At 47.8% G+C, this 60948-nt stretch overlaps 10 protein-coding genes, 2 long non-coding RNA genes, 2 other non-coding genes and 2 pseudogenes across 25 annotated transcripts in view; 10 read left to right on the top strand and 6 right to left on the bottom strand.

Annotated features, from left to right (window-relative positions):
* Positions 1 to 312: 312 nt before the first annotated feature.
* Positions 313 to 4524, top strand: LOC100826497 (AT-hook motif nuclear-localized protein 7). Its single transcript, XM_003578287.4, has 6 exons — positions 313 to 532; positions 937 to 1441; positions 1939 to 1991; positions 2893 to 3024; positions 3221 to 3382; positions 3919 to 4524. Exons 2-6 carry the CDS (start codon positions 943 to 945, stop codon positions 4222 to 4224), a joined length of 1152 nt encoding a protein of 383 aa, XP_003578335.1. The 5' UTR covers positions 313 to 532; positions 937 to 942; the 3' UTR covers positions 4225 to 4524.
* Positions 4525 to 4809: 285 nt separating this feature from the next.
* On the top strand, positions 4810 to 7274 carry LOC100826185. Its single transcript, XM_003578286.4, has 2 exons — positions 4810 to 5202; positions 6743 to 7274. Exons 1-2 carry the CDS (start codon positions 5023 to 5025, stop codon positions 6914 to 6916), a joined length of 354 nt encoding a protein of 117 aa, XP_003578334.1. The 5' UTR covers positions 4810 to 5022; the 3' UTR covers positions 6917 to 7274.
* A 571-nt stretch (positions 7275 to 7845) lies between these two features.
* LOC100825871 lies at positions 7846 to 8453 on the top strand. The gene has a single exon (XM_003578285.4). The coding sequence runs from the start codon at positions 7924 to 7926 to the stop codon at positions 8239 to 8241; it is 318 nt and encodes a 105-aa protein (XP_003578333.1). The 5' UTR covers positions 7846 to 7923; the 3' UTR covers positions 8242 to 8453.
* Positions 8454 to 9771: 1318 nt separating this feature from the next.
* On the top strand, positions 9772 to 11374 carry LOC100825556. The gene has a single exon (XM_003578284.3). It carries the CDS (start codon positions 10012 to 10014, stop codon positions 11098 to 11100), a length of 1089 nt encoding a protein of 362 aa, XP_003578332.1. The 5' UTR covers positions 9772 to 10011; the 3' UTR covers positions 11101 to 11374.
* Positions 11375 to 11548: 174 nt separating this feature from the next.
* LOC112272517 lies at positions 11549 to 12714 on the bottom strand. The gene is made up of 2 exons (XR_002966473.1): positions 12056 to 12714; positions 11549 to 11838 (listed from the first exon to the last, which is right to left on the bottom strand). It is a non-coding gene; the product is annotated as an uncharacterized LOC112272517 (long non-coding RNA).
* A 140-nt stretch (positions 12715 to 12854) lies between these two features.
* On the top strand, positions 12855 to 15878 carry LOC100825251 (annotated as a pseudogene).
* Positions 15879 to 16418: 540 nt separating this feature from the next.
* Positions 16419 to 16491, bottom strand: TRNAF-GAA. Its single transcript has one exon. It is a non-coding gene; the product is annotated as a tRNA-Phe (tRNA).
* Positions 16492 to 16714: 223 nt separating this feature from the next.
* Positions 16715 to 20609, bottom strand: LOC100824948 (protein EMSY-LIKE 3). 4 transcript variants are annotated; one of them, XM_003578282.4, is made up of 11 exons: positions 20333 to 20608; positions 19721 to 19920; positions 19510 to 19619; positions 19196 to 19415; positions 18984 to 19106; positions 18839 to 18907; positions 17937 to 17976; positions 17734 to 17858; positions 17591 to 17653; positions 17395 to 17458; positions 16715 to 17130 (listed from the first exon to the last, which is right to left on the bottom strand). In XM_003578282.4, exons 1-11 carry the CDS (start codon positions 20367 to 20369, stop codon positions 17060 to 17062), a joined length of 1122 nt encoding a protein of 373 aa, XP_003578330.1. In that variant the 5' UTR covers positions 20370 to 20608; the 3' UTR covers positions 16715 to 17059. The 4 variants fall into 4 exon arrangements, with proteins under 4 accessions (XP_003578330.1, XP_010238299.1, XP_010238298.1 ...); XM_010239997.3 differs by having other exon boundaries at positions 16715 to 17127; positions 17734 to 17976; positions 20333 to 20609; XM_010239996.3 differs by having other exon boundaries at positions 17734 to 17976; positions 20333 to 20607.
* A 2638-nt stretch (positions 20610 to 23247) lies between these two features.
* Positions 23248 to 26889, top strand: LOC104584700. 5 transcript variants are annotated; one of them, XR_002960288.1, is made up of 6 exons: positions 23248 to 23784; positions 23890 to 24028; positions 24341 to 24422; positions 24589 to 24659; positions 24961 to 25683; positions 25904 to 26889. It is a non-coding gene; the product is annotated as an uncharacterized LOC104584700 (long non-coding RNA). The 5 variants fall into 5 exon arrangements; XR_732633.3 differs by having other exon boundaries at positions 25900 to 26889; XR_732631.3 differs by having other exon boundaries at positions 23249 to 23784; positions 24961 to 25069; positions 25900 to 26889.
* Positions 26890 to 28072: 1183 nt separating this feature from the next.
* On the top strand, positions 28073 to 29517 carry LOC112268880 (polygalacturonase inhibitor 1-like). The gene has a single exon (XM_024455119.1). It carries the CDS (start codon positions 28217 to 28219, stop codon positions 29243 to 29245), a length of 1029 nt encoding a protein of 342 aa, XP_024310887.1. The 5' UTR covers positions 28073 to 28216; the 3' UTR covers positions 29246 to 29517.
* Positions 29518 to 30807: 1290 nt separating this feature from the next.
* Positions 30808 to 32953, top strand: LOC112268787 (annotated as a pseudogene).
* Positions 32954 to 36221: 3268 nt separating this feature from the next.
* On the top strand, positions 36222 to 37875 carry LOC104584698. Of its 2 annotated transcripts, none has more exons than XM_010239995.3 (2): positions 36222 to 36550; positions 37072 to 37875. In XM_010239995.3, the coding sequence occupies exon 2, from the start codon at positions 37143 to 37145 to the stop codon at positions 37536 to 37538; it is 396 nt and encodes a 131-aa protein (XP_010238297.1). In that variant the 5' UTR covers positions 36222 to 36550; positions 37072 to 37142; the 3' UTR covers positions 37539 to 37875. The 2 variants fall into 2 exon arrangements, with proteins under 2 accessions (XP_010238297.1, XP_024318526.1); XM_024462758.1 differs by lacking the exon at positions 36222 to 36550 and adding an exon at positions 36557 to 36964.
* A 12501-nt stretch (positions 37876 to 50376) lies between these two features.
* On the top strand, positions 50377 to 54106 carry LOC100824643 (squamosa promoter-binding-like protein 17). 2 transcript variants are annotated; one of them, XM_014902112.2, is made up of 3 exons: positions 50377 to 51155; positions 52876 to 53012; positions 53113 to 54106. In XM_014902112.2, exons 1-3 carry the CDS (start codon positions 50785 to 50787, stop codon positions 53823 to 53825), a joined length of 1221 nt encoding a protein of 406 aa, XP_014757598.1. In that variant the 5' UTR covers positions 50377 to 50784; the 3' UTR covers positions 53826 to 54106. The 2 variants fall into 2 exon arrangements, with proteins under 2 accessions (XP_014757598.1, XP_003578329.1); XM_003578281.4 differs by having other exon boundaries at positions 53110 to 54106.
* On the bottom strand, positions 53389 to 53535 carry MIR156A (microRNA MIR156a). Its single transcript, NR_126827.1, has one exon. It is a non-coding gene; the product is annotated as a microRNA MIR156a (primary transcript).
* A 3044-nt stretch (positions 54107 to 57150) lies between the features above and the next one.
* LOC106866794 lies at positions 57151 to 58543 on the bottom strand. 3 transcript variants are annotated; one of them, XR_002960177.1, is made up of 3 exons: positions 58290 to 58543; positions 57578 to 57725; positions 57151 to 57499 (listed from the first exon to the last, which is right to left on the bottom strand). XR_002960177.1 is itself a non-coding variant. In XM_024454838.1 (3 exons), the coding sequence occupies exons 1-3, from the start codon at positions 57890 to 57892 to the stop codon at positions 57251 to 57253; spliced, it is 447 nt and encodes a 148-aa protein (XP_024310606.1). In that variant the 5' UTR covers positions 57893 to 58283; the 3' UTR covers positions 57151 to 57250. The 3 variants fall into 3 exon arrangements, 1 of the variants encoding a protein (XP_024310606.1); XM_024454838.1 differs by lacking the exon at positions 58290 to 58543 and adding an exon at positions 57785 to 58283 and having other exon boundaries at positions 57578 to 57667; XR_001407670.2 differs by having other exon boundaries at positions 57154 to 57499; positions 57578 to 57667.
* Positions 58544 to 59790: 1247 nt separating this feature from the next.
* LOC100832274 (endoglucanase 4) overlaps positions 59791 to 60948 on the bottom strand; it is a 2206-nt gene continuing 1048 nt past the window's right edge. The window contains exons 3-6 of the mRNA XM_014902404.2: positions 60811 to 60948; positions 60582 to 60693; positions 60312 to 60475; positions 59791 to 60241 (exon numbers count right to left, since the gene is read on the bottom strand). The exon at positions 60811 to 60948 is cut by the window's right edge and continues 24 nt beyond it. Of these exons, the coding sequence (XP_014757890.2) occupies positions 59900 to 60241; positions 60312 to 60475; positions 60582 to 60693; positions 60811 to 60948 (756 nt within the window). The 3' untranslated portion in view covers positions 59791 to 59899. The remainder of the gene's footprint in view (positions 60242 to 60311; positions 60476 to 60581; positions 60694 to 60810) is intronic.

Here is a 60948-nt window from a genome sequence, read left to right as displayed (position 1 = left end):
TATGGATCGGATGGAATAGATATGGTGGAAACTTTTCAAAAACACATAAATCTGGTCAAAATAGTTTAAAGCCATATGAATCTAGTCAAACAAATGCATGGTGCCTAATTTATGGTTTTGCTAGCCAGTTGTCATGTGGTAGTCGGAAGCGGAGGCTTTTGGTTAGGTCCATGTGCACAGTGAAAAACAAACACAGCAAAAGAAAAATTGCAGGTCCGGATAAAGCCAAAGGCAGGGGAGGTCACAAAGTAAATATAATAAGCACTCGGGGTCAAAATGCAATCCTGACGTGCTTCACTTACCTGCCCATATTTAATCCCCAAATTTAAATCCTTTTTCTTTTCTCAAAAGATTACGTGCTTGGAGGGGAGTTAAGAAAAGCAAAAGAATAAAGAGGAAATTGGAAGAGAGCGCGTGAGAGGGGGAAATTACGTACGAGATCAGCGGAATCCCCAAAATTTCTCCCTTCTCCCTGTTTGGAGTTGTTGTAGTGGCCTGCGAGGACTCTTGAGCTCCCTCTTTCCGCATACGAGTGTGAAGCTTCGCTTCCTGCCTTCTTTTCCCCTGTTTATTTTCTTGTCTTTTGTCTGTATTCTCAAAGTATTATCCTGATTTGTTGTAATTTCTTGGCGATTTTGCGGCCTCCTTGCTCCCGCGGGGATTTGGCCAATCCAGACCAACGCGTAGAATTTTTAATTAGTCCACATTATTTTTCCATTTTAGCTTGGTTTACCGTTTCTTCCAGCTCATTTTCTTTTATTTTTTCCTCATTTTCCCGTCATTTACGGCTTTCCACCCATTCCAACATACCACCAGCCTGCGCTGTAAACTCCCCTTTGTTCGTCGTCCAAGAATTCGAGCTTCGAGCAGTGCGGGGTTTATGGTTTTTGCGGTTCCTAAGCTTGTTTGTTCTGAGTAGCTCTGCTTTCTTCCTAGTAAGGAATGATGGAGGTCAGGGCGTCGTCGGAGCAACAAGGAGTGATGGCCGGACGGGAGCCGTTCGGCCTGCCCAAGACGCCGCCGCCGTCCTCCAACCCCATGCAGCAGAACATGCACCTGGCTTACACCGCAGAAGGCAGACCCTACTACGCTCAGACGGCGCAGAACCAGAGCGGGGGCGGCGACGGGGCAGCTGGCCCCGACGCGGATGCCGCAGAAGGCAATGGCTCCCCAGAGCACCAGGGGAACATGGAGGAGATGGCCAGGAAGAAGAGCGGCCAACCAAGCAACGAAGACAGCGATGGCTCCATGTCGGCTGCATTGGTGCCTGTGCCCAATCCGGCGGAGGTGACGCCCGGCGCTTCTGGAACTTTGTCGCCGGCTGCCAGGAACACGGCGGGCACTGTGCCGTCGGCGGCGCCGGTCGGCATGAAGAAGAGAGGACGGCCCAAGGGCTCCACCAACAAGGTCAAGAAGCAAAAGTCTGTTCCAGATACCACAGGTAAATCTCCCTAATTTACCCCATTTTTATTCAAGTTTCGTCTTATTTTTGTCAAGCTCAAGAACAGGGAATTTGGAGGAATTATTCGCCTCCTTTTCTTAATTTAATTATCTGTTCAGAAATTGGAAAAATTACTGCCTAGGCTCTGGAGTTGCTGATTGTCTAGATCTGGGATGTTGTACTGTATGCACACTGCAGGTTGATTTGTCGAGAAATTACTGTTATGCCCTTCTTGCTTTTTTAAACTGGAACCCCCTTCTTTAGTGCAAATGTCATATAAGCTTGTTTAATTAAATTATTGCGGTGATGTTCGATGTAATGCATAGTCACGAGTCTTTACTGTCTGATTGTTACATTGTTCAGCTGATGTTAACATATAACTGATTTTTTTATGTCTGTTTAGTCAAAGTTATTCATGTGTCATTGACTCATTGTGCTTCTTTTGAGATCTGTACATGTGCTTGATCATCATCTTGATTGTAATACATTTTCGGCAGGATTTGTAGGAGCTCACTTTACACCTCATGCTATTTGTGTTAATGCTGGAGAGGTAAAGGTTCCTCAATCCTTGACTTTCTTTCTTTTTATGTATTTTTCATCGAAGACTTCTGAATTACTTCATCCACCTGCTAGCTTTTGATCAGGCAATCTGTCATTTGGTTAAATGATTTAGCTTCAAGTAAGGTTTAACATTTTTAGTATTATTGCCATCTTTCTAATTTGGCGATTCACTTGGAATATACCAGCATATTACTTTTGCATCAACCTATTCACTGTAGCAATGTCTTCTATAATTTTCTTCGCATGTTATTTGGAGCACATACCATAAGTTGTTCATTTTGTATTGTACTCAGTCTGTTCCATATTATAAGACGTTCTGGTAGGTTGTTTTAGCTTGCCAAAACATATTAGAATTTGGAACTGAGGCAGTAGTTATTAATTGTGTACTGAACTTGTGAAATATAATCTCGTGCTACTATTATATGCTTATGATTGATTGACATTAGCTCAATGCAATTTCTCTTTATTCTTTTCTTTCTCATAACCTGGCATATACTCATCCTCCGCAAAAAAAAAACACCTGGTGTATACTCGTATAGTGATATGCATAATATGATTCTTTGACTGGGTGGTGCCTGTAGGCATCTTATTCACCGGGCTTTTATCTTCTGCTTTGTAATATAGCATTCTGACCATCTGTTGGCATATTTATCAAAAGAAAAAAAAAATGTTTCGGGATGCTTATCTTATTAGTTTTCTTTTGACCGGATCTTATTAGTTTCCCTGCTATCTTAATCATTGTTAGTTTTTTGCGTATCACAATTTCTTTTGGGAGCTATTCTATAGAGACACATAGCTTTATAATTTTTGCAAGAGTAGGTTGCAGACTTGAGATATCATTTAAGAAGATAGATTTCTCATGGGGCGATGACTTGTGTGCTGCTTTTCAGGATGTAGCTGCAAAGATTATGTCATTCTCTCAGCATGGATCTCGTGGAGTTTGTGTTCTTTCAGCAAATGGTGCCATATCAAATGTGACTATTCGCCAAGCTGATACTTCAGGTGGAACGGTCACATACGAGGTATGTACAGTACTTTCGACTGTGAGAACTTATCAAGATAGCATGTGGTGAATTTCTTAATATGGTAAAATATCGTGATGTTAAGAGGTCTGATCTTACTGAAGCATCGGATGTGCTGAAAGATATTGACAGTAGATAGTATGCATAGCATAGCGAAGGTTAGTAAGTGATGGTATTTTCTGGTTTTCTGCCACAGGGCCGATTTGAGATACTGTCACTGTCTGGATCATTCCTTGAGTCAGAGAATGGAGGCCATCGTAGTCGAACTGGTGGGCTCAGTGTTTCACTGGCAAGTTCTAATGGCCGCGTCTTGGGTGGCGGCGTTGCTGGACTTCTGACTGCTGCTACACCAATACAGGTCTATTCTGTTCCTCACACCAGCCTGTATGCTTATTCATCATTTATTAGTCATAGTTTCACCTAGAACTTTATTATGTAAGTTCGTTCATTATAACTGCTAATCTTTTTTTTTCACATACTAGCAAACAGTGCACTCTTTTTTTGGTACAACTTTGTTTCATTGTCTTCGAGTTTCTCCAGTTCTTTACTGAATCACACGGAGAATGATACATAGATTTTTTTAAACAAAATATAGAGAATAACAGCACAATATTCATGTACTGGATTTTGGTTTCATGCTGTTTTTCAAAAGAACATGCCTATCTGACTGATACTATTTGGACACTCTGTTCAAACTTGAATTTGAATGTAGCTTCATGGTTCTGTTTCTCACTAGTACAACTGCATAAGGGACACCAATCTGCCAGACTGTTATTTACAATTCCCTTCCTCCCAAGACTTTTCATGCCATTGACAGCCACCTATGTTACTCAATTACCAAAGGCATTGCACACTGGAGAAATGACTAACCACCATCCTTAATTATTTCCTCAGATTATAGTGGGAAGCTTCGACACCGCCACCGAGAAGAAGGCGCCGAAGAAGCAGCGAGCTCCGTCTGACCCGTCCTCATCGTCCGCACCACCGCAGATGGCGCCTGTCATCGCTTCTGCTGCTATGGCAGTACCCGCCGTTACTACTCCTGTCGCCGAACCCATCGCTCCTGTTCCTCTGTCCGTTGCCATGGCAGCCGGGCCGAGCGGCGAGTCCTCTAGTGCCGCTGGAAACCAGCTGAACCATGGCGCCACCGCCAATGACAACACCCAGAATCAGGGCCTTTCCAGCATGTCCTGGAAGTGAGCTCCATCCGTGCGCCGTCATCAGCGGCCAGTTTAGCTTTGACTTGACTGCCGTAGAACTCTCTGCAAGAAGGAAAGAAGAAGAACCTGACTAGATGTTATTATCTAGGTGTTAATCTGTCGTCCTAGACTATTTCGTTTCGTGGATCATTAGACTGTCGTCGTGGATTATTATTTTGTGGTCGTCGTTTTATTGTCTGTCGTCCGGACGCCGTGAACCAGGATGCTGGATTATTCATTCCTGTGTCGTCGTTTGAACCCTGTGGTTATCATAAATTTCCTGCACATTTGACATTTGGTATTCCTGTGATGCTGATGCTGCTTGCTTCTTCTTCTTTTTTCCTTCTTTGTTTTGCAATTTTTCCTGTGCTGCTGGCCTGCTGCTAATCCTTTTTGCCTGCAGCTGCATATCGCTCAAGTACTGTGTGTCAAGGCACAGCATGGTTTCTATACTGTACGTCTGCGAAGGGCGCTGACGGTATCTTGGAAATACGTCTTCCCAGCCAGAAGACGGTAGAAGCTTGCGGAGGCGTGGATCGTATCCCCGAGTCTGACTCGCTGAGTCACTGTCCATGGACCCTGCTCCCGTCTTCTCTTCCACACAGCCCAGGCGCTAGCGCCCAAACGGCGCACGAGACTTTGCGGGTTTCGGCGCCCACCAATCTCGCCAGGCGACGACGCCGGAACCCTAGCCAGCCGCTACCCATGCGGATCGCCATGGGGCGGCGCCAATAGAGAGAGGAGGAGCGCTTTGTTGTTAGGTTGCAACCTGTGTAGGTTTAGGAGGGGAGGGGGCGAGATGTCTGTGCGGATCAAGGCGGTGGTGGACAGGTTCGTGAAGGAGCTGCAGGAGGCGCTGGACGCGGACATCCAGGACCGCGTCATGAAGGAGCGGGAGATGCAGAGCTACATCGAGGAGCGGGAGCGCGAGGTCGCCGAGAGGGAGGCCGCCTGGAAGGCCGAGCTCTCCCGGCGGGAGGTAACGACCCCATTTCTTACTCCCTCCTTCCTTCCCCCATCGGTCTAATACGGCGTGCATATAGCTCCCGGGTGAATCATTTGGCTGTGTTGAGGTCTTCAGAAATCGGTTGCTGAATGATGGTGCATTTGCACTTTATCAATAATATCGTGTAGTCGCTCGATCTCCGGAAGGAGTTCAGGGAGATAAATTTGATAGACGGTGTTTGTTCTATACTTCTATTGGTTGTTGAACTGTTGGTTAATCACTGATCACTGCGCTTTGGGGTGAAATTCTCATATACCTTTTTTTACTGATATCTTGTTCCATGGTGATCTGTGAGGCCCGAGGTTGAGGGGCATTGGCTGCTGTGGTATTCGGTAAATGACCTCTTGATGTGAAGTGGTCAGGTTCTTGCGCAGGCATTAAAATTTTGCAGTATGATTTGTCCAATATACTGTAGTGATGGGAGTGCCTGCACATGTGATGGTTTTCAATTTGAAGTAATGAAAGGGGGGATATCCTGGTTTGAATTTTTTCACAGCTCTCAATTCCTAAACTGATACTTCCCTCCGTTCCATAATTCTTGTTGAAATATTACATGCATCTAGACGCTCTTTAGGAATAGATACATCCATTTTTGGGCAAATTTGAGACAAGAATTATGGAATGGAGGGAGTAGATCCTTAGCGACTTGGTGTTGATGTCAAATTGTGAGCCTGTGCATAAGATTGCCCCAATATAAGAGTAAGACTGTTAATTTATTACCTGCTGTTGTGACTTGTGAGAGGACAGAATACTTCTTAAATAATTTGGTTGCTTGTTTTATGGTCTGGTCACAACTCATTGAATACTAAAGGATGCCATTGAGATCACTTGGGATGCCGTTGAGATATTTGTGGAATGCAACTGTATCTCGTGTTGTGATATCAGAAAGATATGCTGGTCTCTTGGCATATGCTGAGCACTATTCGGTTCATTGGGTAATTTCCTGGTAAATTTTTTAAAAAGGGCATGTTTTGAGAAGGGAACTCGCTGTGGGCTTCTATGGGTAGGCGCACATGATTTCGAAACATCGCATTTGTGCATCTTATTTTTTTTCCTAAAAACAAAATCATTGATCTCCAACATGATATATATAGTATGTGAACCTGCAACAAACTGCAAAAATGTCCACGAAGAATACAGATTTATTAATAATTATCTGTTTGACTATAACAAGGTATTTGATACAGAACATGAAGTGCTTGATCAATTGAATGCTTTCCGGTTCATCATCTAAGAGTGATTTTAGTCTTTATCTATGTGTTGTTAGCCCGGTGCAATGACTATATTTTGTCATACTAGGTCTTTTCAGATTTTAACGTGTTAGTATGTTTTAATTTAGCTAGAGCAAATTTAAACAAAAATTTCTTGATCTTATCAAAGATTTTCCAACAGAAATAAAACGTAGTATGTCAGAAATAAAGCTATATTACATTCCTTCCCAAATGAATTGATAACACGAGCAGTTTGCTAATGGCCTGTGAGCATGACCATTTCCAATTGCATCTTTTCACAGGCTGAGATTGCACGGCAAGAGGCGAGGCTGAAGATGGAGAAGGAGAACCTAGAGAAGGAAAAGAGCGTCCTCATGGGAACCGCTTCCAACCAAGACAACCAAGACGGGGCCCTTGAGATTACAGTCAGCGGAGAGAAGTATAGGTGCCTCCGTTTCTCCAAGGCAAAGAAATGAGGGGTGAACTAGGCGTGGATGAGATAACTGCGTACTGGATTAGCAAGCCTTATTTTGATTCAAATTGGATTCTTTTGTACAGGATGTTCTGAAAGTGTGTGTAAACAGAACAGCGGCAATCCCTATTAGTGCATTAGTCATTAGTGGCTAATTTTGAATTAAGGCTTTCCCTATTTGCATTATGGGAAATCTAGAAGAGCTGCAATGGGTCTTAGCTGATGGTAGCTGGTCTGTCGGCTGTCGTCGCCTGGTACAACGTACCAGCTATGCTAATAAGTCGTTAACCGCTAGACCAGCTCTGTGCTGGCTCTATGAATGTTCCAGTATCATTTCGCCAAAAATTACTATTTTTAGCACAGCACTACTAGTATACTCCTATATACCAGGTTTGTGTCGCTGTTCCAGCTAATTGGAACAACTTGGAAAATTTCCTGCCAACTGATGTCATAAACAACGCGCCCCGCCGCCCCGTTTCTTAACAACTTCGGAAAGGATTATAATCTCCGGACCCTTTTTTTCTCGTAAACAAATGTTAGTGCAGCCAGTGGCGCCTTGGGTGGTGCCCGGTTAAGCCCAGCAAATGCAATCGAACAGCCTGTGTGCACTTTATGCCGCTTTATACACACGTCTGGAGGAGAGAATTTTTCTTCTTGAGAAAAAGTACACACACGTCTGGGGATGATATGATGGTTTTGCCAATGTGCCACCTTGGAGAACAACCGTTTGTTTAGTTTTAGCCTTGGGGTGGCATTAACAGTTGGCCCATTTGGCAGCTAGAGAAGAGTAGAATAAACAGAGGATAAGTCCTTGTCCCCGGACCGACCGGGGCCCCGCAGCCCAGCTTGGCCGAAAGAGCACCAAACGCGCGTCGTCCGTCGCCTTCATGATGCTCTTCGCCACGTTTATAAAGCCACCCGCGATCCCGGGAGCTAGTCCAACTCCATCGCTCCGAGAGGAGAGAAAACATAGCGTCGGTTTAGTCCTTTTCGATCCGTCGGTGATCAAATATGGGTGTCACGTCGTACGAGAGGCTGTCCCTGTCCGGCTCCGGGACCGGGAGCCGCTGGCGTCGCGGAGGAGCGTGGGCGGCGCTGAGGCGCGGGCTGCTGGCGCGGCTGTGCGCGGCGCGGCGGTGGGGGGCGTCGGCGAGGAGGAGGAGGAGGAGGGGGAGGGTGGCGGCCGGGTGCGGGTACGACTCGGAGGGATACGCGCGCAACTTCGACGACGGGGTGTGGAAGGCGGAGGAGGGCGTGCGGTGGGGCGCCGCCGGGCCGTCGTCGCTCGCGGCGCGCAGGCTCGCGCGCGCCGTGTCCGCCGTGCAGTGATTCTGTTCTTTGAGCATGATAAATCGTGGAATAGGGAACTCAAGTATAGTGATTTTGGTTAATTTGTACAGGATATGGTTTTGCTGTGGTATAGTGGTAGGACAGTTTTGTTTGTAGCTGTGAGTTGTACTAATTCTTTCTCAGATGGAAAGTGTTTCATTTGGATCAAGGCAAGTTTCGGAGAGACGATCGTTAGCGAGTGTTTGGGCCTATAAGCTGACGATCTATGTCTTCTTTTTTCTTTTCGATCTGATCCCAGGAATTGATTGAGAGCTAATCAGTTTTGAAGAGGAAAGGTTACAAATGGTTGCATGACATGCGGGGGTATATCTGGTTTGGATATACAATGCCATTTTTTTTTTATCATTGACCAAAATTTTGGTATTTGCTTGAATGTTTGTCGACTATTTGTTGTCATTCACCAAAAAATTTGGTATGAAAAAATTAGCTCAAACCAAACGTACCACCCGTGGTGACAAGATTCTGAGACGGCTCTTAAAATAGAAAAAGGGCTTGTTTGGATTGCGTTCATGCTATGTCTAGCCTATGGCAGCCAAACATGTGCATGCAAAGCGTTTGGTTGACGTCCTGACCAGGTAGCATATGCAGGCCATCGAAATTGGTCGCCTGGGCTCAGCTGTTTCTAGCGATAGTATTTTGCTTGACTAGGTAGCAGATTTTGTCAGGCATCTTGTCCATGCATCCACCGATTTATCAATGCTTAAAACAATGTTGTTTAGACCTATATCACACTTGTAAACCACGACATCTTTTACTTGTAATTTTCATATCTTTTCAAATCAGCCTTAGTTGTAACATAGTTTTAACTTTTCAAACAATGTGTCATGGAGCAAAGCAACAATTGATGTTCTTTCGATCTCATGAATATCCAACAAAAAAATTCTTTTATTGTTGAACAATCCAATGTTGGTGCACAAGAGAAGATAATAGCCATAGGACAATTAACAAATTGTCGACGTCGAGTCATGCAACAGTCGAGTTGAAGAAATTCACAAGTTTTTTTGTTCTATATCTTCAGTGTGTTTAAGGGTTTAGGATTTCACATGTTAGATTGGACAGCACGAGACTTTTTAAAATCTCGAAGGTTGATTGACATTGTGTGATTTTATCGTGAGAGAATGAGCAACAATTTCACCATATTTATCAAGTGGCAAGCCGGCAAACCAAACTAGTGACCAAACTCGATATGCATGTCATGTTTGGGTGTATATCTTTAAAAACATGAGTGTTCGATAAAGCTTTCCTTTTTTTCTCTAATTTTCCTCAATGGGCAAAATATATTTATTTTGCGGAGATTGGAGACAACCTAATTACAATTCCAAACCCAAAAACCAAAAACCAGCTAATTACATGAGCACGCTGGTTTTATCTGTCTCAAACCCAAAAACCAGCCGGCGTAAAAAAAGCACTGTTGGGGTCAAAGACGTGATCTCCGGTAAAAACGTGGGGAGTAAAATGGCGAGCTAAAAATGAGAAATTAATGGTCCATCCAATTCCAACCCAATCCCGTTCCGCTTCCGCCCCCATCCACTTCATTTCAATTCATTCCCCCTCCTCCCACAATTGAATTCCGCCGTGGCCGCCGCCGTCTCCCTCTCCGGCACCCGAAATGGCGTAATCCCCGCCCCCAAATTCCCCTCGCCCCCGCAGTTCAAATACCTCGCCGCCACCACGTTCCTTCATTCTGGAATCGCGGAGATCCCCAAATCCAGCCGCCCCGAACCCTAACCCTAGTCTCCCACCCCCACCATGAAGGCGTCGATCAAATTCCGCGACGACGACCGGCCGCTGCTGCGCGCCAAGGTGCCCATCGGCGTGCTCGGCCTTCCCTTCCTCTCCGGCGTCTCGGCCGGCAGCGACGCCAAGGACCTCCGCTTCGACCTCTCCACCGCCTTCCCCTCCGGCCCGGCGCTCCGTCTCTCGTACCACCCCAACGACCCGCTCCAGCCCTTCGCCCTCTCCGTCCGCACGGGACTCGGCGCGCTCGGCTCGCCCATCCGCGCCCCCTTCGCGCTGTCCGCCGAGTTCAACCTCCTCTCCTCCAACCCGCCCGCGTTCTCGCTCCTATTCAAGCCCCGGCTCGGTGACTTCTCCCTCGCTAACTCCGTCCGTTCTCCGCCCCTCTCCGACGCCCCCGCACTGCCGCCGCCCCACAAGCTGGCAGACCTCTCCAACGGCGACGACCGTGATCATGAAGACCACAAGGCATTCTCCCTCAACGGGAATGGGAACGGTAACGGGTTCGCATCCGACGTTGTGGCAGCTGGGAGGAGCGCCGGTGGAGTGGGCACACTGCTGTCCGGGATGCGCCTTACGACCAGGAGCGTGCTGCCACTGTGGAACAAGGCCAGCCTGCGGTTCCAGTGGGGGCTGCGTGTGCCACCCGAGCTCAAGGCAGCACTAGCTGACGATGGATACGGGCGGAAGGCTGGGAACCTTGCTGTCAGCAAGCTGCCGCTGCTTGTCATGAACAAGATCACAATTGAGCACACGCCACTGGCGCATCTGAGCGCCGAAGGGGACAAGAAGGGGAAGAAAGCATCTGCAGCAGAGGGAGAGGAATTCTCATTGGTGAAGAGGCAGCTGGAGACCCTGAATGGTGAGAGCATCATGCTTCGACATGCTGTGGAGGGCCTGCGTGCTGAGGTCAGTGCCAGCCGAGCAATTTCAATCCCCTGTAAAGGTGAGGCTCAAAGGATGCCGACGGTATCGCCACCTTCGCAACATCCATTTCCTGTGAAGCAGGAACTCCATGGGAATGGTAAGGAACTGGCTGATGGCGGACCCAGTGACGCAACTGAGGAGTTGAAGAAGGCTATAGAGGCCCGCAGGAAGTGATGAGTTAGGGCTTTCTGATGTTGTAAGCTCTGCAGTTACATGGCTGTGGTGTTCATTTTTGTGCTTAATAATAGATTGGTAGGCAGTTTGCATCCTGGAGCGGAAGCAAATGAGATTCTCGTAAGGTGATGCAATAACTTTCCATGTTTTCCATGTCTCTGTTTATCTTAGGATATATCATCATGTATAAACCTGTGTTTTTGTCATTGCAACTTCCCGTTTGTAGAAGTTTCAACTTCCATTGTGATATTTGAAATGTGTTTGTTACCTGATATGATTCTGGAGGCATTTTGGTAACTTTGTGATGATAGCTATATGCAGAGTGCAACTTTATTCAAAGCACCGATGCTTCTGCATTGCTTGCATCTTGTTGCAGTTAATATCTCGGGCCAGCCTTTTCATTTGGGTTTGGACGTGGTAGGAATCAAGGATCCTGAAAAGGTAGAACTGGAAAAGGAATGGCCTGGCTCCACACATTAAAGTATGTAACAACTTTAAAAATAATGGTAATAAAAAACATGACTCCTGAGAAGCAGAATTAGGGAGTCTTGAGAAATACATGAAGAAATCCCCTAACGTGCTTCTTTGGGTTCTATGATCATCACTACTTCACTAGATGTGTGTTGTGTTGCCTGTATCTACTTGTCTGTACACATGAAGAAACGATGCTGCTGTGTTCGCCTCTTGCCTGTATGGTTGCATCTACTTGCAGGTAAATCTCGCGCTAGCTTTTGCCTCCTGAAAGGTAGAAATGGGGATAAATATCGGTCTGACATGTGCAGTTAAACTTGAGTACTCCCTCCGTCCCATAAAGATTGGCACGGATTTAAACTTGGTTTAAATCCGTGCCAATCTTTATGGGACGGAGTTAAAGATTGGCACGGATTTAAACTTGGTTTAAATCCGTGCCAATCTTTATGGGACGGAGGGAGTAATAAAATTCAGAACTCAATACCTGATTATGGCAAAATACTGCGAAAAACACATCCTTCGTCGGCCAGGACGAAGATCGATGTTGGATATGCACATTTGTAAGTTCATTCGCCTTATCCTGAGATGGTTGCAATCACAGTCAGGCCCGAGTTGTCAGTCGGCGAACTGAACACTGCTTGCGATTCAGACTGGAGTTTGGAAGGTGCACTCTGAGCATCGCTTTTTTTTTTATGGTTAGCATAATTCTGTTCGTTGTATCTGTCCCTCGCCTATGGAGTACTATGATGGAAGCAAAAAGGATGAGTGGCATTTGATAAAGTTGAATCATTTTCATAATTCTTGTCGAAATATTACATATATCTAGACGTTTTTTAGAAATAGATACATTTATTTTTTGGCAAATTTGAGACAAGAATTATGAAACGGAGGGAGTACTCTCTAATTGCATCTAGACTTGAAATCTTGCAAATATATAAAACGTCTCCATTTTTTTAAAATTGTTGCACAATGGTTTTTACGGAGTTTTTTTTATCATAAATAAATTTCGTTTTCATCGGATTCTAATTGCACTAGCGGCGTAGCGCTTCTAACTGTAATTTTGTGCACTCTTGTTGGTCAGACTTTTACGGTAGCTGCCTAGAAGCTGATCAGGCAGTATCGGAATTATGCAAACATTGCGCAGAGGTGGGCCCAGTTCGGAAATGCCCTGCTCTTCTCTCTCCCTAGTCCCTCCACCCAAAAGGCTAAAACACCCCTGAGAAACGAAGAAATTGGTCTGCGAGTGCGACGTTGCGCGCTGCAGCTCCGACCTCCGAGCAGTATCCGTCTTTCCAATAAAAATCAAACCGAAGGTGAGGTAGAGAGAGAAGGAAAAAAAACAGAGAGACGGGGAGGCAGCCTGAGAGGGACCACAACGCCGCTACCAGCAGCTCCTCGCGATAGCGAGCGCGGAGAGGTAGGCGGATGGCGGACGGATCGGACGGTACCGACGTGTCGCCGGAGGCGGCGGCGGCGCCTGCCGGCGAGATCTGGGGGACTCTGGAGGAGCTCCTGCTCGCGTGCGCCGTGAGCCGGCACGGCACGGCGAGCTGGGACTCGGTGGCGACGGAGGTGCAGACGCGGAGCCCCCTCGCCGCCCGGCCCCGCCTCACGGCCCGGAGCTGCCGCCTCCGCTTCCACCACCTCCACCGCCGGTTCTCAGTCGCCGGCGCGGAGGTGGCTGGGGCTGAAGGGGAAGGGGAGGACCCTGACGCCTCCGCCGCAGACGGGTGGCTGGACGAGCTCCGGCGCCTGCGCGTCGCCGAGCTCCGGCGCGAGGTCGAGCGATGCGATCTCTCAATAGGGTAAGGAAAATAAAATCCGAACTACCTTTTGAAAAAAAAAGTTTAACCGCGCGTTCTGTGAGCCATTGGATATAAATCCGCCGGTCTTCCATTTTCACTGCGCATCAATTCTTCTATTTTTCGTGCGCGATGCTAATTGTTTTTTGTTTTCTTCAGCACGCTGCAGGCAAAAGTCGAGCAGATGAAGGAAGAGAGGGAGCGTAGCCTCTCCGGCGAGGCGAAGAAGGAAGAGGTGACCGGCGAAGACAACCTCTCCGGCGAGGAGGCCGGGCGGTCGTGCAGGGAGTCCAACTCCACAGATCTGAAGCGCCCGAAGAACTCCGGGGACCAGAGCGGCGTGAAGGAGGATGATGCGACGGCGAAGCTCGAGGAGTTCTCCGGGGAGTCGATGGCAGCGTCGAAGGAGAGCTCGGCGAGCCAGCGCCGCCGCCGGAAGGCCAGCGCTGGCGACGAGGAGTCGGAAGAGGCGTCCGTGCAGTCGCAGCCGCTGGCGGCCCTGCTGGACAGAGTCGCGGCCCGGTTCGGTTCCGTGTTCGAGCGGCTCCAAGAGACCCAGGTAAATTAAATTCCCCCAAAAATTACCGCTCTGTCCTCTCCTTCTTCTTCCCGGGCCGGGTTGCCATGGAGCGTTCAAAAGCCAGGAGACCTAAAATCGTAAGACCTGCCTAAGCTCGGCGATCTGTCGGGCGCTGGGTCCCGCCGAAATAATTCAACGGGCCACTTAAGTACGGATAGGGTTAGGCTGGCACGCAGGCGGCATGAATGATGGACCTGCGATTAGGATTCCGGGCGCTGAGCCTAGCTAGTTAGCCAGCCCGGTTTACGTGAGTGGAACGCATGAACGTGTCATGGTTCATGGCCCGCTTTGCTTCTGAAGCGGTGCGGTGACCTCAGGTCCGTTTGTTGCGGTTGGTAGCGCAGGCTGCTTCGTACTATGGATGGAGGAGAAATTCTCTGCCGTGCAAGGATGGGCGATGCATCGTTCGTTCAAGTCCGTGTCGCGGTTCGTGGGATTCGATGATGCCTTGTCGCACGGCCGAGTGGGCTGCCGTGTAGCATTTAGAATGGGCTTGCTTGCGTGGTTGCCGATGCGATGCCCCGCAGATATTTTTCTCTCTTCCGCTATTCCGTTTTGTGTGTCCTTTTCGTTTTCCCATTTTACTTATTCAGTATATTTCCTGCGATTCACGTGGGGTCGGCGTTTGGTGCAGGAGAGCGAGTCGTACCGGGGCACGGTCAGGCGGCACGTGGACCTGGAAACGATGCGGCGGAAGCTGGACGGCCCGGCGGCGTACACCAGCTCCGAGTTCTACCGCGACCTGCTGCTGCTCTGCGCCAACGCCGCCGTCTACCTCCCGCGCCACGGGACCGCGGAGCACGCCGCGGCTGCCGTCAACGCACTCAGGCTCGTCTCCGCACAGGTCTCCGCCACGCTCCGCGAGCCCAAGCGGGACCTGCAGATCGGCAAATCTGTGGCCGCGGCGTCGGGGAATAACAACAACAATCTTCCGTCTGCGGCGGCGGATTCGCGGAGGGCCGAGGCCGGCGGCGCGGACGTCGTTGGCCCGCTGATCGAGAAGACTAGCAAGCCGCTCATCTTCTGCCGCAAGAGGAGCTCCATCGCCAAGGCGTCCGCGGCGGCGGCGGCTGTCGCGAGGAAGGAGGAGGAAGATGCGGCCAAGGTCGAGGCCGACAAGGAGGAGGGCAGCGACGGCGAGAAGAAAGCCGTTGCTGCTGTGGCAGCGACCAAGGACAAAGCGTGGGGCACGAGGGCGAAGAAGACCCGAGGCCCCAACAAGAACGCCGGTGCCGCCGCTCTGAGCCGCAAAGCCTCGAAGGCCGCTGCAGCGGCGGAGGAGGCGGAGACCAAGGCTGACAAGAAGAAGGGCGATGCCGACTCCGACGGTGCCACGGCCGCAGGTGGGCTCGTCGCCAAGAAGCGGAATGCTGTGGACTTCCTCAAGCGGTTGAACCAGGGCGCGTCGTCGTCCACGAAGAAGAAGAGAGGGTCGCCACTGGTTGGTCGGAAGCGGTCGGCGGCGGCGGAGGCGCAGGAGGAGGAGCAGCCAAAGGCTCGGAGGGGCCCAGGCAAGAAGGGCACCGGCCGCGGTGGCTCCAAGAGCGGCGCCAAGGCCGCCGGAACGAAGAGAAGCGTCGGGCGGCCGCCGCAGAAACGAGGCGCTGCCCCGGCAACGCCACCGCCCTCGAAGAGGGCCAAGGTGAACAGGTCGGAGAGGACATCGTCGTCGTCGAGGCGAGGTGGGAGGAAGTAGGATTTCGGTGTGATGCTGCCAGCTTAGACGTAGCCGGTAGGGATTAGGAAGTGATAGTTTCAGCTGTGTTGTAAAGCATGTAGGGTGTTTGCACCATTAGGACTCCTCAGTATGTCTGTCGTAGAATTATACGGAATGTGCCGAACGAAACTGATATTTTGTGGTGGGACTGATTGTGTCTTTAGAACCTGATTAATTATGGACTGTTTCAAGTTTAAATTGGTCACCACCCAACGAGGTCTCTTCCAATTTGAAGTTTTGAGCCAGTGCACATTTCATTTCATTTGGTGGAAATGAAATCAAAATTTACCTAAGATTTTATTTAGTAGAATTTAAATTCTGAATTTAAAAATCATGTTTGTCTATAACATATGAACCCGTAGAATGAGAGATAATTCTAGATAAATGATATTATCTAGAAAGGAGTTGGGGTTCTGTATAGGTTGTAATTACATGAAATTTCAGATTGAATTATTCTACTTCCTCCGTCTCATATCAAGTGACTCAAATTTGTCCAAATATGAGTGTATCTACAGCCAAAAAATGTCGATATACATGTAATATTTCGTCACTCCATATTAGACGGAGTGAGTACATGATTATGTGCCTGTCAAATAAGTTTGTTCCTGAGACCCAAAATGAAACGAGAATTTTGAAAACTTGTATTGTCTGTATAATTCACACTCGCTTATTCGATGAGACCAGGTCATCAGGCAAAGCGCTTGTCTTCCTTTTTTCAGAAGGACGAAAAGAAAAGTTAAAAATAATATGCGGTGAGCGTGGATCGAACACGCGACCTTCAGATCTTCAGTCTGACGCTCTCCCAACTGAGCTATCCCCGCTTTGTTTACCAACTGATTGACTTTATCTATAACTCCTCTAAATTCCTAAGTATTTGTGGCAGTTTACAGGTAAGCAATACCGTTGTTTTTTATGGACAATCAATGTGCAGCATACTTACTTTATAACTAGAAAGACTGGGAGAGGAAATACAATTTGTTTTTTCTTCCCTAAATTACATTGCAACCAACATACCAAAACTCTGCGCAAAGGAGGGACAACGTAAAACGGAAGTTACACCCCAAGGGTTAAACAGCTGCATTCACCGAGCACAAGAATCTTCAACTGATTTATGTTAATAACAATATCTAGAAGATTTGAGTTACTCTAGTCCATTAGAGAGGAAATACCACCGCCAAAGTCACTAAGGAAAGGCACCAGAAAAGTTTTTCGATTCAAGCAGATTCATCCTTTCCCAAGTGTGAATTTTGGGCAGACAAAGAAACTCATCCCAGGGAACAACAGCCTTTTTTGGCATGCATATTTTTCCATTACATCACTTTGTCTAGTGAATAAGGCAGGTGGTCCAAAAAGTCCTGTTAATATCCTCCAACACACTGCTGGTGACAACTAACAGGCAATGCCGTTCCTACCCAAGTGATCACCAGCAGAACCCATTCGGCCTTCCATAGCCATATCTTCTGTTACATGAATACTGGTTAGTGAAATTGGTAAAGTAACAGGTTTGATATATCAGCAATGAAAACACATATTTCTGATGTATGCAAGTAACTAAAGTAACATCCAGCATTTCTCAAGATTCCAGGGAGAAATCCAATTATCCTACTTTCTATTAATTGAGATGATAAACAGAAATTGTCCAGAATTTCACTATACCAATACAGATATCATAATGACATTGCTTTGACTGTGCTTTTGAAAGGTAGAATCGGCCAATAACTTACCACTTTCGCTATCTGATGCTTCGTCAAGACTGGCAATTGCATCAAGTAGTGACTGCTCCTGATCCTATAAGGACAATCATTTTGCCTTACAATTCTCGAATAAACGATTTTAAGTAATTATAAGCAAGTAGTTCCCATCACCCACTACTGTCTAGTTTCTACAGGGAACAACGTCGAGATAGATAAGTCAACTCACTGTTAGCAGTTTCTTTGCCTTCTCAATTTCACGGATATTTGGATTTGACAGTACCCTCTCCACCTGTGTCAAGAACTTAAAATTGTGAGGAACAAACAGTACATGACTACCTTGTCATGTCCAACTATTCGAGGGAAGTTTACCTCTATCACGACACTTTGAGTGTTCGGCACATCAATCTGACCAATATTCCTGTTGATGCCATTTGGGGGCGCAGCATAATCTTTATGCTCATTCTGTGACAGTCTCACTCTCCCCCTGCCTGAAACTACCATGGTACCATTGTTGCTTTGGTGCCTCTTTAACACAGGACCAGAAGGACCCCAACTATCTCGATTTGACATACCTTGATCATCAAGGTCCCATCTTATATCTTCAGGTGCCATCTGTCAAAGCATTGCTAATCTTTTATTGGTTTATTAGATAAAAGGTTGCAATCAGCCAGTATAATTAAATAACCACATTCTGGACAAATAACAAGCAAGAAAATTATTTCTCCAACAGATCAGACTGGCTAATTGACCAAATTCCATACCGCAGTTAAACAAATAAGCAAATCTAAGTCTTCATATAGACCAAACAAATGGTTTCTAGTTAATTGCCGAGATCACCAAAGGTATTATCTCTATCTTTATCTTGATCTTTATCTTTACTTATATAAAGGTCTGAGTTGGTGGTCATCCGTTCACTCCATTGAGACTATTCCCTATATTGCTAGGAATTGATTGTAATTGCACCCGTTCAATATGGTAGATGTACGTATCATGATCTTTTGACTACAATTGACTGGATTATTGTATGGTATGAGATAATTGTTATTCAGCACAAATTTTCTGAGCATAAGGGCAAAAGCACATTTAAGCAACTTATGCAAAATAATACTAGTAATAATTCTGTAGCAACGTACGTCCATTTAGCTAGTAGTAGTAAAATTTAAGCCACGTCACTGTCAACACAATTGTGACAATAAATCTGCAGCAACGACAAATCATTTCTTCTTTCATTTCTATGCTATTGGTTACATGACCACAAAGTCTCCAGTTCTCAATTGGGTATGTCATATTGGCAGTTTGGCACATGTATCATATAACAAAATGAATAACTATTTACTTAATAGACAAGGGTGAAACAGAAAAGCAGCATGGATTAACTCAAAATCGTGAAATAATACACAGCTAATTCAGCAGACGAGTAAGAAAAAGAAAGAAAGGGAACAACGGAAGTATTGCAGATTAGAACAATGCTTACATCACTAAGCCTGACAGACTCCCATGTCTCAGTTGGTTTGCCCATGTCATAGACAAGAGCATGTTCACCCTGAAAAGGATCAGGAGTGTAGCTTAAATTAAATAGTCGCACCAATTAGCAAACATTGATGAATTTTAGAACGAACCGTAGCAGGATTGTAACGGGTTATAGTGGCCTCATAGAAGTTGTTGTCATCTGGCCATCTCGTAAAAACTTTTCTGCTAATCAAAGAAGTTGGATCCATGGATGGCAATCCCACTGGCGTCATCTGTACATGTATCAACAAAACCATGAGATCGCAATAAAATTGATCTCGGAATGCAAAAAACATCATGACACGTAGTATTCCAAACATACCGGCTTTGCCTTTTTGCCCTTTGATGCTGATGATGGGCCCCACTTTGCAGAAGGCGGAACTGAATGTGGAGGCATCACAGGAGACTGGAGACCTGAAGAATGTGAAGAAAATAAATGAGATGGCCGTTGCCTCTTGGCAGCTGTCCCAGGTTCTCCATCATGAAGAACTCTGCTACCACGGTGCAGGCCACTCTGGGTTTCACCCCCCTGTCTCAACTCCCTGCAGAAAATTTACAAGTAAACAATTAAGTAGGAATACGACATTTAAGTAAAACATGTTCATGTAAGAAGAATCACGTGATGTATGATAAAACCTCATTCTACGGATGGCCCCATCTTCATTAACCTTGTTTAATAGCTCCCTATGTTCCTCATCAGAAACTCTCAGTTCTTTCCTGAGTTCAGAAATTAGACTTTCTTTTTCCTGAACAAAAGCATGTACTTGTTTTTATTTTTGGAACAAAACATCATGACAAGAAGTGGTTAATTAAAGTGCTGGCATGAATTTCACTTTGTTAAATTTACCCAAGACAATGCATCAGACTGCACTTTGAATGCTCTAAGAACGCCAGTGTACGCCTCTTGCTCGACCAGATGTACTTCACTCTCCAAATCATTGTGAGGTCTTCCATAAGGAAATGGTCCAACAGATGCTCTCCCATTCCCACTGAATGAACGTCCTCTTAATCCTCTATTTTGTGACCGGGGGAGATCATCGTCTGTCCCTACAAGCAAGGCCAAGGAATCAATACTATAGCATATTCAAATATACAATTTGACCGCAAGTCGTCGTAACATGAAAGGAGTTGACAAAAAAAATTGGACGTTTTGGCTTTGCTATTTCCATGTTCTTACTCTGCTTAACCTATTTCTCTGATAAACCTATGGACCTTTTTTTTTGTGAGAAGATAAACCTATGGACCTTGGTTACTCTGTCGTTATTTCGGTAATGGAACCCGGGCGCTGATGCTGGCTTATGGGAAAAAGTGGCTATTTACATTATTTGTATCAACTAACACCATTCTCTTTCAGAGGGTTTTTTTTTCAGGAATCTCGAGCTACTCAGAAGACCGGGGCTTTCCTGCCCGGCCAAGTTCACGGGGCCAAAGGAAAAACGGTCGATTTGAGGCAACTCACCGCTGCTATCATAGGGATTGTATCCCATGGAATTCATGGAGCCGCCTGGGACGCCGGAACGGAGAAACCCTAGAAATCAGCCGGCCTCCCCCAGATCCGGACGCCGCGGACCGCCTGAGTACGAATCCGCAGATATAAGGAGAAACCTGCGGCCGAATCCAGCGACAACTGGGAGATCTGGAGACAGATTTGAGAGGTTTTGGGGCTTGGAATTGGATGAGGATTTGGGGGCGGGGCGCGGGGGCGAGCAGGGGGAGGGAGGTAGGGTTCAAGGCGATCGGGAAATTTAGGAATTCGTGTTTTTTGGATTACCCCCTGGAAAGATTAGTTATTTTCTACATATATCACGAGTTACGCTACATGTATTGGTACTAGGGGGCTTACTGCATATGGCGCGTTCGACGTGACCGTTTTGTACTTTTGTAGCCGCGTGGCTTTACATTGGCCAGCACGTGGGTGCCTACAACCGTACAAAGGTACAAGCGCGATGCGATAGAATTCAAATTGATATACGATTCCTTTGAAAAAACAAATTCAAATACTTTCTCCGTCTAACAAAAGATGTCTCGAGTTTGTCAAAACTTGGATGTATCTAGATATGACTTCGTGTGTATAGATGCATTCAAACTTAGTTAAAATTGAGACATCATTTGTTAGACTGAGGAATACGAGTATTATTTCCTTGAAAATCGAATAGAATTCCTTTTGTCAGAGAACAAGACAATGACATACGGTCGCAAACTTGGGACGATAAGATTAACATATCGTCAACGATTTGCTTTATCTGATTGACCCTTTTAGTTGACATTTGGTTTTCATCTCATCAAGTCTCGAGCAGTGTTTTTTTTGTCGTTGTACTTGTGCATGCGATTGGTGCATCCGAGGTCCATAAGTAACCAAGTTCCGATGCGATAATGTTACGACATTTGTAGTACATGAAGTGTTGACCATATTTGCATGTGCTGGTGCATCCGAACTCCATAAGTAACGAAGTTCTGATGGTGTAATGTTACGACATTTGTAGTGCATGAAGTGTTGACCATACTTGTGACTTGTTGTTAGCTAAACACGTATTTCTTATCTATACAAGCAAGACATAAGGGTGGATATCTTCGTTATCCTCTAAGTGCACTTAATTGCGCTCCTCTACGAACTACAAAACTATGTGGCCCATGTATACTTATTTAGAATGTATCATTGTTAGTGTAAAAAAAAATATCCATTGTGTCGTGTCCATACACCAATCGGCTTCCTCGATGCTAAGGCGCAATAACCACTCACGGGAAAACCATAAGAGCATCTCCAGAATTTACATGCCTCTTCTCCAACAGTCATATTTGGGAGAAATGACAAAAAACTTTCACCATGTTTTCCATCCCTAATCTTTCCCCGCTTTTATATCTAACCTCTCATATATGAAGGTGCACATACAAAGATTTATGTAAATAGTTACAAGACCTAAAAATAGTCCGCACTGGGCAATAAAAGACCAAAATGTGTAATTTGTGGTAATTTCTTTTTTATAGTAGGAGTATATTTTTTTTGTAGTATGCGCTTTTGTATTTACATATATTGTACTCCCTCCGTTCCTAAATACTTGTCACTGTTTTATTGCAAACTATTTAAAAACGGAGGGAGTACCATTTTTAAAATAACGTTTTGGAGCCGTAACTGCTGCCTACGACTGTAGATACCGCACGGGAACTATACAGACGCATGTATTTGTTGGCCATACGGAAATCAGGGTCGTAATCCATAATTTCTATCCCAAAACAAAGGTAATCCATGATTCCAGTTCTTCGAGCATCTAACGGTTTGAGCCTCTGGGGCCGTCAGCATTCAGCAATCGAGATTGGCGAGGGAGGACCGGAGGGGGGCTCGGGGAGATAACTAGAGAAGGACCACCGCACGCTGGCTGCCCTCGGCGACAACATGCCAAATGGAGCCCCTCTTCTCCCCCGAGATCTGCCCAGCCGCGCACCTCGTCGTCCACAACGCCGCCTCCCTCCCATCCCCGGCTCCACATCTCCAACTCCATTACTCCACATCCCGCCCCTGCCTCGACGATTTTTGGAAACCACTGCTGCTCTGGGCTCCCGGATGTCCTACGGTGTCCTGTCAGGTTTTGTCTCGTGGCAGGCTCTCCGCCCGTCGGCGGCGATGCAATTTCCTTTCCTCGGCGCCTCGCCTTGTGGATTCAAATCCTAATTGAGATTTTGGAGAGAGCGGTACACCTCGCTTTGCTGGTTTCAAATCGGAATTGAGCAGAAGGCATACCTTGGTGCACTCGTTTTGTCGCGAGTTTTGATCTCAGGCGTGACCGTCGTATCATGTGGCTTTTGGCGTTCGAGCGGTTCATGTCCGTGCCGGGGCGCCAGCATACCCAATCCCGTGGTAAGCCACCTCTTGCCCCTTCTTGTTCACAGCACATAACTTGTGCAGAACAATACTGCTCCCCGGTTTTATGCAACATGACTTAGTTGCTACGAATATCTTACTGTATAAAAACTCATTTGGTGTGTTTGCTGTCCACGGACTACGGAGAATGATACAGTATCATTTTACTTTGCCACTTGCGAGGGAAGCAAACTGTTTAATAATCATTGATCCAAGCTTCAAGCTTGCTAGCCAATGTTTATTTCAACGTGAAGTCATACTTTGATGGATTAGCAAGACCGTCCCTTTGCCTCCCTCACCTTTTTTAGTCTGGGAGGAGGTCCACATGAGACTGCAGTATCCCACGAACTCGATTCAACGTAACTACCCAGTGAGCACGAAATCTGTACTAGAGTATTCTTTAATTTCCAGTTTGCGTAGGTTCGTCGTCCCTCGTACGTCCACGAGTACCCACGCCACCGAACCCACGCACGAAAAAAACCCAGCAAAACTGGCGGTCCACGCACGGAAATAAAAAACCGCGGAAGGAAAACAAAAACCACCGTGAGTCGTGAGAGAAAAAAAAAGGACCAACGGTTCGTACATCGCCTCCTCCCCTTCCCCGCCGTTACCTCGCACGCATCCCCGACCCCCTGCCGGCGGCCGGATCCGGTCACTATCTCCCCTCCAGACCGCCGCCGCCACCATGCGGGTCAGCCACCAGGATCTTCGTCTGCCCGAGCCCTAGGCAAATCCGCCGCCGCTGCGCACCTCCTTGGGATCCGCGGCCGCAAGCCTCCTCGGTCCACCGCCGCGCGCCTCCCTTCCCTCCCTCTCCCCCTTCAGCCTCCCTTTTCCCCATAGTGTCCATCGTACTGCCCCTGGCTAGGGCATGGAGGATACCACCGGTCCATCAGTGTTGCCGGCGACGGCACCGGTGGCCCTCCCTCCCCGCGAACGACGCCGCCGTCGATCTCCACCGCAGATCCGGATAGACTGATAGCGGTCTCAACCTGCTCCCCGAGAGGGTCTAGCCCCAGACCTCTTGATCTCGAGCAATCAAGAACTGCCTAGAGGTATAATCCTTATTGTGAGGTATAATCCTTATTGTGAGGTATAATCCTTTGTGGATATTATATATTAATTTGTTCCATCAATGAAATTCTTGATTGATTTTGTAGATGATGGTGGGCATTCTTATACAAAGGTAATTAGCAATTATGAAGTAGCGTAAAGTTCAGGGAATTGAGTATTATGAGGTTTCATGGAGAAACATGTCTGAGCTCCAACCTTCAGCTTTCCAGGGAATATCATTAGAAGGTAGTAATGGTGTCTTCCTTCCTCTTCTATCATGCAATAGCCAAGCATTTGCCTATGCTTTATCCTGTAAGACACAGAGGTGGCAAGCCCTGTCCGTTTGCTATATATTGATCTTTTCACCTCAATGTTGCTTACTTGCTTATTGACATTCTTCTTTTCATTCATTATTTCTATATCGATTGGTCAGTCTTGATTTACTCTATTCGGACCCAAATAATTAATGAAAATTCTTTGTTTATTTAGACGAGAGTCATTGTTCTCTAATGATTGTTTTCATCTTGTAATTAACATTGTTGTGGTATGCATGTATAGGTGGATATGATATGCATGTCTAGGTTCTTATGATTTGGCTGCTCTCAAGTACTGGGGCCCGATCACGATGACAAATTTTCCAGTAAGCATATACTCTTCCAGTTCGAGGTTGTCCATTGTTTCTGAAGAAATATTTGTAACTTAACAATATCTTATTGGTCATTGGTCAGTGATGAATGATAACCACATATTGTGGATTACTGAAGTTGTACTTACAGGATGCATATATGTTTCTATATATTTTTCAGGTAGATAACTCTGAGAAGGAGCTGGAGGAGATGAAGCATATAAGGCTGGAGTTTGTGGCATCCCTCAGAAGGTGGGTTTGGCAAATTCATTCTCGATTCAGTTAAAATATTGCATCATTTTCTTCTGTTATTTTCCGAGGGCACTACAAGCCATCCTTGAATATATTATCCCTCGAGCAATTCCTTATTTTACTCATTTGTATATTATCTCCTGAAATCTCATGGAGCACCTCAATTGATGAAAATATGAATAGAATTGACATTCATTTAGGTCATACCATTTCTGTAAATTAGAATTGAGATAATTGCGCGTCTTCAGTCCTGTCTTTTGGAGTAATTTATTCTGACAAACGCATTGAATTCATATTACAGTGGAGTGCTTGGCATACTGTTGTTTGTTCTGGAAAATCGAAGGTTTCTTTGGCTGGCCGTTCTTTTGTAGGATATGGACAATTATGTTTTGTTTTAGGCCATGATGGAGGTATGTCAATATCATGAGCTTCTCCTGAAGAAGTACCATTATTGATAGCTTCCTTTTCCAACAGCAATTTCCTAATTAGTTAGATATATGGACATATATTGACAATATACTAGCTTTACATTCTTGGAGAACAGTTTGTTTGGAGTGCATGGAACTATCACAGTTACTATAGAATTAGTGTCACTCAATCAATCATCTTTTATTTTTTTTGTAAATATCTTGATATTTTATTATAAGAATCATGCCCCTGCTTTTATGATGCTTACACTCTGTTTCATATAGAATTTCACCGAAAAGGTGAAATTTTACAGTTAAGTACAATTCTGAAATAGTTCTCCAAGCATCAAAAGTGCAGATTGCTGTCAACTTCAGTATATAGCATTGGCAGCTTTGCTATCATTGGTTCTTACAACCTTTCGCCTACATTAAGAGTGTCCTTAACAAACCAAGGTTCAGTTAGAACAATGTCAAGCATGATACCCACCATCACTGAACAATTAGGACAGGCTATATGGAGATGGTAGGCTGCAAGCAAGAAGCTATGACATGAGCGAATGAGTGGTTGATAATGGAGTACCAATAGAAGCTCGGAATAATCTGCTGTTAGTGGCATGGTAAAAGCATCTGAATACTTATATTCATAGTTACTATGATTGATTGTTCCCAACAAATAAAGTTGCATCATTTTCTTTTCGGTGTAGCTTACTTCTGCTCTGATATGCCATCTCATTTCGTTACAGAGCTCTCCTCTATCATATTAATGGTTTATTATTTTCATTATTTAAATTATTTGACATCTGATTTCTCGTCAATATTGACACTATGTTTAGGTAGATTATGTACTAGATGCCGTCTTCCCATGGGATATTGATATGAAAGATTCCTTCCTATGAACAATGATGTCATTACACCGTTCATTTTCGGCATTGATCGGTGTCCTTGCTACGTCGGCGGGTGGAGGGCTGTCGCCGACGCACGAGGACGATGAGGCTCCATTGCGTCGATGAGCGAGTGACGTATCGTTTTGCATCCCAATCCTTAAGTGAAGGGGAGTAAAAGGCAAGGGTTTTTCTGTTAAACGTGTTTAAGTGGCTTGTGAGAATCTTATTTGACCTGAGCCAAATGTTTTGATCCAACTGCTCACGCGGCGGAAGTTTGCAGGTTTTCATTGGATGGGCGTTTTAATTGTATACGATCGCCGCCTTGTTAACTGATATTTCTTTCGTCTTTGCCCTTCTTTTCATTTAACATATATTTATTCTCCGTTGCAACGCACGGGCACTTGGCTAGTGAGATGTAACAAGTGTCATGTATGTGCATGCTAGCCAGTATGTGTATGGCACGGGAGCGTCTGCAGAAGCGGCCGACACTGCGGGATCGACACCAAGGATGACGAGGGAGGCTGGGGCAGCGCCGGCAAGCACCATGGCAGCGGCTGTGCCGGAATCGAGGAGGTCGAGCTGGCGGCTGAAATTTCATGACATTGGCGGTTGGGCTGCGCGTGCTGGATATGGGTTGGATGGGTATCTTGGGATAGAATACCCATATTTGGGTATTGGGTGGCAAAATATGGGTAGTTATTTTTTTTTGGTATCCAACAAATATGAGTATGATGTTGGAGTCGTTTTTTTTGTCAAAATATTCATATTGACGGTTTTTGGGTATTCTTTCTAAAAATGGGTATGCTGTTGGAGATGCTCTGAGGGAATCCATTCTAAGGGAATCCATTGTTTCCTCTCGTGTATGTGCATGTAAGCAAAAAAGCACTGTATGAAAAGAAGCAATAAATATGTCCGCCCAAGCCAATGTCTTTTGCTTAACCACCGTGTGTTTGGTGATGAATTTTGTGACTTGTGTAGTAGGAGAAAAATGGAGGTTGTCTGATGATATCCACTGTAAGGCCCTCTTTGGATTGAAGGATTTTCATGGGATTTTGGTAGGATTATAACCCATAAGAATTTTTCTTATAGAGACTCTTTGGTTCAAAGGAATTCATCCTCCCAAAATCCCATGGATTAGTTTCTGGCGTACACTAATGTCCCTATGACAAGTATGCGTACACTAATGTCTGTACAAGATTTCTGCATTTTTCCTTAATACATCGTGCAGAAAGTCTCCTCTAGAGTTAGAGTTAAAGCGGTAATAAGCTGGTGCCATGCTAGATAATGCCAACCATCTAATCTTCCATGGTTTGATGTTCCATGAGTTGTGTCTTGTAACATAAGTCAATGACAACTACTCCCTTTGTTTCTCAAATTAAGACATATATTGTTTCATTTGACCGAGCGTTTGACCAAAAATTACTCCATCAACATGTGATTTATATGATATAAACCATAATCATAAACAAGTACTTTTGAATACAAATCCAATGATATCAATTTTATTTCAGAAAAACAATATTAATAGACTAAATCTTGGTTCAGAGTCTCGGTAAAAAAATAATATACACCATAATTTAAGAAACATAGGTATATGTTATTTTTTAAACCCATCGGATGTTTAATGCGGCATCGGAACTATCTAGTGCTCATCTTGTGCCTTTTTTTTCTTTAACTAGCAATTGATCCTCTGGCGGGTGCTACTCCAGCTTGACTGGAAAGACCTGGGTGTTTTTTGGTTGTTGAATAGTTTGTATTCCGTTGTCTTTTTTATGGTGGAACCGTTGGATCGCATGGAAAAAAAATTGTGCCGAAGTGTCAAGTGTTCTCTGTTGTGCAATATGACATATTGGTTGTGACTACTGTCCTGATCGTAAGTTCCGTAATTCAGTGCCGCTGTGCTATGTGTGTACCGTGCAGCTCTACTTTTACTTAACAGCTCTGCTTTTGTCTACTCATGCACTTTTCCTGCTTGTACTGTCCAAATCCATCCGTCGTTGGATGGTAACTAACCTCTGATTTTCCTGTACCTTGAAGCACATGTTCTGGCATCCCCCAGGAGAATCCTGCACGGCTCGGCGCGGTTCTCGTTCCCGCCGGTACGTTGAACTGATCACAACAACCCTGGAACTGGAATGGAATCAATCCCCCAGCTCCGAAATCTTCACCTGTAGTAGTACTACTAGATCTTGTCTCGGGAGTGTTTATATCCATTCGAAACAGAGCAAAACTTGTGTTTCTCTCTGAGCAAAGCAGGAATACAGCAATGCCGGCCGATCTGCCACTCCGCTCGCTGCTGCTCGCACTTCTTTGCATCGCGTTGCTCTCGGCTCCTCGCAGCACCGTGGCCTGCAACGCCGACGACCGCGCCGCGCTGCTGAGGATCAAATCGCAGCTGGGCGACCCAGTGCAGCTCTCGTCGTGGCTCCCGTCCATCGCCAACTGCTGCGCCTGGGATCCCCCCGCCGCAGTCTTCTGCTCGTCGTCCGGCCGCGTGACCGGGCTGGCTCTCTCCTCCCTCGCGGGCCTCCGGGCCCCGGTACCTCCGGCCCTCGGCGAGCTCACGGCGCTCGTGATCCTCCAGGTCCAGTCCGTGCGCGGGCTTTCCGGCCCAATCCCGCCCTCCCTCGCCAACCTCACCCGCCTCGAGAACCTCAACATCGCCGGCACCTCCATCTCCGGCCCCGTGCCAGGCTTCCTCTCCGCCAGCCTCCGCACCCTCGTCATCGCCGACGGCAAGCTCGCGGGCCCCATCCCGCAGTCTCTAACCAGCCTCCCAGACCTCAGGTACCTGGACCTCAGCGGCAACATGCTCACGGGGTCCATCCCGGGGGGGCTCCTTCATGGGAGCTTCAGGTTCCTCATACTGGCGAACAACCGGCTAAAGGGAGAGATACCCAGCGACTGCGGCGACGCCGACGTCGACACCATCGACCTCTCACGCAACGGGCTCTCCGGCGACCCGTCGCCGTTCCTGTTCGGCACGGCGAAGCGGGTCGCCAAGGTGGACCTGTCGTGGAACGAGCTCGAGTTCGACATGACGGAGGTCAGGTTCCCGCACCACCTCCGGTTCCTGGACCTCAGCCACAACAGGATCAACGGGAGCGTGGCCAAGTCGCTGAGGGATGTCAGGCTGGAGCACTTCGACGTGAGCGACAATGGCCTCTGCGGCGAGATCCCCAAGGGGAGGTTCATGTCGGCGCACGGAGCCGAATGCTACCAGCGTAACCGGTGCCTCTGCGGCGCGCCTCTGCCTCCCTGCACCGCCACCGTCGCCATTGATCATGTGCCGTGATCAATGGGCCGGTAACATCAAACATGTTTGTCTTTCCATGGGTTATCTGAAGCGTAGAACAGATTTTCAGGCCAGTTCGATCAAAGCAAATTCATATTCGGAGTAGTAGCAAATTAAACATATGGGATAGAACCAAATTTCAGTAATACTGTGGCATCTTGGTACAAAATAAGGCTGCTAAGTAACATTGTAAATTTAGGATTGATTTCGTCCGAAAAATAAGGCGAGGACGATTGTTGCTAAAAACTCATGCCACCTAATTTGTGGTCACAGAATTGACACGACTCACACGAGTATGCAGCAGCATCTTTGCCCCATCTTTTCTTGGTTTCTCATACTTCGATACCTGATGCATGTTGCGTGTCGCGTGCACATGCATGCATGACCGAATATGATTGAACCACCCAACCAAGTACGTACTGGTAATTAAGCATCCTTAGGTGAATGCCGCCTAATATTGGGTACATAATCTACATTTCTTGTTTCACACATACGTTCTGATCGAGATGTACTCCCCTTGAAAAAAGAAGCCCCAGGCATCGAGCGATACACATACGTATATACTCCCATCAACGGACCATAAATTGACAATATGACAAGATGTGTGATTGTACTTAATTAGGCTTCTCCAGCCCCAACGTTAACGTATACTTAGCGGTGAGAGAGGATATATGAGACCATCTCTTATTTCGATACTATTGTTTATAAATGTAATCCAACAAAATAGAATAAAGTTTCAAAATTTGTAATATTTATTGATATTTCTAGTTTTACCAAATTACAGCAATCTTGGAAGAGTCACGTGACGATGTGTCTATACTGTCTTTTTCATCATTCTTCTTGCATACTCCCTTCATCTCGAATTAACTGACGTGGATTTAATATAAATCCATGTCGATTAATTCGGGGCGGAGGGAATATTTTTTTTTTCTTATGCTAAATATTTATTGATATTTCTATTTCGGTTTTACCAAATTACAGCAATCTTGAAAAACTAATACAAAACTGTATATATATTCAGTACATACGTTTAGTTTTTTACCTTAGGACGTCGACGGTAAATGACACAGATAGTTTTTTCTTTAAATTTGACTTGTTAGCAAATGCGATTGTTAAAAGAGCTTTAACTGATTTTTACTCGACTCTTCGTTAACATGCAGACTCTTTCAGAAAAAACAACATTAAAATTTCGAACTAGAGGTCAATTAAAAATCAAACTTTGTTGAAATCCTAAAAAAATGGGTGTATACTGGGAGAGGCCTCTGGAAGGATCCAGCTGATCCGTTCCAGAGATATCACCGCCCCCTGTTGGCCGGGGTACACGAGGCCACAAAACTATGGCAAATTGGCTGCTACCACTATTAGCATCCAAGGGACCAGCGCGCATGGGGTGCTCGTCCATTACCCGATACTACGCTTCCGTGTACACTCGTTAGTCATTTCCACGTGAAAAATGAGGATGCCCTTCCGCGCAAATCACCGTCTGTTAAAAAGTTCAGTTTTTCCTGCACATTTCCCCTATAAATGCATCCATCCCGTCGCGTACGCGCGTGGCACCATCTGCGCTACTCGCTCGTACGGTGGAGCCAAAATGGGAACCACAGCCATGCCATTGCCAGCAGCCGCAATGCACGTCGCCACGCTAGTCCTCATCGTCTCGTGCATACAGCTGCTGCTTCTAGGACGACGTGTCCGAGCCAAGAGATCTCCCGTCGTCCACCGCCTCCCCCGCCTCCCGCCGTCCCCGCGTGGGCTCCCGATCGTCGGCAACCTCCACCAGCTGCTCGCCGGCGCGCTCCCGCACCGCGCCCTGCACGCGCTCGCCGCGGCCCACGGGCCCGCCGCCGCCGTCATGCTGGCTCCGCCTGGGCCGCGTGCCCACGCTGGTCGTCTCCTCGGCCGACGCGGCGCGCGAGGTGCTGCTGCTGCACGACCACGCCTTCGCGACCCGCCCGTCGTCGCTCGCCGTCCCGAGGCGGCTCCTCTACGGCTGCACGGACATCGCCTTCGCCCCGCACGGCGCGTACTGGCGCGCGGCGAGCAAGCTCGCCGTGCACCGCCTCCTGTGCCCGGCCCGGGTGCGCGCCTACCGCGGCGTGCGGGAGCAGGAGGTGGCCCGGCTGCTCCGTGGCGTAGAGGAGCAGCGGCAGCGGCAGGGCGGGAGCGGCGTGCGGCTCAGCGAGCTCCTGGGCGACTTCGCCAAGGACGTGAACGGGCGGATCGTGCTCGGGGTGCGCGCCTGGTCCGGGTCCGGGTCCGGGTGGCGCGGCAAGGTGGACGCGCTGCTCGGGGCGTTCCACGTCGGCGACTACTTCCCGTGGCTGGCGCGGGTGGCCGCGGTGGACGGGACGGACGCCAAGGTGAGCAGGGCGTTCCGGAGGATCGACCGGATTCTTGAGGAGATCATCGTCGTCGCCGCCGAGAGCGCCGACGTGGGAGCGCGATTCCACGACGACGAGGCGTTCGTGCACGTCCTGCTGTCGCTTCAGCGAGATCCTGCCGGGACTGGGTGGCGCTTCAGCAGGGACAACATTAAGGCGCTACTGGAGGTAAAAACTACACCGCATGTCAAAAATCAAACCAGAACAGTTGTGGCAAAAGAATCGCCCCTCGTATCATTTTGGCTTATTTATGGCATGTGAAGTCTGATAGACTGACACGATGAAGCTTACACAACTGTGACAATAAAACAACAACTAGCCGTGTTCGTAGCCAAATCTAGCTGTACACATCTTTTGCAAAGTTGGCGGGGTTATCGACTAGCGAGGATTCGTTGAACGCCGAACTTCTTGATATCGTGAAATCGCAGTACCACGCCAAACACCGTACCGTGTCCTTGTGGCATAGTACCATCCTTCTGTATATTCAGGGCAAAAGCACCAGGTACGTCTGGAAAGAAGGGAAAATTTCTCCCGGGCTGCCACCAGAAGCCCAACCCAAATCATGTGAAAAAGGAGCTGTCGGGAGAAACTGGTCCGGACCAGACCAGTTTCCGGGGCTTCTCGACACATTGCGTACGAAATTACCACGAGGGCACACCGTATTTACGGAGGAAATGCCACCGCCAAGTGATCCAAGAAAAACCCCAGTTTCCCATCGTCTCGAACAGAACTCCCTGATCTCTCCCCGTTCAGCTCGCTAGGGTTGAGCTCGCCGCCGCCCCCCTCCACCAACTCGCCGATCGCCGCCTTCCGCTCCTCCCCTGCCCCACCTCCTCTCCACCTCCGGCCGCCCTGCCTCCTCCCCATCGCCGCCGGCTTTCCCATCTCCCCCGCAGGGGCGGATCCATCCCTGAACCTGCCGGCCACCGGGAGCCATTCTTGCCCCTGCCTCAAGCCTCCCTATTCCCGCCGCCTGTTGTTCTGCGACCGCCGATGGACGTCCCCACCGCCATACTCCGCTCTCAGGTCTTCGTGGTCGTTGGCTGCCACCCCGATCTCCGGCTCTCCCACGAAACTCAGGCGCCGCCCCTGCACGCCCCTCCCAGCCCCTCTCGGCCGTTAACTGCAGTGGCGACGGCCATGGCACGAGCGGAGGCAATCGACATCCCCTAGGAGCCAATTTTTCTGTCTTTTTTGGGTGGAATTTAGATAAAGTTCATCGAGCATCTAGGTTCAGTTCATGTGCGTATGCTGTATACATAAATTATTTGTTTGTTTGATGTACAAAGAATACAAAGATTTATGAAATGATCCACTTTTATTGCAATTAATATACCACTTTGTGATTTATGAATTTGCATCCAAAGTTTTTGTCAGAAGCTCAAAAGAAAGGATTGGAATAGCTTCTGAGGCTTCTCTGAAAACAGCTTTTATCAAAAATTCAGCTTAAGCCGACTTCTGGAGAAGCTGAAGCCGGAAAGAAGGGGGCTCAAGGGTCCGGGCCAGGCACTAGTCACCACATGATACTTTTGCATTCGAACATGCATAAGCGGGCAAATTCTAGTATAGTAAGTAGTACTTTAAAAAGAAAACGGATGTGAGAATATCACTCATATTGCTAGGACGGCATATTTCTAGTACTCCCTCCGGTTCTGCCGTCGGAGGCAAAGGTAGACATGGAGGAGGCGCCCGGGATCACGTCGCGGAAGAGGGCGCCTCTTTACGCCGTGGTAGCATCAGCACGGCCGGCGTAGCTCTGAAGTCGTGCACGATCAGGTCTTGCGTGTATACAACAGTAGTTCCGCAGCTTTGCGGACAGCAGAGTCAACGTCATCGTACATGCCCTTATTGGCGGGAGCAGTTTGGTGACAGCGAGGTGAAACTACGTATTTACATTTGTCGAGTCAGTCCCATATCGCATTTCTTGGGCCGACTCTGATGCTGTAGCGGGTCGGAAGACGAAAACCCAATAAGTAGTTCGTCCCAGCCTTGCTGTTGGGCTGCTACACGGTACAGGATGAAAACAAAGTGGGCTTCCGCTTTATTGAAAGATCCCAATACCCTCCTTTATCCAGTGCACCCACGACCCAACACGGTCCACGCGCCATTCCACCGGCAGACCGCTGGAATCCAGCACCAGCAGGAAAGCCAGCAACACGCTTGCGCTGCGCTTTCATCCCGTGAGCCGCGACCGCGAGCGGGGGAAAGGCCTTCGGCTTCGTGGCGTGGCGCCCAACATACCCGATGGATGGATCATTGACGGCTTGACTGACTGGACCTTCGCTGCCTCGACTCTCCGAACACACGGGCACGGGCAGCCGCGCTCGCTGCCTGCCTGCCACGAGCACGCGCAGCCGGACGAGCGCTGGGTGGGTCAGTGGGCAAGACACGGTAAAACTTGAAAGGGCAGGCATCGGCACGAGCGCGTGTGCAGGCGTTGGCACGAGGCTGTCGGCCAGCGGCAGCAGAGCAAGCAGACAGCAACACACCGATGCTGCCCTGCCCACTCACTTCGCTCGCTGTACGTACCGATGAGCCTCGTCGTGTCTCCTCCCGCGCCACTCTCCCGGCTTCGAGAAAATTCCACTCCGCGTAACTCGGCGTGAGTCGTGACCAAACGTGCCCGCAGCTGTGTGTGCACTTGTGGCCGGCGGTGGTGGTGGTGCTGCTTCTGCTGCATGGGAAGGTGCAGCAATGGAGTGAGGAGGAAGACACGTCTAAAGCTGGCCACAGCCGCGCCGCGTCGCGCTGTATGATGAGTGAGTCGGTGCCGTACGTGCTCTACGCTTCCACACCTCACGTCGCCTGTCATGCAGGCGCTTTTTAGTTTTACCGGCAAGAAGGATCGGTTGGTCGAGTTGGGTGGAAGTGGTTAGTTTTGTTGGGATTTCTTCCACAAATTAAAGGTGTGTATCTTCCGTGATATGACCATTAATCGTTAACAATTAGGTAGAAGAAGTACACGGATATCACTGATTCTTGCATGAAATCTAGGCCCGTCTATAATTAATTAAGCTCATTGTGGGCTGTGCCCCATGGATACATGCATCCTCCTTTTTTCTTGTACTCCCTCTTTGTTTATACTCATTTCTTCTCAGCTTGTTAGGTTAGTAAGAAATCGTAATAACTAAGGAGCATCTAATTAAGTGATAGATCAAGTAGTAATGCAATAATGGTCATACATTTCTTTCATGCGTTAGTTGGTTCACTATTGAAAGGCAGGGTTTGAGCTGAACCCCTTTGATGAAACCATGGGCGGAGACAGGCCCTGATATCTAGTATTTTCTTTGTTAATTTTGCCCGGGTCTTACTTGGTAATTTAGCTATACGAAGCAATGGCCCTAGCTAGCCCTAATAGAATCCTGGCTCCGCCACATCGATCATGAAACGAAAGCTCTTTGATTCAAAGGATTCGTGGGGTTTTTTTATACTCTCCCTAGATGGCTAGATTCAAAGTATTGCAAGTCATACACCTCTTTCCTTAGGATCCATTTGCGTCAGGTTCCATACGAAAACTTTCATTCACTCCAGCCTCTTGAATTGGTCTAATGTTTTTCCTCCGCACAATCAAACACCATTTGAACCATGTAATACTCAAGATGGCGTTCAACTTTGATGGTGTATTTTTCTTCTTCTTCTATTTCTACGTTTTTAGAATCGCACGAATCAAAGAGGACGAATGAAAACATATATATTTTAAGATTTTATGATACTTAACTGGAGTAAATGAGTATAGAGGTAGAGAAGAGATGCACTGAAACTTTCGAAAGAAAATTTACATGAGATTAGACCTCAAGTTTGGATTCCTCAAAATTCAGATGGACATTTGTATCCTATGATTTTTGTTTTGTTGCAATAGCTCACACTACCGCCACTCTGCCGTCCGGGTTTAAACAAATTATTCTTACAGTTCGAATCCTCTAGTATTTTCCTAGTACAAGATTTCTATGATTCGGAGAGGGCCTCCAGAGAACCATTATAAAACTCTAGCCACAGTTTAAAAAGAAAAAGAAAATAGTAGATGATATCTGTGCGCAGGTGCACGAGACGGCCATAACTACGGGACGAACAAAACCATCGCTGCGGTCCAACGTCCTGCGTGCAAAGCAGGGGAGTGATCAGGACCGGAGGAGTACGTGACCCGGGGCACATTACGACGCACGCGTTTGGTGTTTTCTACCAAGATGGTAAATCTCCTGTTTCTTCCGCTAAACATTTCACCTGCACGTCTTCTCTCCAAATAAGATTCGGCAGCGCACGCATCGACGTACACTGCGTCGTCAGGGGGACATTTCACATTGCACGTCTCGTCCCTCACGTTAGGTGTCCCCCTGCCTGGCTGAGGCATGTCGCGGTGAATTTCGCCGCTGCACCACAGCCAAGTGCCCAACCGTAATTAACCAGCAGGGAGACTGCAACTGTGCAAGTGCCAAGTATGGTTCGGAACAGTAAACAATTACTCCTATAAACGTGAGAAAGAAATGGGAGGAGCCCTGCAGTCACGTACATTCCTCCACGTTGTTACTGCGTTCGTTGTACGTCTCCGCCAGGCAGCCCACAAGGGAATCATCTCTCTCTCTCTCCCTCTGTGTGGTCTCTGTGGGTACAAAATAGTGAAGCCGGTTCTGTTCTGCCTCTTGGTTTCTTCTCTTCTCTGTGTGCGCACACACTCTTCCACAAAGGTCTCAAACGCTCGCCACCTTGGCTATCTCTCATCTGCTACCCACCAAAGTCCATTACTACCGCACAACGGCTTCCCCCCCTGTTTTCCCCCTCTGTTCTTCATCATCTTCTTGCCCGAGAGGCCGAGAGCAACCAATCCTTTGAAGATCTCCTGCTGCTGCACGGACCCAGGAGAGAGGAGCAAACCCGAACAGAAGCTCGTGCCTTGACAGGCTCTCGCCTCTGCTTCATACCGTAACAGGCCAGTTCATGTTCTTCATCAGTTTACTGTCCTTTGCTGATCCTTGGTTTGGACATGGGGGTTATGATTTGGAGTTCTAGGTTGTTGTAGATATGATATGAGAGTCTTGCCTCTGTCTTTTGGTTGGATGGTACAGTTGGTAGCTAGGTAGGTTGCTTTTCAGTTGGTTCTCCTTTGGTACTCACCGAGCAAACTTCCTTCCCCACCTGGGAATATATTTCTGGAGACCAATGTGTCAGTCCTTTGACGTTCTTGGATTCTACGGATTGATATTGTGGTGAGATCATGAGAGCCTCAAAAGAGTTCTTGGGTTCCCCAACACCTGATGCCAAGTTGCCAACAACAGCTGCTTACTCTTTAGTTCAGACTTCAGTGCCTTCTAGTATTAGCCATTTCCAACTCCAGATTTCAGATGTTAGAATCGTTTCTTCTGCTTAATCTGTGGAGTACCTTCTATTATTAGCCGTTTGTTGCTGCAGATTTCAGAAGTTAAGATTGTTTCATTTCGCATATGTTTGCAGGTCTGTGATTGGCTGACTCGCACCAGCTCACGACCACCACCAGCAACACCCACCTCTCGCCTTGATCCTGGATGGGCAGGCCCAGAGGTGGAAAGGGCAAGAACTCGATGGAACCCGCGAAATCCCAGGACGCCGCCGGCAGCGGGGGCGAGGAGGTCATCCCAGCCTACAAGAGGAGGGGGAGGCCGCAGAAGTTTCTCAAGGGTAACCTCGCCGATGAGGAAGAGGACATCGCCAAGGCCGCCGAGGAGGACGGCGACGGCGCGATAGCAAAGGCTGCGCCGAGCAAGGGCGCCTCGGCCGAGAACGGAGGGAAGAAGCGGCGGCGGCAATGGAAGCGCGGCTCGGAGTCGGCGATAGAAACGAAGGACGAGCCCGTGACGCCGCCGCCGAGCGGGTTCCGCCAGAACGGGAGCCGGCGGAAGAGCACCCCGAGGAGAGCTGCCGAGGCAGGGGTGGAGAGCTAGTGAAGCTCTGAAGACTGAAGACTGAAGAACTATGTGTGAGCCTGTGGTTTGTCATGCCAATTTTACCCCCTTTTCTGATTTAACTCTTTGTCACATAGATCAAGCATATCCAGGAGAACTGTGGTGACTTCTATCCATTGGCATGAACATGCTATGACTGTGAGCATGCTAATGAGAAACTGCCTAATTGCAGTGAGTAGTTATGTAGCTTAAGTTGCAACAATAGTGCTACTAGTATTTAGACTTTTGGCATAACGAATATTTAAGAGTTTATGTCAGCTAACCCTCTTGTCAATAATCACTAGCATATCAATTATTATCATTTATAAGAACTCCATTTAGAGAATGTAGATCTCAATTATAGTTGATTAAGTTCATATTTCTCCCCCAAACATTTGATCCTTAACGTAGTACTAACTTTTGTGGGCAAAATGCTTTTTACTGGCAATCTTATGTGGAAGCACTACGTGTTCAAATTTTCCCTTGAGCATGGCAGATGAAAAAGGAGCTGCTCCGATCTATCACCATTCACCGCAGTCCACAGAACATGCAAAAACATCTTGGACTGTACACCACCTGTAGACGCTTTGGGACCCTCTTTACTCGATGCCACCTTTCCCTTTTTGTTGCTATCTCAAGTTGGGAAGGAGTCGTGCATACTTTTCACAACATGATTCAAATTCTTAACCCTATCTGGTTTCACTTGCATGTGGAACCTGTCATTTTGAAGCACATTGATGTGCGTGTACTTTCTTCTTATGGACATACTGTTGACCATCATTCACCTGTTTTTGGTTTAATGAAATAAATGCGTGTCTCTGAACCTCATTTCCAGTGTTGGTTCATTGAATAGAGAACGATAATCAGCTAAGATTAGATTAGCAGTTCTGCATTCAAGAGAAGTTAACACATAGCTGGCCTGAACCTGAACTGGGCATAAGAAAATCGTCAAGCATAGAAGATACAACTCCAATTTTTTTATTTATTTTGAAAGGTATACAACTCCAATTCCACTTGTAACTATAACACAAGGTTGATATCAGCCGCTCACTGATAGAGCAACGCAAGTAAGCAGCCAGGTGTTACTTTTCTGCAGTCATGTGTGCTTAGTTGGGCCAGAAGAGTGGGTAGTTACAACTTTGCAAGTGAATGCTTTAAGAAGTTTATGTTCAACCGTGCAGTTTACAGTCCTGTTTCAGTATTTGTAGCCTGTGCTACTGATTCCAGAACGCAGATTACATTGGCTTCAAATCCTAGTTACTTGCATACAGTCTGAAGATTGAACATTGTAGAACTTCCATGGAGTCTGGGTGGACGTGCTAACAGTCGACTCGAGGGCGCACGAGTGGCCTTTCGTGGTTTGTAATTTTGTTTTGTTGGACGTTATTTTGTTACTCTGGTACTGGAGACGTGATAACGATATAATGGTTGCGTGCAGTGTATGATGCATAAGCCTGTGGCTTGCTATCATCTTAATATCTAATTAATTAAAGTAGCAGAAATTCTATAGTCTAAATTTTATAAAAGTCTATCGTACGGTCTAAATTAAATCTTAGAATCCAAACTCCACGAAGGAAGCCTTCGTGCGCTGGTCGGACTCCACGAACAGACCGGAGTCCCGTCCACGAGTCTGCCAGGAAACACGGTGTTCGTCCAAGAAAAATATCGAGACCAATTCAGTATGGAAGCCAATTGCTAATTGATAAGATATGGAAAAGTTAGATGATTCCCCTCCCGGACGGAAGGATTAGCTGGATCCGTCGGGGGCATACTTCAGGCGTTGTTCGACAGACTGCAGCGTACGGGCGTCCGCCGATCTGCCAGCCGCGCCGCCGCCTCGCTGCTGCACTCGCGCGACTAGGTCTTCCCCTCGCCACTTCAGCCCTACCGCCGCTAGGAACCTGCCGCACCGCCGGTGTTGCAGATCTGCAGACTAGGCAAATAGCACTATGATCCAAAATAAAAGACAGGACTAGCCAATCGCACGACCCAAAACTGCCGCCACATCGGCTGTATGTTCCTCTGCTGCTCTGCACAGCTAACTCTGCGCGGCGCTTGCCGGGGACGAAGCGCGGGAGGACGGCAAGCATATCAGGACCTGCAACTGCGGATTTAAACGCTAACTGGAGTAGCAGACATCCAGGTGGAGCGACGTGGCGCACCCGCCGAGCCCGTCGCCGTCGGCCGAGAGCGACAAGTTGTGCTCCAATCCAATCCGAGTGCAATTTTGACAAGAAGTTGTATGCATCGATCAAATACTAGCTAGCTAGCCAAGGTACAATATGCAGCTAGCCAATTCACACGCACATGATGGTACGTACGGTCGACCTTAATGATCACCACGCGTCACATGGCACGACGCTTCTCGGAACTAGCCCTCCTTGGCCAGGCCGATAAGTCATAAGTTGCTCCCGAACATGCATGGGCACGGAGCCGAGAGATGCCTGGCAGCCTCGGCAGTCGGCGAGTGGAGGAACAGAGGAGACGACGAGGCAGCCGGAGGCTGACATGAGACAGCTAGAGGAAGCCAGCAGGCGACAGCGACGGCGATGGAATCGCAGAGGTGGAAACGGCAGGTGAATGATGAGGATTTTACCAAAAAAAAGTTGAGTAATGAGGATAATAGATCAATCATGTGCAACGCTACCTCACGAATGAGAAGAACCGATAAGTTCCATTGGTGAATTATTCTTTTAAAATACAAAATTTGGTGTTTATTGAAGTCCCCCCAAAAAATAAGAATGCAACGGGCGTGCCGCAGCTAATAGATGAAAAGCATCAAGCGACAACGAAGGGACGCCAGGAGGCAGGAGCCGCCGGATGACGGTGAGAATAAAAAAGGCAGAGACTGACATGGCAAAGCTGGTTGAAGAATGAAGCGGAAAACTTAATCTATCGAGTCCTAGCGGAAAATTAAACATTTTCTAAAACTATATATAAAAAGTCGAGAGATACATGCAAAATATGTGTTAGCCCTAGCCGGGCTGACCTTATTGACTAATCTCATTTTAAAACATTTAATGACTACATAATGTATAATATACCATTAATGTGAAGCGCGTCTGTACCATGTTTCTCAAACAAAATAGAAGATTTTCAGATAACTTTTGTATGCAAAAAGAACAATTAAATGCAACAAAAACAAATGTTACATGTACAAGATAACTCTTTTGTCCGCACACATTTTTAGTAAAAAAATTCTAATGCTAAAACATGTAATGACCATCTATTTTATAATGTAACGTGTTATGAATTTAAGCTAATCTAAGCATGCAAAATATTATGTCGTATTGTTAGGAGATCTATATATAACCAAAAAATAAATAAAAAACTATATATTTTGGTTAGATAAAAGGTAACGTATCCGGTGAAAACTCCTATTCAGTGCATACTTGCAAACTTCGATCCCTAGCCATCGGATCTATCACGTGCGGTCTAGATGATAGGTGGGAAGCCAACCCACCACTTAAACGCAGTTTTGTAGAAACCCCCTCGCCCAAACACCAACTTCACCTCGATGGAAAACGATTCGCAAAAATTTAGCCACCATCGAACTCTTCGTCTTCTCTGCCGCCATGGAACCAATCTCTCTTCCGACCGCCGGCCGGGCTGCTCCGTTAAGGAGCGGTGGTAGCCCTCCGCTCGCACTGTCCGGGTGCGCCACGAGACAGCCTCCGTCCGTGCTACAGCGGCTGCCTCCGCCGGTGATCCCGCGCCCGCCGCCCGCTGTGATTCCTCCCCTGACTCCTCGCCTGCTGTTGGATGTACTGCCGCGCCCGCCGCCGGCCGTCATGCCGCGCGCGCCTCCGGCCATGACTCCATACGTGTTGCCATGCCCGCCGCTGGACGTGATACCTCCTGATCCTCTGTCCGCTGCCGTGCAAAGTACTACACAGGTCTGCAAACAAGTGATTTTTTTGATAGTTCTTTCCGCTGGATTACATCACCCGCGTATATTTAATTAACTGATCATGATAAGATCAGCAAACACGCACACTGCATCTACACGTATGTATATAGCTATCGCTGCTGAATCCATTGCTTGCCTTCATCCAGTTCTAGCAAAACAAAGGCTGTGCTGAGTTCACAGTCACCCAATAAACACACAGGCACAGCAGCACACGTTCAGTCGCCTGGGGCAGTACCACGCGGCAACAAGGCCGTCGCTATCGGTCGCCGTTGTGCCTGGCCGTAGGGTGGCCTTCGAGGGGGCTAGCGCCGCCGCCGGCACCACGTGGGGCAGCGTCGCGCTCCAAGGCCGCGCGGCCGGCTGGCCGCAGGGCCACCAGGGACGGTAGGGTGGCCGTCGCGGGGTGCAGCGCCGCCGTGGCCGCCGATTCGCCGCCGCTAGGAGTGGGGTGGGGCGCCGGCCTCTATAGCTAGGAGGGAGAGGGATGGGGCGCCGGCGCCGTCACGAGGAGGGGAAGAGGGGTGGGTCGCTGGAGCCGGAGGAGCCTCACATCGCGTGGGGAACGGAAGTTCTTTTCTGCATCCTGCGAATCGTTCTTTTCCATCGGGGTGAAGTTGGTGTTTGGGCGAGGGGGTTTCTACGAAACTGCGTTTAAGTGGTGGGTTGGCTTCCCACCTATCATCTAGACCGTACGTGGTAGATCCGATGGCTAGAGATGAAAGTTTGCAAGTTTGCACTGAATAAGAGTTTTGACCGGATACGTCACCTAGATAAAAAATATAACAAACAAGTTATTCCAAACAAATAGTTTAACTATTCCAAATACAATGCATTTTTGCATGTACAAACAAAACTATTATATTTTTTATTATAAAAACATCATTTCATAACAGATATCTAGCCGCGCAATCTGCGTGGGTCACCCCTGCTAGTTTTCGAAATAAATAAATAGAGTGAGCTTCATACCTATACTCCCAGAACATCCAATAACCTGAATTCTGTGCGTACCTAAATTCAAAAATCACAACAGGTAACATGAACAAGCCAGAAAATTCAATCCACAGAAGACTTGAAACCAAAAGAGAAGAAATGAAATTAGTACTGCAGTTGCACAGACTAGTCAGGTTACTTTTGTTTCTTCGGTGATGCCCAACTCCTGTATGGGCCGTTGGGCCAAGCAGTACAGTAGTTCCCTGCATCTTAATCTGTTCAGAGTGGAAGGGCAGAATTCAGACCCCCTTACCTGCACCAGTTCTCTGTGTCCAGAACTCCAGATTTAGGGTGCTAGACTGCTAGGTAGTCAGTGCGTGATGAATTCGAACGTCGACTGCTCGAGATTCTTCAACCAGCGGCTCCTCCTAATTGCGGAGCTGGTTGATTGGTTCATGGCCGGCCCAACAAGTCTGACGCCCAAAGGGATATACTTCTCCACAGCCCAGACGTAACGTGATTGGCCCATCAGGGATGCAGGGGCACGTGATTGGCCCATCAGAGAGCAGCGCTACACGTATTCGTACTCCTCCAATAATGGGCATGGACTTCATACATACCCCTGAATCACGCGCTGGCGCCGCCGGCCGGCCGGCCCAGCACGCACAGTCGTCACAGGCACACAGTAAAACGCATCAACGCTGCACACCCCGTAATCCGTATCCCCCCCTCCAGGCCTCGCCGCGGGCCCGACCCCTCGGAGAGAGGCCCACATGCACCAACTTGCATTGCCAGAGGCCCAGAAGACAGTCACCGGTAGCATCAGCTACAGTTCCGGCGCCAGCGTCCAGCGGCAGCAGGAGCAGGAGCATCAGCACACACACACCCCCGTGATCGCCTCCCGTCCCGTGTAGTCGCCTGTCGCTCTCGCCATCCGTCCGTCCATCGCGTCCTTCTTCTGCAGTAGCTGCTGGCGCTCCCGCTGCCTTCGGCGATCCGGGCCAAGATTCGGTGATTGGCGCGTGCCGCTTTCCCGGCCCGTAGGCCTGCACTACACTGGCACGACGACGTCACCCCGGCCCGCCGCCGGCGGTGGGGAAGGGAATTTCTGCCCCAAGTAGAAGTACTCCTACGTACGCGCTTGCTCGTCCGTCGCGTGCAGCGTGAAGCGTCTTTTCGATCGTCCGGGCGGATGGCGATATGCATGGAGTTTTACGTTACGGAGCAGAGAAAGCAGGAACTGAAGTTCATGTCCCTGTAACCACTGTAGACGATCCTCTGAAGAAAAGCTACTGTAGACGATGCTGGTGACGGTGATCCGTCGATGGATGCATGTACTACGTGAGGATTTCGCCAACCAGAGGTAAAAAAAAGAAAACGAAACTGATGCCCTTAATGCGGTAAAAAAGAGAGGAAACGAAACCTATTTACATGCGGTCCGGGCGTACGGCCCGGGCATCGTGGATGTATGCACGACGAATTGACTGCTACGTGGTAGAGCGGCATCGTTGCGTGCGTACGATAAAAGTCAGATCTAGTTTACCGGTTTTGTATAGCAGAATCTAGTAAGTTACAGAAGCATGTGCTGCGAAGAGTGTGTGTGGGCCGGGAAGCTAGGCCCCAAACAAAAACTGCTTGAAACAGAAAGGGAGAGGACAAAACAGCCATGAATGAAAGCCCGTGTTTTCTGGTCGTCAGACAAGGTACTGCAAGTTGCCCTTCCAGCTTACTCCGACCATGTTTAAATTTTGAATTTCAATATTCAATTCAGTTACCACAAGTTTCAAAACCATTCCAACACAAGCCTCAAAGCCCTCAACCTCTATTATTTTCTCTAGACATAATGCCCCCTTCCAAAAAATCAGTTAGGGCATGTTTGTTACTAGAGTTTTTGGGGTATTTTCTACAGTAATATCCACTCCAAATTGAAAAATACTACGAACTCCAAATGATTGTTTGGTAGGAAGGGTTGGAGGGGATCATCTCTGGTTTCCCTAACAAAACACTCCATTTTGGTACCAAATTAAAACACTTCTCAAACTAGTGTTTTAAAAAAACACTAGTGTTTTTGGTTTTTGAGTGTTTTAAGTGAACATCCAAAACTCTCAAATACCAAAATACTAGTGACTAAAAAATACACTAACACCAAACAAGGCCTTAGTGACCTCAATGAATGGGTGTTGCAGGTCTAGTTTAGTAGAGATAGAATGATAGTCCTAAGTAAAAATAAAAATGATTTTTCCAATAAGACGGGGATGATTTTAGAGAAAATAATCTTAAAATAGAAAAAGACAACCCGTTAAAATCTAGGAGTGAGCCTAGGTCACTTGGGGGAGTGGACGTACGATTCCAACACCTAGGTTCAAGACCACACGGATGCAAATTTAGGTTCATATTTATATTGCTGGTGTCTCCCTTACAGTTTTCTTCCTTTTAAAACACCCCGTTAAAATCCAGGAAATCTGAGAATGACAAGTACAATAATATCATAGAAGTTATATAAGTATTGAAATTGACTATGAAATTCGAAAACAAGTTTTGCCAAAATATGCAGTATTGCTCGATACTATTGAAAACATGCTACTTGGATTTATATGTGAATGAACTACATAGAATTTTTTATTTACCTTCCGTTTCCTAGATTTATATTCTTCCATATTTTTAATTTTTATATTCTATATCTTATCTATCAATTTTATTTGGACCTCATTTCATGCGGTACATGGATTTCCTTCTTTTTTGAGGCAATCACCCGGGGGATCCCCACCTGGATATATTACTTCAAAGAGAAAGAGTTTACATAGGGGGAGGATAGACACGCCACCGGCCGGCGGCTACCTTTTATCAGTGCGAATCAATCTAAAAGTCCATATATGCTCCAAAATGATCCTGCAATGGGAGACCATTTGCGGACACCAAACAACTAACCGTAGAAACCTCAAGCTATCATCAAACTAGGAGTCACACCATCATCATTCTTGCGCCATCTAATACTTGCCACCGGAAGGACGATAGAATCCTAGGGGAAGTGGGGAAAGTACAAAAAGGTAAGAGAATAATCCGGCTCTTCAATCATGCACAAGAATAATACATGACTTCTCCAGCGGAAGTATGATACAATCCTGGGGAAGTGGGGAGAAGTAGCGGTAAGGTGATTTAAGCCCTGCGGAGAGTGTAAAAGAAGGACACCGACACAATGAGTCGAAAAAAACAGAGGCAACCGAGCAGCGGTAGATGGGAACTTTGGAGTAGCAGATTGGATTTTCCTCTTGTTTTCCATTATTCGAAGTATTATTTGATGTATTTTATCTGAATTTTCACGACGATGTAGCCAGCTAACCCCGCTTCGCAACCAAGTTACCTTCCATGTGGAGCCATACTGGACTGACCTTGATAATTTGATGCCTATTGTGTCCACACTCTACAGAGTCAGTACGGTATGCTCTCATCGCTGTTGTATACCCTCGACATAACGCTGGACCGCAGAATCAACGTCAAAACGTATGACTAGATGAATCGCCCATACTACACGATTGAAGGTCCTTTTGACGGGAATTTGTTTTTTGACAGGGCCGATTGTAGGTCCAAAGGGTTGATTTTGAACGGTGGCTAAGCTTACAAAAATACAGTACATAACAGAGACCACTAGTTTGTTCTCTTGCATAAGCTCGTCACGATTTTGTCGCCTGATTAATCTGGTTGCCCTCGATCATCGTAAGACGCACATGGCCACCTGAAAAGCTATACCTGTATAAATTTGAACAGGGTCTCTTTATATTTCCCTATATATATATTTATACTTCTTCCCGTACTTGCTTCTTTGTTTGCGCATATGCTGGTACATGCGGTTTGTGCAGATTCCATCCGGGACCTAAGTCCAGTAGCATATGGCTCAAAGCGCAGATTGCCCAGCTAGTTAAACAAGGACAGTCACCGCTACGCTTTAGTATCTTCCTCTCCTAGATCAAATGGCTCTTCATATGTACGTGCTGCTACCTTCAATCCTAGTACATTAAACTCCTTTTTCTCTGGCGTGTGGTCCTGTACTTTTTGAACACCACAAGATCTATAATTACTTCGTGTGTCTGCACGCATGTGCAATAGCGCAGACAACTCACTGGAAAAAGTCCCAACTAGAGTAAGAAAACAAAAACACACTGGCACCGGTGTCATATAATTATATGATAACATGATACCATGCTAAAAAATTTATTTGCCCTTTAAATGGCACTGATGTACATATGTATATGTAAAGATCAATGCGAAGCTGTAATTTTTCAACGCGAAGCTTATATATGAATTTGTGAGTGTGAATCTAAAAAACATCCCAAGTGTAAAATATTTCTACAACACGTTGATAAAAAAATTGCTCCCTTGCAATTCACATGTTCATACTTTATCCCACAATGTCGACGAATTCATTTAAAAAAGCCGAGTGTGCATGTAACAATTTGCTTCTACCGTGTAAGACTTTGCGGTGTGTGGGTGTCTAGAATTTTTATCCTAGTTGAACTTGAGGATTTTACCAAGTACAAGTAGAAGCCTATAAATTTTGAACAAAACCATAGTCTTCCGCGCCTCCACATGCATACACGGAAAAGTTGTGTGACCAGGATGGCCGGTTGCTTAATTAAGGACTTCGGGCGTATCCTAAGGTCGTTTATTGGGTCCACATTTCTCGAATCAGTTTCTTTTCTCGCCATGGTTTTGGAATAGCTGCTTTTTATTTGACTGCGCCCCCCGATTCCTGACGTCCCGTTGTCGTTGGACTATATTACCATGACACATTCAGTCACACATCACCCTACAATGGAGCAGGAGTACTGGACTGGAGGCAGAGTAAAACAAACACAAACCCCGGGCCAATCAATAGGAATATTTTGAGGCAAATCCAAAGCTCGCACGGGGACTAAAAAGGGCTGGCACATAAAAGATTCTCCACCAATCCGAACACGCCAAGGCATAACTCCGACCCAGGCTAGACCAACGGTTCAAGTAATGCAAGAGCCGTCTTGTCCAACTCAAAAGTGAAACCCTTTTTGAAAGGCTCTATTTTGTTATTGCATATAGAAAGGTTAAAGACAACAACAAAACATGCCACTCTGTTTCTGAATATATATTTAACTTTGCCTTGAGACAAATTTTGTCAACTTCGATCAAGTTTGTAAAAGAAAAGGCACTACAGTAATATACCACATACAACACAAAACTAGTATGGTCAGGACTATCATCAAATAATCTTCGTTCTGCACTTGGTGTTATATATGTCATTGTTTCTACATATTTTGTTAAAATTGAGAAAGTTTGACCTAGTGACCTTGCATGTATAGACATTAAAAAAAGGAAGTATTATACCGTAAGTATCTAGCAATCGGAGTTTGCATGACTTAAAACTAAGAAATTGTTAAAATTTAATTAATTTGAAACGTGTAACTAAGAGATGACACAATGGAGAAAATGTCTAATCTTGAGTATCTAACCTAGCTTTAGTAAAAAAACGCTTGGACACGAAAAAGAAAGCTCACTGACCACTTGAGTTTTGAGCGGAGTAGCTCCTCGCTGATAAAGGCATCTCAGCTTATTACTAATTAGGCCATTAATTAATAAGAGAAAGTGAATATTTTATCGGCTTTGCTATTAAGAAGCCCCATGTTTTTTAGCTTATGCTACTGAGAAGCTGCTTGTTTTTAACTAGAGAGATAAGCCGACGCGTTTGGTCGTTGGATCTTAATCCAATGGCAACACGTGGGAGAGGAAGGAGTGCAGATGATACTCCGATATTAAGTAAAACGACTATGATGCTTTCACTGAGATTTAAGTATTTTAAAAAAATCAGGCGCATGAGATATAACCACATCCATATTTTATCATCACTTGTAACCGTTACCAGGAGTTACTTGTGTCTTGGTACAAGAAGCCGTGCTACTTCATTTTTCATATTTTGTCCCCTTAAAAATTGAGTAAAATGCATCGGAGGTCCCAAATCTTTCATAAAGGTCTCAAGTTAGTTCTGATTATTTGAAACTGCACGTTTGAGTCACAATTATTTCATAAGTGGTTCAGCACAGGTCCTAGTTTGGTTTGTGCTGTGCTTTACTGCTGACGTGACTATTTGGGCCCACATGTTAGGTGGCAAGGTGGACGCTCTTTTGCTAAAAAAAACCTGCCTCTTTCTTCCTTCTCCCCATTAGCCCTTCACTCTCTCTGCCTCTCTCTGCTACGTTCACTCGCCCGCCTCGCCACCTCCCGCGTTGACCTCCTCGCCCCTGACCACGCCCTTCCGTTCCTCCTCGACCCAGCCATGCTCTCCCGCTCCTCCTCGCGCCGCTCGATGTGTCCGTGCGCACCCGCGCGCCACCGCTTTGCGCCGTCGCGGCCATCGTGCTCCTCGAGCTGCGAAACCTTGCCCAAAAGCTCCGCCTTGTTGCGTTGAACCTTCTTGCCAAAAGAATCGTCCTCAAGCGCTGTGAATCGTCGCCATCGACCTCGTCTTCTCCAATTCCGGCGGCGCTCCACCTCTATTGTCCTAAGCTCCACAAAGACGTCATGAAGCTTCTGGTGCTCCTCGTCAACGCTCCCGTGGACCGAGTCGAACCCGCGTCGTTCCCCTGCCTTGGCCGCCGCCTGCCACGGTCGAGCGGCTCCCTGAGATGCTCCTCTGCTGGTTCCGACCGTCCCTTCACGTTCATGGTGAGACCACCTCCCTTTAACCTCTCTTTGTTGTGCGAATAGTCCCCTGTAGCGCCCTGCCGCTGTGTGCCGTCTTTCGCCGCCGCGCGAGCCCGTTACCGACTGGCTCCCATCGACGATCAGCACCCTGCGCTGCCTCTATTGGATGCGGACGCGCGCCTGCTGGGCTCACCTTGCCCAAGCCACGGCGCAGCGCTGCTTCGGGAAAGCCACCGACGAGTGGGAGCCGCCGGGCCTTCTTCTACTAGTGGACCCCACGAGCAGAGCCGAGCCCCACCCTATCAGCCACGGGAAAAGAAATTGAGGGGCTGACAAGGAGAAAGAAGAAAGTGGCAGGTTTTTCTTTAGCAAACGAGTGTCCACCTTGTCACCTGACATGTTGGCTCAAATAGCCACGTCGACGGCAGACACACGCATAAACCACATTAGGACTGTGATGAACCACTTATGAAATAACCGGAACTCAAACATCAAACATGCAGTTTCAAAAAATTAGAACCGGCTCGGGACCTTTACGACTCCGATGCATTTTACGCATTTTACTCTTAAACATTGTACATGGCACACCCACTGAGGCTGACATGCAAGCTAGGTAGTCACCGTCCACGGCCCCGCGCGCGCCACCGCCCACGTAACCATCAATTCCCGGCGTGTCAGCGCGGCAAGTTACGACTCGCAGTGACATTTACAGGAGCTAGGCAGCCAATGACCAATTTGGCTGGCTGCATGCATGCATCCCTACGCACGAGCCTGCATGCCTGGGCGTGTGCACGTAGCGGGCCGGGCGCAGACACAGACACAAGGCAGGCCAGGCCAGAGCTACATCGACCAGACAGCTACTGTGGCACCAAACAGGCCAGCCGTCCAGCGCGCAGAAACAACAGTGCGGTGGCTGGCTTGCTGCTGCTGTTCATGTAACCTCGCTCGTGGCCCGTCCCCTCCACGCTCCTGTGCCCCGTGATTCCATCCCCGGACCAGATGGGTCGGAACTCGGAACGTATCCCAGCCAAGCCTCGAAGCCAGCAGCTAGCGCGGCGACACCGGTGCGCACCGAGCGCTTCTTTTTTCCCCACGGGCGGCGCGTACACCCCCCTCGGCTCCACCTCCCTGCTGCAACCGCCTGGCACTGGCAAACCTGCGTCTGGGAGGTGCGAAACCCCACGCCCACGCACGCGGCCGCCCGCCCGCGTATGCACTCTTTCAACCCCCATACAGTTCAAATACGCACCACGTACTTACTTCTATACCCCTACTCGAGAACTCCCGGAGTAGGAAAGGTGTGGAGTAGTTGATGACTCGTGGCATGAAAAGAGGGAAGCAACAGAATCTGGCTGGGGGAGGAAGTGGGAGTGCGTGAACTACTTACTGAACGGGGAAGTAAAGAAGCAGAGCACAGAAACGGGCACACAACGCACGCACGCACGCACTGCACCACACCGGCGGAAAAAAGCTTTATTTTAAGCGCGGCGCCACCATTGCTGTCGTCCTCCTATGCCGCTTTCCATCTTTTCGCCCGCTCTCTCTCTCTCTCATCTCCACCTTCTTTCCTCTCTCCAGCCAGAGCGGAAGAGGAGCGGGGCCGGCCAACAAAGCCAGCCGCCACTATTTATCAGTTCCCTGCCTACACCACTCCAGCTACCAGTAGCTAGCAAGCCCCGACTATAATACTACTACGCGTGTTCTCGCAAAAGCAGCGGACGAAACGCCGGCGCGGCAATGGAGACCGGCAGCAGCGGCGGCGGCGGCGGTGGGGGAGGCGACGACTTCCACGGGCTCAAGTTCGGCCAGAAGATCTACTTCGAGCAGGACGTGGCCAGCGGCAGCGGGGCGACGACTTCCGCGGCGGGCGGCGGCGCTGGGGCCGGAGGAGAAGGAGCAGCAGCAGCAGCCTCTGCCGCCGCTGCGGCCGGCAACGGCGCCGCGCACGCTCAGGCGCAGCCGCCGAGGTGCCAGGTGGAAGGGTGCGGCGTGGATCTGAGCGGCGACAAGACCTACTACTGCCGCCACAAGGTGTGCTCCATGCACTCCAAGGCGCCGCTCGTCGTCGTCGCCGGCATCCAGCAGCGCTTCTGCCAACAGTGCAGCAGGTAATACAGTATGTATGTATGAAAACACTCGCCCCTACTTGTTAATTTGAGCTCCTAGCAAATTTGAGCTCCAGCAACATGCAATTTGAGCTCGCGCCTCCAATTAATCCAGTTTTAAATCTGTTTCGTCCCGGCCTTCTGGACTTTGTTTGCCGCTTTTATTCCTCTGCTTCCATCTACTAGCTACTGTTGCACTCGTGACACTGCCCTACTCCTCGAAGCCAGCGGAGCTGTGGATGGTTGCTGGCAAATGGCAATTGTTTTTTCTTCAGAAATCCGCATGTTTGATTCGATGTTCGAGTTCCTTGGGTGGGTTGCTCCAGCATGTGGCTGCTGTCAGCATGCAAGCAAAGGATCCTCAGCAATTGGCCCCAATCAGGACAAGAACACAGTCTTGCAATTGGCCAGAATAACTACTAGTACTGCTTCTTTTATTCGCAAAGAAAGTACTGCTTCTTTGCTTTGCCACATTCAGAAATTCAAGTGCTACTTGAAAAAGAAAAAGAAGTTCAACGGTTTGGTTCATATGGTGACGCATGGGTGTAGTGTAGTACTGCGTGTGTTCACTTTATTTGGTTTGGTTAAAATGAAGCAACCAATGCAACATTTGGGCAGGTGGAATCTGACCAGAATAGTAAGGGACAGAAAAGTGTACACCCAGGAATTCTTGTCCGAGTGGCATATATAGTAAGCCTAGATTTCTTTTTCTTCTTCTTCTTCTTCTTCTTATTCCACTGTATGGTAGGATGAATGCTCGTACGTTGGGTAGTTTTTTTTGGGATAATGGTACATTGGTAGTACGAGTACTGTATACTATTTAATGCCCTAGTGTTAAGTTCGATAGGAGAGCAATTTGGTTGGGACAAATGAAATGGAGTCCCAAAGATTTCCTGCTTGTGCTGATGTTCAAATAATTACTACAGAAAACTTAGAATGCACTATCAAATACTCTTTTTGTCCTGTATTAAGTGTCGCAACTTTGTCTAAACACGTGCGTTTTAGTGTGTATATATATGGATATCCAGACAAAGTTGCGACACTTCATACGAGGGAGAACCGTAGTTTTTTTAAAAAGCTGACTGAAGTAAAAAAAAACTCCCGTGCACTACAGCACATTGATGGATGAACCTTTGTAACTTGTAAGTACACAAATTTGAACCGGTAGTTCACAATTTTCCGGTGGCTTTGTGTGGTCTTATGACTGTTGTTGTACTATAAGCCTATGTGCATTCAACTGTCTAGGAATGATTACAGGTGTTCTATCCACATGTCCTTTTTTTTCCTGGACGTGATGCGTGGATCTAATCATGAAAGGCGTTCCTTTGGTTACAGTTTTAGTCCAGGATTAAAACAAATGGTGTACTTGCTTCGATGCAGCTTTGCACATGGCATGTGATTAGCTCTGTTTAAGTATTCATTTGATGCATGCATGGTATATTAAGCTACAGTATCTGGTTCTCGATTACAGAGTTAGCATTTTCCCTCTTTCCATGTGCATGCAGATTTTTATACTCATAAACGATATGAGATGCAATTGATATACGAATGCTACTTGCTCTGGTTTTGTTGTCTGAATTTGACTGTTGTTGTTCATTTTCTGCTTACTTTTTGTATGACGTTCTTCCTTATGGTGACTCTTTTATCCTTTGTTAATTTGACAAAATCACCATCTGGACTTAGTATGTTGGATATGTAAACCTTTCTGCACCTAAAATCGCAGGTTCCACCAGTTACCTGAATTCGACCAAGGAAAACGAAGTTGCCGCAGGCGCCTAGCGGGTCACAATGAGCGCCGGAGGAAGCCCCCACCTGGTCCTCTGTCTTCGCGCTATGGCCGGCTTGCCGCGTCCTTCCATGGTAACTAGTGCCTCATGCAGTCAACAGTTTTAGCACGAATTAGTCACACACTTGCAATTTAAACGAAACGTTAATGTTTTTGCAAATTTTGTTTCAGAAGATCCCGGCAGGTTCAGAAGCTTTCTGCTGGATTTCTCGTACCCAAGGGTTCCAAGCAGCGTGAGGGATGCGTGGCCAACGGCTCATCCCGGCGAACACCACCGGATGCCCGGCACGGCAGCCCAGTGGCAAGGGAGCCATGAACTCCATCATCCTCACCGCAGCACAGTTGCCGGATACGGCGTCGACCACCACGCTTACGCCGGCCAGGGTAGCTCGTCGGGTGGCGCCGCGCCGATGTACCCAAGCTTCGAGCTTCCCGCGGCCGAATGTATCGCAGGAGTCACGGCCGCCGACTCCAGCTGTGCTCTCTCTCTTCTGTCAACTCAGCCATGGGATCATAGTGCCCACAGCGCCAGCCACAACCGGCCCCCGGCAATGTCGACGGCCAGCGCCTTCCAGGTCAGCCCGGTGGCGCCATCCGTCATGGCCAGCGACTACATGGCGGCGGCAAGCAACAGCGCCTGGGCTAGCACCCGGGGCAGGAACATGCAGCAGCACCAGCAGCAGCAGCATCACCATCATCATGACGCTGTGATGAGCGATGTCCATCCAGGCTCGGTTCACCAGCATGGCGGTCAGTTCGGGGAGCTCGAGCTCGCGCTGCAGCAGGGGAGGGCCGGGGCGCCGAACACGCCGCACGCCGAGCATGGGTCTTCCGGCGCCGGCGCCTTTGGCCACCACTCCAGCAACGCCATGAACTGGTCTCTGTAGGGGATCGACGAGCTTCTCTCCGGCCGGCCGGGCCGGACGGCATTCGCATTGTCACGCCAAAGAGACATGGGACATTGGGAGGCCTGAGTTTTGTGCGCCTTCGACTTGCCGATTTGGATTTCAGGATGAGGAGGAGATTCTTAGCTGGTAGACCTGGAATTTCTCCCGTGGAGCCCAAGGTGTACATGTACTCGACAGTTTGATCCCACTGTGTAAAACTCCATAGCTTTAATTCGCTTCTCGAGGACTCTTTAACGTATTGATCGATCTCGTTGCCGTCATCCTCATCTCGTCGTTGTTTCTGTTCATCTACTAGTACTCCCATAAACGATCTGAGTTGGTGCTGATGGTTAGTTCACACTCAAGTCGTACCGATCATTTGATTCGCTACCGTACCCATGGCTGGCCGAGTTGGAGATGATTTGCTCACAAACGAATCTAGTTCACATTGAAGAGCAGATTCTCCTTTGAAGCACCCGCTTTTTTTTGTTTCACTTCGAATCCGATCTTTTTTTCAGATCTTGCAAACACGTTTTAGTACTCCCTCAGTCTAACAAAAAATGTCTCAAGTTTTGTAAAAATTTGGATGTATCTAGATGTGACTTAGTGTATATATGCATTCAAATTTAGTCAAAATTCCTTTAGACCCCGACAGAAAAAAGGCCCGTGCATGTCCTAGCCGCCACGCCCAGCGCCTTCACCAGATTGATCTCGTCTCCTGGCCAGCCGGCAAGGGTCGATGCCCCGCTTCTTCTACAGTTGGTGCTATTGTACGTCTTCAAAAGTTAGGTTTTGGTCAACCGGCGGCTGCGCTATGGTGGTGATGGCGGCACTGTACGGCTCAAGAATAAGGTTTTACCGACTCCTCGTACACCTCGTGGACGGCGATCCTGTCGGTGGCATTGAGGAGTGCGGAACGGTTGGTCGTTGCTATTCTAGAGTGGTGGATCTAGTTCTGTGTTTGTGTTTTGCAAGTCGTCGTGTATCGTTTTATTGGTTTTTTTTCCGATCGATGAGAATCGGCCAGTTTCGACCTCATCGTGGAGTTAATGCGGTCAGGTCTTCTCGGATTAGTCTGGCCTGATCTGGGATGGTCATCCAACCCTTTTCGTCGTTTTCTTCTCCGGGACGGTGGTCTGTTTCTCAGATCACTGTCACCGGCGTCTTCTGACTCCGACCGGCGACTTCCCGACTGCTACGTCAACAATGGTTTCTTGGCTTCAACGTGGTTCAAAGGTCCAGAGACAGCATCGAGTTTCGCTCACGGCGCGCCACCGGCGAGTGCAGGAGGAAGACAACGACGTTTACCTACAAGAACTTGCGTGTAATTTTATTTTACTTTAAAGATGGTTCTACAAGGATTGGTTGATTTTAATATATGGCCTTGGCCTTCTCGCAAAAAAGATATAGTCAAAGTTGAGACATCTTTTGTTGGACAGAAGGAGTAGTATTTTATAATTATTACTCCCTTCGATCCTAAATTTAACTAAACCACGACAAAAATTTAGAATCGGAAGGAGCATATTTCAGTAACCCATCGTGGGTTGGTTGTGTGGTTATCGATGTGTAAAAACAACTAAAACGAAAATATTAGAAAATAAAATTCATAGGACGTTCGAACGCTACGTTGATCGTGCGATCGGGAAGACGTGGATGCGGTCCATCATGTTCTAGGGACAAATTTAGTTCTTCGACAACGGCAACTTTTGTGTCCTCCTTAAGTAACAAGGGAGGTGAAGTGGAAGGGAGTAGGTGGAGGGAGAGAGGAGACGGGTGGAGTTGTCCGCACGAGGCGGACGACCACGAGCCAGGTTTTTCACAAATGTAGTCCTCGACAATGGTAACTTTAGTCTTGTGTGGGTGACAATTTTAACCTATCACCCAACAACACTGAGGAGCGAATACGCGTTCAAAAAAAACTTGTCTAGTTGTCGCGGCAGCCGTCACGAAACGCTTCAAAGGCGGCGGCAGGCTTCTGTTTATGTCCGAGCTGGAACCGGCCTACTTCTTCGAATTCCTTCCGGCTTCGGTCTCAGAGTCGTCGAATTCTACTCGGATTGCCTCCAATAATCCATCCAGGCTCGGAGAAGACTCCGTAGTTTCTATATATGCTTTTACAGGTCAGGCCCCATGGCCGTACCGTTCGTACGTAATCATCAACGATCTGCCCCGTGCGGTTGTCACAATGTCCGCGAGCCCCGCAAGCTCCACCGGCAGCAACAGTCCCGTCATCGCCGACGACGACATCGACAACTTCAGCGACGAAGCAGAGTCGTCGTTCACGCCGGAGCCCGCGCCGAAGCCGAAGCCGCTCGTCAAAATGTCTGAACGCCCCGCCAGCTCCGCCGCCGGGTGCGACGACGAGGGCAACTTGAGCGACGAAGCGGAGTCGCCGTTCACGCCCGCGCCCGCGCCGAAGCCGAAGCCGCTGGCGCCCGACGGCACCTGGTGCTTCCGTGGGCTCGTGGACGCCCTGCACGCCGCCGTGAACGACATCCGCGCGGACCACGGGCTGCCCCCGGTCGTTTCCTACGCCCGCGGCCGCAGCAGGTGCGCCCGCTGCTGGTGCGACCTGGAAGTGCCCGACGTGGAGAACTCGATCAGCAAGGAAGGGTGGATCATGGTGTGCAGCAAGGAGTGCCTCCGGCCCCGCGACTACACCGGGAAGGAGGAGAGGTGGCAGAGCTGGCAGCCGTGGAATTAGGCATCGATCGACAAGAGTTCGACGGCGCATTCGCTGAGTACAAGTTTAGCGTGATTCATTGGTTTAGTACTCCTATTAGTATTGCCAAAAACTGGCTACACTAGTATACATGTTGCTGTTGCTTTCTATCACGAATACAACTCCATTCCGTCCCATGTTAAATGACTTTCTATTACATGCATTTAGACGTATTTTAATATGTAGATACGTTCATATTTAGACAAATTTGAGTCATTTAATATGGGACGGGGAAATATTACTTTTTGATTTTACGGCGCAAGTCGAAGAATCCCCTGTAGCGCTAACGTTGAGTATGTTCGTATCTTGAATGTTTCGTTGAGTATTAGGCATTTGTGCTTGTGATTTGGGACTTTGGGCTCGAATTTTTTCCAATACAGCGTACATTTGGGGTTTAATAGTTGTGATGGCCCAATTCTATCCCTCCATAGATAGATTTGTCAGTGTGACAGTGTGGGCCAATTCAGCTGGACCTTGCCTCCTCACCAAGAACTTTCCCTCCACGGCCCCATGTTGGTCGGATCCGCTTTTCTTTTTCCTTTTCTCGATCTGGTTATATTGATGAAAACATGACACAAATATTTAGTAATTTTCAAGAGTAAATTATACTAATTCTTTTCTTTTTTATAATATGTTTTAGGTTTATCACATGTCAAATTTCTTAAATTTTGTACTCTCTCCTATCCATATTAATTGTCGAATATTACATGTTTCCTATCAAAGACGTCACGTTAGCAATGACAGCGGTAGAGGAAAAGAAGATCCCGGTAATTTTGGCCGCTCTAGATATTGGCACCTTTCGTACTCCGGTACGAATGGGTCGGTTCGGGGGTGACTCGTCCCGAGCGCGCTGATCGACCTCTTTCTCCGCCGACTTGTCATCATCAGACCAATTATCAGTAAGCTTCGCACGCCACACTGGGTCCTTTTTTATGCTCCAGTGATATGGTACCTAGCCAAACAGACAAACTTGAATGAAGAATGCATACAGAAAAGGTGTCTTTATGAAACACTAGGTTAAAAAAGATACCGATTCTGGGCGGTTGAATATCGTGAAACGAGGAATCTCCTTGTTAACAAAATCCCCGACATGATCCTTTAGGAATCGAGCCATCTGTTTCTGAAAATAAGAAAGGCCCCATTCCTCATATGAGTCTCAGTCCGGGTCTCCCGAATTGCTGCAAAATTTGCACATTAAGCGACTACGAGCACGCAAAGGTTGTACTCGGCAATATACCCAGAAATCAACAACGCCGACTATTCTCAGCCTAGGGTTCGACAATTCCCGCACGCGCCTTCTAAGCTTTGCCAGTTCAAGAATAGTTCCTTCATTGAGAACCAACATTGACTTTAGATGTGGTTCCCCAGGCGGGTGATTAATAGGAAGAAAACCTACTTCACACAAGCAGGAATGGTTGGCCGACAATAAAAGAATCTAGTATCGAAGAATTCTTCGTCTTCTTGCGAGAAAGAAGGACGAGGATAGCCCCCTTAATTATTTCAGACGGCCTTTCGACTTAGTGTGTTTCCACTCACAACGAAAGTACTTAGTCCAAAATCAAGCCTAGGAGCAATACATATGTAGGCTTCGCACCGAGCGACAAAGTCTGAAATCTGGAGGACATCTTGCGGACGCAAGTCCTGAATGCGAATCCCATGATACCGCAAGACCTCCCTAAAGAACTTGGAGCCAGGAGGGTACAAACCTCTATCGATGTGCTCAAGGAATAAGACAGACTCACCCTCTTGGGGTTGGGGAAAGCATTCCCCTGATGGATGGCGCCAAGGGCAGACTCAACCCCTTGCGGACGCGCTCCTCTAGTTCCTTTTCACCCACATAGTAGATCTCCTAGTTCTCGTCTCTCTTGGGAGCCATAACGGCGGGACTCGAAGGGAGGTGGATCAATTTGGGGAAGTTCATGGCAAAGGAAGAAGAGGAAAAGACCTATGCTGGTTTTCGCAGTATAAAGGAACGAAATCCCCCAATTGCAGGAACGGCTCCTCAGTTGAATCCACAGAAAATCCCGAATGGATTTGCTCCATGTAACTCTGTGCCGGTCCTCCTCGATTTTCGGACCGGCAAGAAATGAAAAATATTAAACAAAGTGAAAAAACAATTCAAAGCGAAAAACGACAAATTTGGGAGCTAAAATTGCAAAGGCATTATGAAAATAGTTCCCTTCCAACTTTACATGAAGTGCACCACCGAATTGGAGGCAAAGAGAACTCGGTCTCATGGTTGGAGTCGAGTGACGACTCCACAAACAGCAGGCCGAACAACATATGAAGACTTCCGTACAAAAGAAGGTTCCAAGAAGAGATTCAGGAATGAAGACTATATCCTATCAACGCTGCACTCTGGGGTTACTAACGAGTCGGCCAACTTAGCGTAGAAGCCGGTTGCGCCCACCACCCGGTTAAGGAAGCTGCCGTACAAGAGAAGGAAGCCTAGTTTAAGCTATAGAAAATACGAGTAGGAAGGAGGCCATGCGCATATGTTGTAAAGGAAGAATAGTGCGTAGTTCAGAAAGGTAGGGTCCATGTTTGGGATACGCCCAATTCTATCCAAAACCCTGGCTGTTCGACTATGTAAAGCCGAGCTAGGTGCCCTCGATGGGCAGAACACATCTTGTATTCTCATACACAAAGAATAGAGTGCCAACAGAACGTAAGACTTTTCCGTTACTCGTCGGACTTCGGTCTCGATCGCACCTCCTCCCTCGTCGGCCCTACTCTACATTAATCCTGCATGATGTTACCTGTCCTTGAGAGTAATCGACAATTGTTGTGCTCAATGGCCTTTGGTTGATCCGCTAGCAGAACCCCACCTTCTTACTCATTTTCTTGAGTACCTATCTTGAGATTTTTGCTTGTTCTTGATTGCTAGGTTGGATCGAACTTCGTGTTCATATTTACGACGCTACCGGTTTTGTCAATAACCAAAGTAAGTTGGTTCAGAGATTGCTAAGATGCATGGTCTTGCTTGTGTGCGGTGTAGTCGGGTCGTGGGAGTCAAACCCTGTCAAATCTGAGGGAGGGATTTTCCATCAAAAGGTCGGTCCACCAATGGGGCCATCAGTACATAAGGGCATTATGTTGCAACGATTCCGTGTGCTACGAGATGATATGTTCTGATGCTGGAAATGCTTGCAGGATTTTAGATGTTCGGTGAGTTTTGGGACCAATCTTTTGGTGTGTTGTTAGTGCCGCAAGCCAGAGTTTTGATGTGGCAATGAGTTTTGTCGGAGAAATGTTGCTACGAGTTTTCGATCGATCGCATTCAACCAGTTTCTTCAGATACACTTTAATTCGTTACGCCACATCAAGCTAGTTATGCATGATGTCTCTACATCTACTTGTTGTGAAGGGGTGCCCCTGCCGCTACGAAGAAGGCGAGGGCGCCGACGAGGGGCGCGTTGGTGTAGGTGGACGGCTCGGCCTGCGCGTAGTTGTCGCGGCTGTCGGAGTAGGCGTCGCGCTGGTCCGGACCCCCGACGACGGCGCCGACCAGCACGTTCTGGTCTGGCTCCGACGAGCGCAGGTAGCGGAACCCTTGGTCGCAGCCGATGCGGGCCGGGCGGTCGCGCAGGGACGGCATGGACGCGCCCCGGTGGTGCACGCGCCGTGGGTACCGTGCCCCGAACCCAACCATGTACGACATCCCCGCCGGGTTCGCCCCCAGTATGTAGTCCACCTGCCAAAAATAATTGATCGATCCATTGATTCATGCGTAAATTTTATGGCATAGTAGGCGCTGTTTATACCTGTTTCTTGGCAAGCGAGACGAGGGTGGAGGGAGTGACCGTGGTAGAGCCGCAGGAGGCTGCTCCGCCGTTGGCGCTGAGGTACTTGGCGTAGGTGACGAGCATGAAGGCGGTGGATGTCACGTACTCCATGTTGCTGTCGCTTTCCTTGAACAGAAGACCTCCTGCAGGTAACAGTTGTTAGAATTTCTTTCTTTCCTTTTGGATCAGAGTGAAACTCTATTAATAAGGGGCGAGATTTGGAGGATTAGTTTACAGTCGACCAGTTACCTGGTGTGTACTGGGACTGGAACCCGCTGGCTCCCGGGACGAGGGAGCAGATGTACTTGTCGGCGTGCGCCTTGTACACGTTTAAGCCGTCCACCTTCTTCTGCAGGAACATCTGCAGATCAAAACGATCTCACCCATACATGTGTGTGAGCTGCAATGCCTCTGCAAGTTGATCTAGGACAGTTTACTCTCCAGCGAGCGGCCGGGTGCCTGGTACTGCACGACGTACCTTTGAGAGGAGGATTTTGGTGGCGACGCGCTTGTCGTCCCAGCTGATGGTGAAGTCGTCCTGCTCCGCGCCGAGGGTGTGCCCGTTGGACCTTATGTACGCCATGTACACGTCCTGCGACGAGGCTAGCTGCAGCCA

The sequence above is a fragment of the Brachypodium distachyon genome, chromosome 4 (assembly GCF_000005505.3).
Source record: "Brachypodium distachyon strain Bd21 chromosome 4, Brachypodium_distachyon_v3.0, whole genome shotgun sequence".
In the NCBI taxonomy this organism is placed as follows: Eukaryota; Viridiplantae; Streptophyta; class Magnoliopsida; order Poales; family Poaceae; genus Brachypodium; species Brachypodium distachyon.
Note: the sequence above shows the minus strand (reverse complement) of the source record. Positions and strands in the feature narration are given on the sequence as shown.

Coding starts and splice junctions, on each gene's coding strand:
- LOC100826185 (XM_003578286.4), top strand. CDS start 5,023: ATGTCTGTGCGGATCAAGGCGGTGGTGGACAGGTTCGTGAAGGAGCTG. Junction 5,203..6,742: donor CCGAGCTCTCCCGGCGGGAG/GTAACGACCCCA, acceptor ATCTTTTCACAG/GCTGAGATTGCACGGCAAGA.
- LOC106866794 (XM_024454838.1), bottom strand. CDS start 57,892: ATGTTGGTTCTCAATGAAGGAACTATTCTTGAACTGGCAAAGCTTAGA. Junction 57,668..57,784: donor TCGGCGTTGTTGATTTCTGG/GTATATTGCCGA, acceptor TCTTATTTTCAG/AAACAGATGGCTCGATTCCT. Junction 57,500..57,577: donor TATTCAACCGCCCAGAATCG/GTATCTTTTTTA, acceptor CTGTTTGGCTAG/GTACCATATCACTGGAGCAT.
- LOC100824948 (XM_010239996.3), bottom strand. CDS start 20,369: ATGAATTCCATGGGATACAATCCCTATGATAGCAGCG. Junction 19,921..20,332: donor CAATCCCTATGATAGCAGCG/GTGAGTTGCCTC, acceptor CCTTGCTTGTAG/GGACAGACGATGATCTCCCC. Junction 17,131..17,394: donor AGCATCAGATAGCGAAAGTG/GTAAGTTATTGG, acceptor TTCATGTAACAG/AAGATATGGCTATGGAAGGC.
- LOC100825871 (XM_003578285.4), top strand. CDS start 7,924: ATGGGTGTCACGTCGTACGAGAGGCTGTCCCTGTCCGGCTCCGGGACC.
- LOC100824643 (XM_003578281.4), top strand. CDS start 50,785: ATGGAGACCGGCAGCAGCGGCGGCGGCGGCGGTGGGGGAGGCGACGAC. Junction 51,156..52,875: donor TTCTGCCAACAGTGCAGCAG/GTAATACAGTAT, acceptor CTAAAATCGCAG/GTTCCACCAGTTACCTGAAT. Junction 53,013..53,109: donor GCTTGCCGCGTCCTTCCATG/GTAACTAGTGCC, acceptor ATTTTGTTTCAG/AAGATCCCGGCAGGTTCAGA.
- LOC100825556 (XM_003578284.3), top strand. CDS start 10,012: ATGAAGGCGTCGATCAAATTCCGCGACGACGACCGGCCGCTGCTGCGC.
- LOC112268880 (XM_024455119.1), top strand. CDS start 28,217: ATGCCGGCCGATCTGCCACTCCGCTCGCTGCTGCTCGCACTTCTTTGC.
- LOC100826497 (XM_003578287.4), top strand. CDS start 943: ATGATGGAGGTCAGGGCGTCGTCGGAGCAACAAGGAGTGATGGCCGGA. Junction 1,992..2,892: donor TTTGTGTTAATGCTGGAGAG/GTAAAGGTTCCT, acceptor GCTGCTTTTCAG/GATGTAGCTGCAAAGATTAT. Junction 3,025..3,220: donor GTGGAACGGTCACATACGAG/GTATGTACAGTA, acceptor TTTCTGCCACAG/GGCCGATTTGAGATACTGTC.
- LOC104584698 (XM_010239995.3), top strand. CDS start 37,143: ATGGGCAGGCCCAGAGGTGGAAAGGGCAAGAACTCGATGGAACCCGCG.